Source organism: Manis pentadactyla, chromosome 1, assembly GCF_030020395.1.
Source record: "Manis pentadactyla isolate mManPen7 chromosome 1, mManPen7.hap1, whole genome shotgun sequence".
In the NCBI taxonomy this organism is placed as follows: Eukaryota; Metazoa; Chordata; class Mammalia; order Pholidota; family Manidae; genus Manis; species Manis pentadactyla.
In genome coordinates, this window is record NC_080019.1 from 150,451,054 (window position 1) to 150,523,142 (window position 72,089).

Sequence of the window (72,089 nt, forward strand, 5' to 3'; positions counted from 1 at the left end):
GAACTAAAATAAAGTATGTATATATATATATATATATATCTGAGGGGACCAAGGTAGAAAAACATGAGCCTTAGTATCTGGGGGGTACTCTTCTCAGTGCTAGGGATTTAAATAGTGAAAGGAACAGAGTTTCTGCCCTCAAGTAGACCTTATTCTAATAGTGGAAGACAAGCAACAAAAATGTAAACAAGTCAAATAATTGTAAAAGATAATCTCAAATGATGCAAATTTCCATAGAGAATTTAAAACAGGAGAATGCTTTGAAAAGTGACTGAAAGGGAATATGGGTGTTGCTTGGTGGGCACTGCAGGGAGGGCAGAGATATTTTAACTAAGACTTGGAATGACATTTTATCTAAGATTTTAGAATAACATTTTAGTTATATTAAGTACAGCAAGGTACCCATTAGACATACATTCATAGGATTTGCATAGAAATATACTGCTTATTAAAAAGCAGATCTCTACCCATATTGACTCATTTATATTTTCCCAAGTTGTCTCTGGCAAGATAAATAATCAACTTGTAGCAGTGCTTGTCTTGGAAATCTGAAGGGTTGGGGTGTGAGAAACAGAATTTTGCTTGTATGCCCATTTGCAACATTTGTATTCTTTTGAAATCATATTGAATATATTATCTGTTAAATAATATATATATATACCTATGTTGAAATCTAGTTTGACTTTAGTTCTTGCAACTTGTTGATGGTTGGGTATAATTTTAAGATATTAATAATCTTAGCAAGGTAAAAAAAGAAATATCTTTACTTGCATGTAATAATTTTAGGATATAGCTGATACACCTGTAGGAAAAACCCATTGGCATAACATTTTACATAAACTATTTCTTCATACTGAAACATTACCTTGGCAGTAATCTCATTTAGAAGTGGAAATATACTCAGATACCTGAAAAAATTGAAATTATATCTAAATTTGGTAATCACTGGATATTTACTCTTTGTCCACAATTTATTGGTGAGTTTAATAAGATAAATGAAAAATGGGCACTAACAAGGCCATAACAGAAAAGTGGCCTTATGCCTCCCATGTAACCCTGCGTGGCTACAGGCAATACCACTGTGTTAGGGGAGCCTCTAGGAACTATATTGAATTGAAGGGTTTGTTATTGGAAGGTTGATTAGGAGGAGTGATTTTCTTTCTTCCAAAACTATTTTGTACTCTAAAGTATTTTAATCATAACCTTTAAGCACAGAAAATAGTGTTACTATTTATTATCACCCTCATGATACAACCATTAGGGCTTCAATATGTAATGTTTATTTTCATATAACTTCAAAATACAAATACATAAACTTAATTCTATAAGGAGCTGAATGTGTAGATTGCATCTCTCTTCTCATCTAAAGTTTTATGCTTTTCCAGGGTCTTAGATACAAAGACGTTCTGAGAAGCACATGGTATAAATTGTAAATTTTCAAAAATATACATAATTACTATTTTGACAGGGAACAGAAAATGGGATAATTCATTCCTTATACTATTTATCTTGGATGAAACTTTAGGAGACTGGTGAAAATATCTTTATTGACATATAAACAATTTGTCATAGAAATCTTCCTTCTCAAATTTGCCATGAAGTTCTCAGTTTCAATTTCAGATATTTCACTACTAAAATATTCTCTTAGAATAACTCTTATTTAGAAGTTGGAAGTCAAGTGAAACTACAGTGAGTCTGATCATAAGGCTAAAAATATTTTATTGTTAAAAATATTCTGATATAATTAGCAATCACTAGAAAGATTTTATAAATTAAGGTTATGGAGGGTCAAACTTATTTTTTATTCTGTGCTATAAAGTGTGGCACTTGTCACTCATGATTGTTATGTTTATTTCATTTGAGAGACTTAAATTGATTTTACTTTAGAAATTTCACTTATAGAGTTGTATATAAATACAAATCTATACTATTTAAAAATGCATCTCTTTGTCTCTTAAATACATATATATAATAAAGGAGGAATTATATATAATATTCTATTGAAAAATTATATACATAGATAAAAGTTGTATACACGCACACACACACACATATCTCCCTATGCCAAAAAGAAAATACACAGAATTGTAATGTGGGAAGTAAGTCAAACATGTTCTAATTTTTTTCCCCTTAATACAAAAGAAAACTAACAAACTAAAAACATTGACCTCTTTAGATGGCTGTGCTCCTCCATTTAATTCCCCTATCTCTATAAATCTCTTCAGAAACAAGCTTCTAATACATTATATACTCAAATTTTCTCCATTTTCTCACTTTCTATTTTCTACTCATTTTTATCTTTACTTTAAACTCCACTGTCCCCCAAACTTTTGTTAAGTTCATCAATGGCCTCCCCTGCTTAATCAACAAGCATATTTTTGTTTTCAATGTACTTAATTTCTAAGAAAGTACCTAACATTTCCCTCATTTAAAAAATATAGTAGTCCTTCCTTTATGGTTTCACTTTCTGTGGTTTTAGTTACCCGTGGTCAACTGAGGTCTGGAAATAGATGACTCTCTTTCTGATGTATGGTCAGAAGGTCAGTAGCAGCCTAAAGCTATGTCACAATACCTGAGTCTTTCACCTCAATTCATCTCATCATGTAGGCATTTTATCATCTCACGTGATAATAATAAGGATGAGTACATAAAATATATTTTGAGAGAGAGACTACATTCACATAACTTTTATTATAGTATATTGTTAAAATTTTTCTATTTTATTAGTTATTGTTGTTAATCTCTTTCTGTGCCGAGTTTATAAATTAAACTTTATCATAGGTATGTATGTATGTATACAAAAAGTATAGTATATTATAGGGCTCGATACTATTGTGGTTTCAGGCATCCACTGGGGATCTTGGAACATACTCTCTGTGGATAAGGGGGGACCACTGCAATCTCTTTAACTGGCTTCTGGACACCCTACTTGGCTTTAGAGAATGCTTGACTGCATTTAACAGGAAAATATTAAAATAATGACTAAAACAGCCAGAACATTTTTTTTTCTTCATATAAAATAGCTCTAGAATTAGGAAGTCCAGGGCAGCCTGGCAGTTCCAAGGTGTCATTGAGGGTCCAGGATCCTATTTTCCCGTGCCATTCGTGAAGGTCACCTCCTGGTCCCTTGTGACTGTTTCAGGTCTATACTGAAGGCCATAAGTGGAAGACAGGTGGGCAGACAAAAGTGCTCTTCCTTCCAATGGAGTCAATTCCTTTAAGTCAACATCTACCACACTCTACTCCTTGAGAGAACATAATCATAGTCATGCCTAAGACAAGGAAGCCTGGGAAATAAAATAGGATGTTTCCTATTTTAACAGGAAGCATCACCATATGGAATAAAATATAAATTCTTTACAGAATAAAGAGAAAGGGATATTAGTTGGGATGATTCATCCTTGCTCTAGTATATATGTCCTCTCCTGCATCTACAGTCTCACATTTTGTACTAACCTTTATGACCAATATTTAAGTATATTAAATTTTCTTCTATCTTAAACAAAATACCTATAGTCAGACTCTCAGATTCCAAATCGCAGCTCTACCACTTAGGAGTTTTGGGATCTCAGAGAACTGACTTCATCTCTGCACTCCCCATAACTATACCTCCTAATAAGAGTACTGCTTAGTGGATGAAAGGGTCCCAGCAGATACTACAGAACCGCACGGAATAAAAGAGGTTCAGACCCATTTGAGGAAGACCTCAAGGTATTCCAGGTAATTCACAAATGAGATGACCACCTGCTTTTGGTTGCCTGACATTCAGAGTTTAAGCAGCAATGACCAACACAGAAGGTAAAAAGTAATCCTTTAATCCTAGGAATTACAGTCCTAAAGAGAGAGGATACAATTGTTTGAGTACAAAAATAATGAGAAAATAGAAACAAAAAATTTCTACTTATTAAATTCACAACGCATCAGACTTCACAATTAAAGCATTAATTCTGCCCAGGCATCCAGAGAATCACCACTGAAGTTAGAACCACTGTGAGAAAATTAACATAGCTCCTTATGCAAAGATGAAAATTTATTCATGAACTAGTTCTTATTTTTCATTGTCTCTGATCCCCTAACTCTGGGTAAGAAGTCCTTTCTATGTGATATCTTACGAACTGTATATCATCTGTTGTAGCATTTATCAAACAATATTATAATTTTAAGTTTACTTTATTGTACCTTTCTCACTATATTTTAATTTCTATACATAGAGAGACTGCATTCATCTTGTTCAAACATTGTATTTACAGCAAATGTGCACAGATTTTGGAACATGCCAAGTTCTTATTTACACATAAAGAGCTGTATGAACAAAGAAATGAAAAGTGTCCTAGAGAAAAATGGAAAATGTTAAATGCAAAATATACTTTTAAGGGAATTTAAAAAAATCCTTCTCTTTCATAACCAAATCCTTGTCCTCATTATAAACATGAGTAAATATAGAAATTAATTGGGAAACTAAGTTAGGGTGAATGCATATGACAGAAGGAAGAGTTTGTTCCATAGTAATTTAAATAAAACCAGCAATAGATTTTGGCATGATTCTAGACTTGAGAACAGATGTACATATTTGAACTCTGGGTTTCTCATATTTTTCTTATTTAATTAATGTAGTTAAATCATCATGCTTGTTGTAGTGACTACTCAAATACTTTAAATATTAATATTTTTTGAATAAAATAAAATAGATTTTAAAAATTTAAATGAAATTAGTAATAGAGTATATTATTAGTTGTTAGATTAGTTGTTAGATACTCCTAAAGTAAAATTAGTTGTTAGACTCCTAAAATAAAAATAACGAAGTTTAGTGAATTTTCTTTTAAATATACAGTAAAACATTTTAACTCTATGTTTGTCTTCTAAAACTTGTAAGAAAAAACAGAAGACACAAAAGTAACAGACAAATATATTCTTTAATGAAACAAATAAATACCTATAACCTCAAATGCTAAACAATCAAAAATATGTGCCAAATACATGGAATCAGGGCCAAAATGAGAAAGAACATCCAGAACAGACAGATTTCTCTTTCAATCTTTGGCTAAAACTTTTTTGTCAGTGTGATAACCCTGCAGGGTTTCCACATACTTTTCCTTTACTCTTCTCCATGACTATGCCAGGAAGCGAGCACAGTCAGAAGAATTTTCTGTTAGCCATGTCTCCCTTCTGCCTTTCATAATATGAGCATCTTGATCCGCTTCATGTGATTATGACTCCAGTATTTAAATGTACTTATTTTTCATACAACATGGTCTCTCAGTGTAAGCCGGTGTTTCATCTGGTGCTCAAAGAAACAGAAATCTCTTCCAATGTCTGAGAAAAAACTGGCTTTCTTGGACTTACTGAGAAGTGGTATATTGGGTTTCCAGTGAAACATTCCCAAAGGATTTTTCTAGGGTAAATTTTACTCTTCCATATTTTTACCTCACAGAATCACAAATGATGAGTTCCCCTTACAGATAAACTGTTTCCACATCTATTAAAAAATGGGAGAAAGATAAAACATATAAACCTACAATTTAGAATGGGTAAGTTTATCAAGACAAAGAGATTTGAAGAATCTTGCTTAATCCTGTAAACTTTTTAAAATAAATTTTTATATACTTACATTTATATTTTCATGAAAGTGAACAAATCAATCCAGAGAAAAAATTTTAAAAATCAGTAGAGAAATAACTATGGAATGAAACAAGGAATTTTTCAGACAGTTAAGTACATAAAAAAATACTAGGCATGCCCAGATGGATTCACAGATGATCTCTCACAGATTCAAGGAATAATCAAAATGTAATTTAAATTCTTCCAGATCAGAAGGGGAAAAAAAGGAACTCTTCCAGAATACTTTGCAAAAAGCCAGGCTAACAGTACTACCAGAACTTGAGAAAGATCACACACCCACCATACAAATACAGCATGGCCTCATGTTTAATTACTGATGCAGAAATCTTACAGTATTTCAAAAATCCATAATACACCAAAGAGTTGTATTAATTGATCATCAGGGTTTTACTCCAAAAATTCAAGGGTACTTTAGTATAAGGGAATCCATTTATAAATTTACCATATTAATATGTCAAAGGAGAAAACATTATTATCTTAACAGAAACTCAAGATCATTTTTTCAAATGTGATATTCTTTTCTAATAACTCAATATGATGAGAATAATTAAAATTTTCTGTGGTTAAAAGGAAAAAAACCCTCTTTCACCCCAGACAAAGCAAACAACCTGCTTAATGCTGAAGTACACAAATTTCTATTGTGAAAAATAAAGCCAACATTATACTCTTTGTTAAAGATGGCCCCAAATTTTGTTTCATTCCACACTTAAGTGGTAAAGCTTATTTCTTTTTTCCTGGGCTAGTCCTGTGAATGTGTAGTAAACAGGAGACAGTGTGGTGATGGTGTGTTGGTCCAATATACACCTTAAAAATGGCCTGATAATTTCTGCTGTGTATTTTTGTGGCTGCAAGTGCAGTCATGTGAGAATGTGACTACCCTGCTGGAGAAATCCCATAAAGAGATCTAGTGGAGAAAATTAGAGGAGAGGCTCTGAGATTTCAGGGAACAACTATCCTGGCATCCCAGATAATCCACCCATTGATTCCAGACCCCGCTATTGCCATTTGACAGATATCGCAGGAGAGACCCTAAGCAGGACCAGTGGAGGAATTGCCCAGTTTATCCAAGGCAGCCAACAGGCATGCAAGGTATATACAATGATCTTTGTTTTAAGCCTTTATGATTTGAAGTAGATTGTTACTCCTGTACTCCTTTCAACAACAACAAAAAAGCTTAAAATAATTGGTACTTAGAATTTGCTCCTGCAACAAAAAACTAGCACGTGTTGCGTTCTTGGCTTTGGGCCCTAGTCATGACCAGAAGTCAAAGGCTCTCAAGGTGACTGTTAGGAAAGGTTGGAAGAGATAGAGAAACAATTGTCATTGGGAATTGTGAAAAGGCAATCTGTAATGTGAGTTCTGGAAAGTTTGGCTTTGGGATCATCCAGTGTAATGTGAAAAATTGGAAATATATTTTTATATATAACATATAAAGAGCATGACACTTGCTGTCATTTGTGAACCTTTACAGAGCAGTGAAAACTTTACATCGTCTAATAAGCAGGGTTCCAGGTGAAGCTGAACAAGGCCATATCTGCCTTCTTATTTCAGTTCTTATACTCTAAACAAGTGTACTTTTTGCAGTCTGTTTAATACCGTGGATTTCACATTTTTTGCTTTTGTGGTGATTTCATTGTTTAAAAATGGTCCCAAGTATAGTAGTCACATGCTGTCTAACGTTCTTAAGCGCAAGATATATGCAAAATGTCTTAAGAAGAAAATGATTATTAGACAAACTTAGTTCAGGCATGAGTTATAGGACTGTTGGCTGTGAGTTCAATGTTGATGCACCACAATATATAAGTATACTTAAATAGAATCATACACACAATAAAGTTATGTACTGATTGGATGATAAAAATGTGATTGGAGGCTCAAAGGAACTTGACTGTATTTCCTGTAGGGGCAGTTATTCAGTATTTGCTAATTCAGTGTTCATGGTGGCTTTATTGAGGATACCTACTACAAATAAGGAGAACTGACGTATATATACATACATATTTCTGGACGTGGAAATGAGGTTTCCAGATGGAATATGGGTAGTGGCAATTTATTTTGCTTATCTTCGTATTAAAAAGAAAAAAAACTGTTTTCAAGCAGAACATAGAGGAAATATTTTGATCATAGAGTTTGCTTTTTGGAAAATAAAACTGTTTCTTATTCCCAGATTCTCTAGGCAGCAAAAGACTCTTAATGTAAGAAATAATCTAAAATTAAAGATAAAATCCATCACATTGCAAAAAAAATATGTATATATGTGACTTGAGGATCAAGATATGAATCTTACAGCTGTAAGACTCTGTTAAGACAGAATGGTTGAAAATGTCTCTTAGACCCTCTCTGCTAGGCTTAGGGTTTTAAGATTCTTAAGGGTGTTCTTCCATAATACTTTGAATCTCAGTTCAAGGTAGAGAGGGGTCTATATTGAAAAGCTATGTGAGGATGAGTTTGATCTACTGGAGTAGATTTTAACTGATACACAGGAAACCTACGTAGTTTTTAAGGAAAAGATAAAAGCGTGCTCTGAAAAGGACATACACCAAAGAGCACTTTTTCACTCCAAATTTAAAACAGGCAGGAATCAGACTGGAAAGCTTAGCTACTAAGTTGTGTGCATGGGCCAGTTCTTGTAGAAAAGAAAAAATAATGCATATCATGAAGCAAAAGCCCAGGGAGTAAAATCACTCCCAGAGAGTAAGATTAATCTTTTATCAAGAGATTGTTACCATGCCTACATAGATTTCAGAATTGCTATGGACCTATGTGCCTTTTGCTTTGCCTCAGCTCTTTTGAAAGGAAGTATATTTTTAAATTCTTTTGTCATATAAAGTGCTAGATGTGTATAATAAAACTTGTCTCTTAGTTCTATAATTTTTAGTCCAAAAAAATTACTCCTAGGAAGGCTAAACCACATTTTGACCTGATATACATTATTTCTTGAACTAGAACTTGGAGTGAAATTTTTTTGATTCCAGAATACAGGTTAAATGTATTTTACTTGGAAGAGGAATGTAAGTAATTTGTGGGTTAAAGGCAGACAGTTAGGAATTTAAGATGACTGCATATTCTTCACTTTGCCATTTGAGGGCAAGTTTATTTCCCTGTCCCTTGAATCTGGGCTGGCCCTGTGCACACCTAACCAATAGAATGTGGCAGAAATAGTTTTGAGCTAGTTCCAGGTTTAAGACTTAAAGAGATCTCAGTTTCTTTCATTTTTGCACTTTTGGAGAGCTCTCAGCTTCCATTTAAGAAGTCCACTATGGAGAGGAACCAAGATGGCAGCGTGAGTAGGGCAGTGGAAATCTCCTCCCAAAAACAGATATATTTTTGAAAATACAACAAATACAACTATTCCTAAAAGAGAGGCCAAAGGATACAGTACAACAGCCAGGCTACATCTACACCTGCAAGAGCTCAGCACCTCATGAAGGGGATAAAATACAAGCCACAGCCTGGTGGGACCTGAACGCTCCCCCCAGTGCAGCTCCCTGGTGGAAGGAAAGGAGTCAGAGCAGGGAGGGAGTGGAAGCCCAGGACTGCTAAATAACCAGCCCTAGTCATCCACACCTGGAGCACAGACACACATTGCATGATGTGTTGGATATTAGGGAAACAGAAAAGTATCTGTGAGTGAGTTCCTGCAGCCAACTCCCCTGGGACAAAAGAAAAGCACATGCTTTTTGAAGGTCTTAAAGGGACAAGGGCCTCACAGCTGGATGGAATTGTCCCGGCACACTCAGCCCTGCAGGCTGGGAATCCTGAGGAACTTCAGGCACCCTAACCCCCTGGGTGGCAACACAGCCCCAAAGCCCCTCAGAGTGATAAGCAGCCTGCTATTCATTCCCCTGGCCGGCATGGCCCCCCCACAGCGGCCGAGTAGCTGGAGAGCAGCCGTGCCCACAGCAGCTGCCCAGAGTCTCCTCCTGGTGTGTGGCCGCCCGGGCCAGACCCAGAGGCGCAGCTTCCTGGCACAGGCAGAGGAGGCTGCGGCAAGGTGCAAAGGGGTGCTGTTCTCTTAGGAGAGCACACCCGGCACGCCCGCCATTCCCCGCAGGGCTCTGGGCTGCCCTGACAGCTGCTCCACCTGTGGCAGCTCAGGGGATCAACCCAGAGGCTGCTCCCAGTGTGTGGAAAACCAAGACAGGCATCAGAGAAGGGCAAGGTGACCTGCAATCAGGAAGGGACTTTATTCTCCTGGCTGACACATGCGCCACCTTCCTGCGAATACCTCTTTCACCATGAAAAGGCAGAAGAATTTGGTCCAGTCCAGAATTACCCAGACAACCCCCAAGAGAGGGCCTGGGGAGATAGATATAACCAATCTTCTTAGAAGGGAATTCAAAATAAAGCTCATAACCATGCTGATGGACCTGCAGAGAAATATGCAAGAACTAAGGGATCAAGTCAGGAGGGAGATTACAGAAATAAAACAATCTCTGGAAGGACTTAAGAACAGACTGGATGAGGTGCAAGAGACTATTAAAGGAATAGAAATCAGAGAACAGGAATACAGAGAAGCTGAGGCAGAGAGAGATAAAAGGATCTCCAGGAATGAAAGAATATTAAGAGAACTGTGTGACAAATCCAAACAGAACAATATCCAAAACAAAGAAAGTGTCTTTGAAGAAATAATTGCTGAAAATTTCCCCAAACTGGGGGAGGAAATAGTCTCTCAGACCATGGAAGCCCACAGATCTCCGAACACAAGGGACCCAAAGAGGACAACACCAAGACATAAAATAATTAAAATGGCAAAGATCAAGGACAAGGACAGAGTATTAAAGGCGGCCAGAGAGAGAAAAAGATCACCTACAAAGGAAAACCTATCAGGCTATCAGACTTCTCAACAGAAACCTTACAGGCCAGAAGAGAATGACATGATATATTTAATGCAATGAAACAGAAGGGCCTTGAACCAAGAATACTGTATCCAGCATGATTATCATTTACATATGAAGGAGGGATTAAACAATTCACAGACAAGCAAAAGTTGAGGGAATTTGCCTCCCACAAACCACATCTACAGGATATTTTAAAAGGTATGCTCTAGATGGAAGCACTCCTAAGGCAAAATAGATGTCACCAGAGAAAATAAAATCACACCAAAGAAAGCAGACCAACCAAATACTAATTAAAGGCAAAAAATAAAATAAACTATTCACAAAAGCAGTCAGAGGAAACACAAAAGAGTACAGAATAAAACAACTAACATATAAAGAATGGAGGAGGAGGAATAAGAAGGAAGAGAAATAAAGAATCATCAGACTGTGTTTATAATAGCTTAATAAGCGAATTAAGTTAGACAGTTAGATAGTAAAGAAGCTCCCCTTGAACCTTTGGTAACCACGAATCTAAAGCCTGCAATGGCAATAAGTACATATCTTTCAAAAATCACCCTAAATGTAAATGAACTGAATGCACCAATCAAAAGACAAAGAAGTCCACTTACACTGTGGGAGAGGATATGTTGAGAGACCAGGAGCAGTAGAAAGGCCCTGAGAGTGCATGAAGACAAGAGAAGCCCAGCCTTTATTGTGTTCCAGTCAGGTTTCCAGATGACTCTAGCAACAGCAATTTGAGGGCAACTTTATGTGCAACCTCAAGTAAGACCAGCAAAAGAACTTTCCATTAAATAATAAAACCCACAGGACTTTGAGAAAATAAATAGTGGTTGTTTTAATCCAGTACAGTTTGGGTGGTTTATTATATAGCAATAAATAAATGGAATACTATCACAGTTATTATTTAACATGGTTTTATAAATACCACTGCAAACTGTCAAGGGCATAATAATATCAAAATGGGAAGGAAATTGCAAAATTATTATCCTATTGCATATAATTGCATGATTGGAAAATTCAAGATAAAAGTATTTGGTAAATTAGTTATTCTCAAAATTAATATATAAAAATTATTAGCTTTCCTATTTTAAAACAAACATACAGATGTATATTATAAGAATAATTTCATTTACTGAATTAATTAAAAGATATAAAAGATACAATATCTAGGAATAAGCTTAATTAAAAATTTTAAATGTTCAAATGAAATTTTAGAATTTTCAGTTCTATTTATAACTGTTCAGAACTATTTCAGGGTATAAAAGAAGACAATGTATTTAATGTATGTCTTGTATAAAAATACTCAATGAATTTTAACTTTTCAAATAATAATAAGTGGAATGTGACCTACATAAAATATTTACACAGTTTTTCTCAAGTGTGATAAAATTACACAATATTCATCTGGAAAAACAACTATGAGAAATTAACAAGGGAAACTACTCAAAGTAATATTTATGAGGTGGCACTAGGGAAACCACATTTAAAAAACAGCATAAAGTTGTACCTAAGTTTTGTGTCATCAAAGGAAAAGATAATCAATAAGAGACTAAAATCCATAGAAAAACATAGTTTATAGTAAATGTGGGAAAATACTGTTTTTTTAGTATCCAGTATGGGGAACTGGCTAACCCAGGAAAACTGTATCCCTACTATTCTCTTTATACTAAAATAAATTCCAGATGGTTCAGAGATTTAAATATAAAAAAGAAACCATAAAGGCATGAAAGAACTAGAAGTGTTTTGTTAAAAATTTTCAAATGGAAAAGTCCTTGTTAATTTAATATAAAGCTTAGAGAAGAGTTAGGTAACATCTTCCAAAATTAAAATCCACATAATCTTCAACTCAGCAATTCAATGTTAAGGCATTTAGTCTACAGTTATAATAATGTAAGCAGGCAAGTACAGTTATCTTTTATAAATCTTCAAAAATATAATATATTTATCATATTCCTCTTTTGAACTAGAACAAATTCAAAATAACCTAAATGTCCACCATTAGGAGATTTATTAAATAAATTTTTATTGATTCATCTGTATAGTGGAATACAAATTAGCTCCTTAAAAATAAATGGCATAATTCTCCTTTCAGATAAAGTTATCCATGATATGTTTTAAAAGATGGCACAAAACATTATATAAAATATCCTCCCTTTAGTATAAAAGTCACATATGATGTGCTAGGACTTGAGCAATGTATTTCTAGAAGGATTAATAAGAAACAGTTTAGATTGTGGCACATTATCTATGTGTTACTTCTTTTGTGTGTGTTTTTTTTTTACTTTGGCAATGTTTTATTTCTCTCTAATCTCATTACCTTCTCATACATTTCCAATCCCTGAATATTTAATTTACATAGTGCTAAATATTCTCTGGTTTCTTCTTTCATTATTAGGCATTTCAAATTCCTCCAGATTGATTAATTCCTCCAGACTGAAAAATAGTTCATTCTTTTTTTATTGTTTTATGTATTTTCATTATTTGAAAGTTCCACATTTATCCAACAACTTCTCTATCATATTTCCAACTCTTCACTACTAAAATATGCCACAAGGATCATTGTCTCTATGTCCACTTAATGCAGAGGAAAATCTTTAAACGTATAATGTGGGAGCAGAATTGCTGGGCTGTCATGTTAATTCATATCCAATGCATGCTTCCAAACCACTCCAGAATGCCTGGCCCGTTGCCATTGCCATCAACTGTGTATTAAGGACTATCCTCAGCAGCTCTTGGAAAAAGTTCACTTTTAAATTTTGCCCAACTGATGGTATAAACAAATATTTGAAAATTTTTACTTTTTTGCTTACTTATGATGTTGAGAATCTTTTCATATACTTAGTATCTTTCTAGATTTTTCTTCTTGTGTGTGAATTTCCTAGTTATGTTATTTTTAAAATTGAGTTTCTGATGTTTCCTTTTTGATTTACAAAACATTTGCATTGTACAAATATTTATGAATATTAAATATATATGCATATATTTGGCTTTTCTGCATCATCCTTTGTTGAACAAAAACCTTCCATACTGCTTTAGTGAAATCCATTAATATTTTCATTTGTGCCTTTGAGATTCTTTTGTTTTTCTTCTTTATTCACTTTTTTCTTCTTAATCACAGTCACGCTAGACATTAGGTCCCCAGAACTTGTTTGTCTTATATCAGAAAGTCTGTACCCTCTGTACCCTTGATCAGAATTTTCTATTTTCCCTACTTCCCAGCCTTTGGCAACCAGCACTCTAATCTGTTTCTACGAGTTTGACTTTTTAAAAAGTTTCACACGTAAGATCATACAGTATTTGTGTTTGTCTTGCTTATTTGATTTAGTATAATTTCCTTCAATTATTTCCTTCCTTTTCGGGGGCTGAATAATATTTCATTGTGTGTGTGTGTGTGTGTGTGTGTGTGTGTGTGTATAGGTTCTATAGATATACTAAGATATAGAATAAATACATCTATTATCTATACCAATGAATATCACATTTTCTTTATCCATTAATCTGTTGATGAATACTTCCCCACAAAACGAGACTATTTTCCACTACTTTTTATTAGATGATTCATTTTTTTCCATTGCATATTATTTTAGCTTAGCCAGCAGAGGATCTTCGTATTTTCATATACATTTAAAATTATGCCATCTAAATAATCAAAACTAGTACTGGACTTTTTAGTATGGTAAATAAAATTTATCAATTGGTCCAAAGGTTATGTATTTATAATTCTAAAATTTTCAATCAATTGATAATGTATATATATATATATACCATTTACATACATCTTTTTCATGATGTATAAAAATATTTTAAAAGATTTCTATATAAGTTTCATGCTTGTGTGGTTATGTCAATCCTATATACATTTATTTTATTTTGTTGTGGTGATTATTGTATCTAGTGATTTCTTTTTGTCCATTATATTTTCTTTTTCTTTTTTTACCTTTTCTGACTCTCTAATTCATTTATCTATCTATCTATCTATTTATTTATATTTTGTTATCATTAATCTACAATTACATGAAGAACATTATGTTTACTAGGCTCTCCCCTACCCCAAGTCCCCCCCCACAAACCCCATTACAGTCACTGTCCATCAGCATAGTAAGATGTTGTAGAATAACTACTTGTCTTCTCTGTGTTGCACAGCCCTCCCCTTTCCCCCACCCCCCACATTATACATGCTAATCATAATACCCCCTTTCTTCTTCCCTGCCCTTATCCCTCCCTACCCTCCCATTCTCTGCAGTCTCTTTCCCTTCGGTAACTGTTAGTCCATTCTTGGGTTCTGTGATTCTGCTGCTGTTCTGTTCCTTCAGTTTTTCCTTTGTTCTTATACTCCACAGATGAGTGAAATCATTTGGTATTTGTCTTTCTCCACTTGGCTTATTTCACTGAGTATAATACCCTTAGCTCCATCCATGTTATTGCAAATTATAGAATTTGTTTTCTTCTTATGGCTGAATAATAATCCATTGTGTATATGTACCACATCTTCTTTATCCATTCATCTACTGATGGACACTTAGGTTGCTTCCATTTCTTGGCTATTGTAAATAGTGCTGTGATAAACGTAGGGGTGCATCGGTCTTTTTTAAACTGGAGTGCCGCACCCTTAGGGTAAATTCCTAGGAGTGGAATTCCTGGGTCAAATGGTTTTTCTATTTTGAGCATTTTGAGGAACGTCCATATTGCTTTCCACAATGGTTGAACTAACTTATATTCCCACCAGCAGGGTAGGAGGGTTCCCCTTTATCCACAACCTCACTAACATTTGTTGTGGTTTGTCTTTTGGATGGTGGCCATCCTTACTGGTGTGAGGTGATATCTCATTGTGGTTTTAATTTGCATTTCTCTGATAACTAGCAATGTGGAGCATCTTTTCATGTGTCTGTTGGCCATCTGTATTTCTTTTTTGGAGAACTATCTGTTCAGCTCCTCTGCCCATTTTTTAATAGGATTATTTGTTTTTTGTTTGTTGAGGTACATGAGCTCTTTATATATTTTGGATGTGAAGCCTTTATCGGTTCTGTCATTTACGAATATATTCTCCCATACTGTAGGGTATCTTTTTGTTCTATTGATGTTGTCCTTTGCTGTACAGAAGCTTTTCAGCTTGATATAGTCCCACTTGTTCATTTTTGCTTTTGTTTTCCTTGCCTGGGGAGATATGTTCATGAAGAACTCACTAATGTTTATATCCAAGAGATTTTTGCCTATGTTTTTTCTAAGAGTTTTATGGTTTCATGACTTACATTCAGGTCTTTGATCCATTTTGAATTTACTTTTGTGTATGAGGTTAGACAGTGATCCAGTTTCATTCTCTTACATGTTGCTGTCCAGTTTTGCCAACACCATCTGTTGAAGAGACTGTCATTTCCCCATTGTATGTCCATGGCTCCTTTATTGAATATTAATTGACCATATATGTTTGGGTTAATGTCTGGAGTCTCTAATCTGTTTCACTTGTTTGTGGCTCTGTTCTTGTGCCAGTACCAAATTGTCTTGATTACTATGGCTTTGTAGTAGAGCTTGAAGTTGGGGAGTGAGATTCCCCCCACTTTATTCTTCTTTCTTAGGATTGCTTTGGCTATTCGGGGTCTTTGGTGTTTCCATATGAATTTTTGAACTATTGTTCCAGTTCGTTGAAGAATGTTGTTGGTAATTTGATAGGGATTGCATCAAATCTGTATATTGCTTTGGGCAGGATGGCCATTTTGATGATATTAATTCTTCCTAGCCAAGAGCATGGGAAGAGTTTCCATTTGTTAGTGTCCTCTTTAACTTCTCTTAAGTGCATCTTATAGTTGTCAGGGTATAGGTCTTTCACTTCTTTGGTTAGGTTTATTCCTATGTATTTTATTCTTTTTGATGCAATTGTGAATGGAACTGTTTTCCTGATTTCTCTTTCTATTGGCTCATTGTTAGTGTATAGGAAAGCCACAGATTTCTGTGTGTTAATTCCATATACTTCAACTTTGCTGTATTCCGATATTAGTTTTAGTAGTCTTGGAGTGGAGTCTTTAGGGTTTCTTATGTACAATATCATATTGTCTGCAAATAGTGACAGTTTGACTTCTTCTTTACCAATCTGGATTCCTTGTATTTCTTTGTTTTGTCTGATTGCCGTGGCTAGGACCTCCAGTACTATGTTAAATAACAGTGGGGAGAGTGGACATCCCTGTCTTGTTCCCAATCTCAGAGGAAAAGCTTTCAGCCTCTTGCTGTACAGTATGATGTTGGCTGTGGGTTTATCATATATGGCCTTTATTATGTTGAGGTACTTGCCCTCTATGCCCATTTTGCTGAGAGTTTTTATCATGAATGGATGATGAATTTTGTCAAATGCTTTTTCAGCATCTATGGAGATGATCATGTGGTTTTTGTCTTTCTTTTTGTTTATGTGGTGGATTATGTTGATGGATTTTTGAATGTTGTACCATCCTTGCATCCCTGGAATGAATCCCACTTGGTCATGGTGTATGATCCTTTTGATGTATTTTTGAATTCGGTTTGCTAATATTTTATTGAGTATTTTTGCATGTATGTTCAACAGGGATATTGGTGTGTAATTTTCTGTTTTTGTGAGGTCTTTGCCTCGTTTTGGTATTAGGGTGATGTTGAGTTCATAGAATGAGTTAGGGGGTATTCCCTCCTCTTCTATTTTTTGGAAAACTTTAAGGAGAATGGGTATTATATGTTCTCTGTGTGTCTGATAAAATTCCGAGGTAAATCCATCTGGCCTGGGGTTTTTTTTCTTGTGTAGTTTTTTTGATTACCATTTCAATTTCTTTGCTGGTAATTGGTCTGTTTAGATTTTCTGTTTCTTCCTTGGTCAGTCTTGGATGGTTGTATTTTTCTAGGAAGTTATCCATTTCTCCTAGGTTTTCCAGCTTCTTAGCATATAGGTTTTCATAGTATTCTCTAATAATTCTTTGTATTTCTGTTGGGTCTGTCGTGATGTTTCCTTTCTCGTTTCTGATTCTGTTGATGTGTGTTGATTCTCTTTTTCTCTTAATAAGTCTGGCTAGAGCCTTATCTATTTTGTTTATTTTCTCAAAGAACCAGCTCTTGGTTTCATTGATTTTTTTTCTGTTGTTTTATTCTTCTCAATTTTGTTTATTTCTTCTCTGATCTTTATTATGTCCCTCCTTCTGGTGACTTTAGACCTCATTTCTTCTTCTTTTTCCAATTTTCATATTTGTGACATTAGACTACTCATTTGGGTTTGTTCTTCCTTCTTTAAATATGCCTGGATTGCTATATACTTTCCTCTTAAGACTGCTTTCACTGCTTCCCACAGGAGTTGGGGATTTTTGTTGTTGTCATTTATTACCATATATTGCTGGATCTCCATTTTAATTTGATCGTTGATTCATTGACTATTTAGAAGCGTGTTGTTAAGCCTCCATGTGTTTGTGAGCCTTTTTGCTTCTTTGTACAATTTATTTCTATTTTAATACCTTTGTGGTCTGTAAAGTTGGTTGGGTAGAATTTCAATGTTTTTGAATTTACTGAGGCTCTTTTTTGTGGCCTAGTAGTATGTGGTCTATTCTGGAGAATGTTCCATGTGCACTTGAGAAGAATGTGTATCCTGTTACTTTTGGGTGTAGAGTTCTATAGATGTCTATTAGGTCCATCTGTTCTCATGTGTTGTTCAGTGCCTCTGTGTCCTTAGTTATTTTCTGTCTGGTGGATCTGTCCTTTGGAGTGACTGGTGTGTTGAAGTCTACTAAAATGAACGCATTGCAGTCTATTTACTCCTTTAGTTCTGTTAGTATTTGTTTCACATATGCTGGTGCTCCTGTGTTGGGTGCATATGTATTTATAATGGTTATATCCTCTAGTTGGACTGAGCCCTTTATCATTATGTAATGTCTTTCTTTATCTCTTGTTACTTTCTTTGTTTTGGAGTCTATTTTGTCTGATACTAGTACTGCAACACCTGCTTTTTTCTCCCTATTGTTTGCATGGAATATCTTTTTCCATCCCTTGACTTTTAGTCTGTGCATGTCTTTGGGTTTGAGGTGAGTCTCTTGTAAGCAGCATATAGATGGGTCTTGTTTTTTTATCCATTCAGTGACTCTATGTCTTTTGATTGCTACATTCAGTCTATTTACATTTAGGGAGATTATTGATAGGTATGTACTTATTGCCTTTTCAGGCTTTAGATTCGTGGTTACCAAAGGTTCCAGATTACTTTCCTTACTATCTAAGAGTCTAACTTAACTCACTTAGTATGCTGTTACAAACACTATCTAAAGGTTCTTTTCTATTTCTCCTCCTTTTTCTTCCTCCTTCATTCTTTATATATTAGGTATTAAATTCTGTGCTTTTTGTCTATCCCTTGATTGACTTTGGGGATAGTCAATTTAATTTTGCATTTGCCTCACAATCAGCTGCTCCATCCTCCCTACCATGATTTTACTACCTCTGGTGACAGCTATCCAACTGTAGGAACACTTCCATCTATAGCAGTCCCTCCAAAATAGACTGCAGAGATGGTTTGTGGGAGGTAAACTCTCTCAGCTTTTGCTTATCTGGAAATTGTTCAATCCGTCCTTCAAATTTAAATGATAATCTTGCCAGATAAAGTAATCTTGGTTCCAGGCCCTTCTGCTTCATGGCATTAAATACATCGTGTCACTCCCTTCTGTCCTGTAAGGTTTCTACTGAGAAGTCTGATGTTAGCCTGATGGGCTTTCCTTTGTATGTGATCTTATTTCTGCATCTGGCTGCTTCTAACAGTCTGTCCTTATCCTTGATCTTTCCCATTAGTTACTATGTGTCTTGCTGTTGTCTTCCTTGGGTCTCTTGTGTAGGGGGATCTGTGGATCTCCATAGCCTGAGAGACTATTTCCTTCCCCAAATTGGGGAAGTTTTCAGCAACTAACTCCTCAAAGACACTTTCTATCCCTTTCTCTCTCTCTCTTTTTCTTCTGGTATCCCTATAATGCCAATATTGTTCCGCTTGGATTGGTCACACAGTTCCCTCAATATTCTTTCATTTTTAGAGATCCTTTTTCCTCTCTGTGCCTCATCTTCTTTGTATTCCTCTTCTCTAGTTTCTATTTTATTTATTGTCTCCTCCACCGTATCCAACCTGGTTTTAATACCCTCTATTGTGTTCTTCAACGGTTGGATCTCTGACCTGAATTCATTCCTGAGTTCTTGGATGTCTTTCCATACCTCCATTAGGATGTTGATGATTTTTATTTTGAACTCCCTTTCAGGAAGAGTCATGAGGTCCATATCATTTAAATTTTTCTCAGGAATTGTATTAACAATTTTACTCTGGACAAGGTTACTTTGGTGTTTCATGTTTGTATATGGTGCCCTCTAGTGTTCAGAAGCTCTATACTGGAGCTGCTGAGCCCCTGAGGCAATGTTGGGGGTCTCAGGGGAGTGGATCTGGTGCCTGGCGGTAGGAAAGAGCTGTTCCCGCTTCCCGGCTGCTGTGCCTGTCTCCACTGCCTGAGCCAGTGGGCCGGGCACACAGGTATAATTTTTTGTCTCAGAGCAGCTGGATATGGATCCCTGCTTTCCATAAGCAGCCAGAATCCCAGTCTCCCCCAGAACTGCCTGTATTAACTTTCCAACCCGGTAGTCCTTCGAGTCTCATGAAAGCACCATGAAATGTAGGTTTGTGCTCCCAGAGCAGATCTCCGGAGCTAGGTATTTAGCAGTCCCAAGCCTTCCACTCCCCCCCTGCTCTATTTCTCTTCCTCCTGCAGGTGGGCTGGGGTGGGGGAAGGGCTCGGGTCCCGTGGAGCCACAGCTCTGGTACGTTACCCCGTTCACTGAGGTCTGCTCTTTTCTCCAGGTGTGTGCAGTCTGACGCTGTCCTCTTTTCTGTTGCTCTCTCAGGATTAGTTGTGCCAATTAAATTTTCTAATTGTATCCAGTTTTAGGAGGAAGCCTCTGTCTTTCCTCTCATGCCACCATCTTTTTTAATCTATATTTTCTAATTGATTATTTCTATTACAGAGGAAAATTGGCTGGTTCTCTTGATCTTTTACCTAGCTAATTTCGTATTAATTTATATATTGTTTCTCTGTATGTTCTGTGTAAAATATTGTATCTTCAGAAGATAGTGAAGATTTTGTTTCTCGCTTCCAGGATTTCTGTAACTTATTTCTTCCTCTGTTATACTGCCTTGGCTAGACATTTAGTCCAAAGTTGAATACTAAACACATATGATAGTCATTTTTCTTTCACTCCCAATATTTAAAAAAATGTTTTTAAAGTTTAGAATTATATTAAGTGTAAGTTTGCTCTAGGTTTTGTGATATAGTCTCTAACAGGCTAAGAGAGTTCATGCATGACTTTGATATTCCATGAATTTTAACATACATAGGTATAGACAGTCAAAAAAGTTTCTCTGGTCTCTATATTAAATTTCTGTATATAGATTTTATTCTCTTTTCAAAATTAAATACATTTCATTAATTGATCTTTATTATCTTAAATTATCCCTGCATTTCTGGAATAAATTCTATTTGAAATGATTAATTTTATATTAATATATTGAAAGATTTGGTTGAGTATATTTAGAATTTTTTCAAACTTGTTTCTAAATAAAATTAAAAAAATTTTTTTTAGTTAAGGAATGAACATACAATAAAATGTATACATCTGAGTGTAAAGCTCAGTGAATTTTGACATGTATATAATCGTGTATCCATCACCCAGATCAAGATAGCATACATGTCAATAAATTTTTCTTCCCCTTCACCTATTTAACCCATTCCCCATGCCCCTTCCTTATGGCAACCACCTGTCTGCTTTCTGTGTTTATGAGTCTATTTATTTCGTTTTTTAGATTCCACACTAAATGAAAGCATGTGGTATTTTTTTTTATCTGCCAGGCTTATTTCATTTAGCATAATACCCTCCATGTCCATCCATGTTGTCCCAAATGGAAAAATTTCATTCTTTCTTATGGCTGAATAATATTCCATTTTATTTATATCACATCTTCTTCACCCATTCATCTATCTATGGACAGTTAGGTTGCTTCCATATATTGGCTATTGTAAATAATGCTGTGTTAAACATAGGAGTGCATATATTTTTTTGAATTCGTGGTTTTGTTTTCTTTGGGTAAACTCCCAGAAGTGGAATTGCTGCTTTGAATGGTATTTCTATTTTTAGTTTTTTGGGAACCTCCATACTGCTTTCCACAGTGGCTGAACCAATTTACATTCCCACCAACAGTGTAGGAGGGTTCCCTTTTCTCCACATTCTTGCTAACACTTGTTATTTCTTGTCTTTTGGATAGTGGCCATTCTGAATGGTGTGAGGTGATGTCTCATTGTGGTTTTGACTTGTATTTGCCTGATGATTTAGTGATTTTGGACATCTTTTCATGTATCTGTTAGCCATCTGGGTGTCTTCTTTGAAAAAAATATCTATTTAGATCTTTTTTAGCCCATTTTTAATTGGATTATTTGTTTTTTGTTTTTGTTTGGTTTGATTTTAGTTTTTGGTATTGAGTTCTATGAGTTCTTTATATATTTTGGGTACTATCACCTTATTGGATGCATCATTTACAATATGTTCTCCCATTCGGTCGGTTGTGTTTTCATTTTTTTGGTGCTTTCTTTTGCTATGAGAAACCTTTTAGTTTGATATAGTTCCACTTGTTTATTTTTACTTTTGTTTCCCTTCTTGACTAGGGATAAATGAAATTATTTTTCATTGATTTAATGACTTTGTCAAATTTTGGTTTCTGGTCTATAGCAGACTTTCATCAATCAAAATGACAGAAAGGAAAGAAGGAAGGAAGGAAGGAAGGAAGGAGGAAGGAAGGTGGGAGGGAGGGAGGGAGGAGGGAGGGAAAGAAGAATTATTTGTTCTTCAAAAGTTTTATAAAGTTGTTCTTGTTTTGTTAGCCAAGAGGTGGGTATGATATGGACCAGAGGTGGGTATTATTTACCATTTCAGTTTACTTAAATGTTAATATTCTAGCTTTGTCAATATATTGAAATACTCACCTTTATTCCAACTTTCAACTTTTAAGGGATTTTTTATTGTATTCTGGAAATATCTATTTTTCTATGTATCTCATTATTAATCCCCTTATTCATCCATCCATACACACCTTTTATAATTTTCTTTAATCACATAAAACATTTTTTTAATAGCCTCATGTTGAATTTGAATCAAGTGGAATTTTAACTATTTATTTTTCACTAGTTGGAATGAGGATATAATACTGTGTGTGATCGCTGAACCACTGTGTTATATGATTGAAACCAATATAATATTGTAATAAATAAATAAGTGCATACATACATACATACATTTTGCTTTACCTAATATATTTGTAATGCTTAACACATTAAATATAAGATGCTTTAAAATGTTCTAGACATTGAATCTTGTTTTCTAATGGTTTCTTCATATGTTTGAAGGTACATTTTCATGGGAAAAGTTGTGACTTAGGAATTTTAACAGGCATTAAAATGATCATTGTTCCTTCATCCATCTGCAGTTGATGCATATTTAGTTTCCCCTACACTTGTGTAAGAGGAATTAGTCAATGTGGTAATTCATATGACCTTGAACATTCAATTAAAATATGCATATGTCAAAATACACTTCACTGTTAATCTCCATGTCATTGTTTTTTTTCTCACTGGCTTCATCAGACATAAAGTGAGTGACCCACACAGGGAATCTTTAATTATACAGAATTCAGACACTATAAAAAATGAGCGGTTTGACATCAGAAACATCACTTTTTTTTATTAAGGTATCGTTGATAAACAATCTTATGAAGATTTCACATGAGCAGCATTGTGATTAGTATGTTCACCCATATTATCAAGTCCCCCTCACATACCCCATTGTAGTCACTGTCCATCAGCATAATAAGACAAAAGTATCACTTTTATTTTATTACTTTATTATTATTTTATTTTGGTATCATTAATCTACAGTTACATGAAGAACAATATGATTACTAGGCTCTCCCCTTCACCAAGTCCCCCCCACATACCCCTTCACAGTCACTGTCCATCAGCATAGTAAGATGCTATAAAATCACTACTTGTATTCTCTGTGTTGCACAGCCCTCTCATGTCCCCCCCACACTATACATGCTAATCATATAGTGTATAATTAGCTAATCCTTGCCCTTATCCCTCCCCAGTCCCTTTCCCTTTGGTAACTATTAGTTCATTCTTGGGTTCTGTGATTCTGCTGCTGTTTTGTTCCTTCAGTTTTCCTTTGTTCTTATACTCCACATGTGAGTGAAATCATTTGGTACTTGTCCTTCTCCACCTGGCTTATTTCACTGAGCATAATACTCTCTAGTTCCATCCATGTTGTTGCAAATGGTAGGATCTTTTTTTTTTCTTATGGCTGAGTTATATTCCATTGTGTATATGTACCACATCAGAAGCATCACTTTTTAAAAGACATTTTGAAAATCTTTGTAATGCAGGCTTTAACCAATTATTGATAAACTTGAAAACTATAATTATTATTTTCAGAGTTTTCAAGAAAAAAAATGAATTAATTAATCTGAAAAACCCTGGGCTTCACATTGATACAAAAGATAACAGGTATTAAAGCTATCTAGATATGTTCATTGAATCACTGCCTTAAATAGTTAGATGTAAAAATATAATTATAGGCTAGATAATTGATTCAAAGAAAAATTTACCTAAAAAAGAATCTGTAATACTAGGAGACAAATTACTTTGAAAATCAGTTTGTAATACCCACTGAATTGAGGAATAAAATATGAAAATGACTTTTATTCGAAGTTCACTTTGGTTAGTATTATTATTTTTCAACACACTTAATTTAATGTCCATTTCACAGACAGCAATGATTTTTCTTCAGTTTTAAAAAGACTTAAGACTTTTTCACCTATCCAATCTTTTCTCCTGAGTTGGGGTGTTCAGCCTTCTGCTATTGATTGATGGAATTGTGATTGATTTCCTGATTGATTAAGAAGAATAGAAGGATGGAACAATAGTCAAACACCAGCAGGGGAAATAAGATTTCTCAAGTGATGTATAATTTCTATTCCCTTTCAGTATAACTGAGCCAGCTAAGTTGGATAAGAATACATTTCTTTTCTCTGTATCTGCTCAGACCACAAAATATTTATATCATGGTGATCTTAATTGATAACTTCATTCATAATAATATTTCTATAAGTATCCTTACATGGAGACTAAAGAGATCCAAAGGGAGACTACCTTTATTTTAACTGGATATCTAATTTTTAAAGTAAAAAACTAGAGGGGAAAGTTTATTATTTTATTAAAAGAGAGCAATGCTTCTTTAAAAGATTGTACTTTAGAGATTCAAACCTTAAATTAGCATGCTCTCAAAGATTTCTATGTGATATTCATGTATCCATAATACACTATAAAATTGCTCACAGCAAGGAAATCTTAAAAGGAGGCAAACATACGGAAAAATATATTAGAAAATAGTTGAGTGATTTACTTTCTTAAAATCCTTTTAGGTGAATATATCCATACAAAAATAGCAATTGGCAATAAGCAGTCTCATTTTTAAAAAATTTTTAGGAACTACTATACTAATAAGTATAGATTATGTCCTGGTGGGCAAACTGAATAGCTCTTTTAAAGTACTTTCAGAGATTTCCTTTGCACTAGCCTGCAGTAAAATTTATTCATTTAATATCCTTTCTTTGCTGAATGGTTTAAAAAAAAAACCATGTGGTTTTTCTATCCACAAAACTAACTGAATCTGCCATAAGATTTCATGCATAATAATCTTTAAATAAGCCCAGTCATCTCTAAAAATGAAAAGAATGACAGCATCACTTTCCACCAATATTGCTATTCTAAATATTATTGGTGTTTTTACATATTTCATACTATATCCAAAAGTAACCGGATACAAAGTTACTCTTGCCAGCACACCTCTCACTTTCGAAAACTGGAAGCAAATAGTCTACCAGATCCAAGTCTCTAAATAAAAGAGGAGTGATTTTATTCAAGTGACATGGTCTAAAGTTAGTACAACCAATGATTATCACACAACATAACTCTGAGAGATATTTGTAAGCATAATTAGCTTTAAAATACAACAGTCATTGATGGAAATGCTAACATCCCCAAAACACACAATAAAATTGATTTGGTTTGTACAAATGCTCATTTCGTGCCACCTGGAAAATCTTTCATGTTATGAATTGGACTGGGAAAACATGCTGTAATTACCGATATAATTAGATACATAGGTAAAATTCATAAGTAGTGCTCTTAGACATTTTCACAAAGGTAAATATTAATAGTAATAATAAATTCATAAATTGTTACTTTGAATAGTTTATAGTTCACTAAACATTTAATTCTGTAAATCAGAATCAGCTAAATAAATGAACACTTCTGTATTTCTTCAAGTTTCCAGGGAAAGTAAAAATTAATTATTTCTGGATGGCTGACAGTTTTCTATACTGAATGTTTTTCTTCACATTGTCCCATAAAAAAAGAAAGGGGGAAGGGAGTAGGGAGGAAGGAAGGAAGGAAAGAAGAAAAGTAGTGAATTTTACATAAAGGAGAGTATGTGAATTTTTATTAGAGTGTAACTGTTGGCAGACATAGAATTTGCTGAGATGAGCTGTTGTGATGGTTAAATATATTTGCCATCTTGCCTGGGCTGTGGTGCCCACATATGTGGTCAAACATTATTCTGGATGTTTTTGTAAGGGTGTTTTTAGATGCAATTAACACTTAAATCAGTGGACTTTAGGCAAAGCAGATTGCTCTTTATAGTGTTGATGGGTCTCATCCAATCAGTTGAATGTCAAAATAGAGCAAAGATTGGCCTGCCCTAAACAAGAGGGAATTCTCCCAGCAGATTCGAACTGCAACATCAGCTCTTCCTGGGTTTCCAGCCTGCAGATTTTGAACTTGCCAACCTCGAAATTGTATGAGCCAATACTTTAAAATAAATATTTCTGTATGTAAATATGTATCCTATTGGTTTGGTTTCTCTGAAGAACCATGACTCATACATGCTGCAAACTGGCCACAAGATGTCTTTAGCACCTGAAAAGCTTTTTGATTTTGAATATTCCAAAAACTTTAGGCTCTAGAAGGAGTTCCCAGGGTACCTTCATTCTGAAGCCTGCCTTAGAGGTGCTGTGTAGTCTTGGGTTGCAGTTGATTTGTTTTGCACATTTTAGCTATGATGATGGTTTAAAAGCTAGGGATTTGCATGCATTTCCTTTTGCCTTCATGACACCTTTCAACTTCACCTATAATTTCAAGATATTACAAAGGTGCTTCTTTGTTTAATGATCCATTTATACATGTATTTATTGTCATTGTTTGCTTACTTGTCACATTCTTTGAGGAAAGCATCAGATGCTTCCCCAGGTTGAATTTCTCTCAGGGATGTCATCTGTTCACTGGTTTGGAGTTTTAATACAGTATTTTGAAATAATTTGGATTTGAGTGTCTTTGGGTAGAGAAATACCCTTCAGTTCATATGACTACTCTGTCTTCATTTTCTTAACAAGCTAGTGTTGTATAAGTAGTGGCATAGTAGTGTACAGACAGGACATACACTGATGTTCCCTTTGTGTGTAGGTATTGAGTCAGTGATCCCAATTTATACTCTGGCTTTCTGTAAGACTGGGGCATCTTAAAAAGATAAATATACATGTATATATTCTACAATAAAAAAAAGAAAACATTAAGGAAAACTAAAGAGAAGAGTAGGAAGATTTTATGAAGTTTAATTCTGAGAATACATTCCATATGACAGAATAGGAGCTTTGAGCTTGCCAGCTACCAGCATAAGGAGGAAATACAGGATTCACAGTGTCCAGAGCATAAAAACAAGTGCATTAATATAGGATAAATAAGTATGTGAATATTCAGCTAGAAACTTAGCTGACTCCATTTTCCTTGGATTATGTCACCCTCTACTTCTGGCTTATGTTCTCCCCCTTTTGATAGAGGCCTGGGTATAGATGAGATTTCTCTATTTTAAGAGAAACAATGATGTAAGCATTCTGATAAAAGGTAACTGACATGGCCTCAAGTGAGACAAAAACGTAGGTGGATAGTATGAGGAACTGGAAGTATCATGACGTGTAAAAACTTGAGCTATCTAACTCTATTTAAATTTTAGTTTAAATTCATGAAAGAGTAAATATGTAAAAAATTACTCCATCAAATATTCACAAGCTTTAGTACTTTACATTTTAAGAATTACTTACACCATACCTCAAAATAAATAGTAATGCATTATATTGTCCCGATACTTTGAGTAATGCAGCAATATGAGCTGGAATTTGAAACCTTAATTACCCTTTGGATTTTTCAGTAAATTGAAGTAGACCCAGATTATTTTTCCTAGCCTCTCCTGCTTAAGTGACAGGAACTTTGATACTTTTATGAGCCGGTTTCTTGCCTATTGCCAGCATTTCATTTTCATGTAGCACGACTGCCTTTTTAAAAACTTAAATCTGCAAATAAATAATTTCATATACTTTTCAAAGATTTGGTATGCCAAAATTTTGTAAAAGCATAATTTCCATAAATCATCTCTATTGATAAATATCAAGAGGATTTCCAGTCTACATACAGTCTTATTTTTTTTTAAAAGATGATCTATTATGGTATGTTATTTTGACCCTTTATGTAATTTCACCTGGAAAATTGTTTTCAGATTTCTACATTGAAAGATATATGAAGACCTAAGCTTACTTTAATGTTTCATTGAATTGGTGGTAGAGGTGTTACTGATACAAAGACTCATTGGTTTAGAAAAACTCGGTTTTTTTTCTTTTTTCCCTTTTTCCTTCCTTCTTATTTTTACTATAGTTCAATCATTTGTTTTTATGTTCTGGGCGCTGTGAGTCATGCATTTCCTCCCTCCACTGGTAGCTGGCAAGGACCAGGCTACATTTCTATTCTGTTATATGGAATGTATTCTCAGAATGAAACTTCATAAAATCTTCCTACTCCTCAGTTTTCCTTAAAGTTCTCTTTTTTTTCACTGCAAAATATATACATGCATATTTATCTTTTTAAGATGCCCCAGTCTTACAGAAAGCCAGAGTATAAATTGGGATCACAGACTCAATACCTACACACAAAAGGAACATCAGTGTATGTCCTATCTGTACACTACTATGCCACTACTTATACAACACTAGCTTGTAAGAAAATGAAGACAGAGTAGTCATATGAACTCAAGGGTATTTCTCTACCCAAAGACACTCAAATCCAAATTATTTCAAAATACTGTATTAAAACTCCAAACCAGTGAACAGATGACATCCCTGAGAGAAATTCAACCTGGGGAAGCATCTGATGCTTTCCTCAAAGAATGGGACAAGTAAGCAAACAATGACAATAAATACAAGTATAAATGGATCATTAAACAAAGAAACACCTTTATAACATCTTGAAATTTACGTTTCTTTCATATAATTTTTTTCCTTTCCATTGCAACTTGTACCAATCTATTAAGGTGTAATAATTATGAATCATAAATAAAAAAATTCAATTGTTCTCACTGTCTTTAGCCTTCAAGTCATCTAAACTTTCTACACACCAATCCCATCTTAATTTCAGTTTTTTTTTATTCTTAGCATCACATGTACAACAAACTTTTAGTAATTATTTTTTACAATTTGTTTCTCCTGTGGCCTTCTGTGATATCATCAATTTGCCTTCCTTGCCTCTGCCCCCTTTTTTTTAAACCTTACATCCAATCATCACCAAATCCTTTCTGATTTTTCTTTGATATATATATTCAGAATCAACCCTTATTGCCTGTTCCTGGACTGTGGCAATATAATCTTAACTGGTCTCTTTGCTTCTTACTTTGTTCCCTTACAATTTATTCTCCAGGAGCAGCCAGAGAAGTTGCTTTTCAGAAGGTTTATTTTGGAAAGCTAAAATATTTACCCTATTCCAAATGCAGAAAACATAAAAAGTGTATATAGTGAAAAGCTAATCTTCATTGATATAGTTCCTAGATATTAGATACTATGTATTCTTCAATTTAAAAAAATACTGGAAAATATAAATGTGGGTTTTTCTGTATTTTTATTTCATAATATCATACTAATTAACAATGAATCTGCATCTCAGTGAGATTTTCCTATTACTACATAAAATGTTCCTTCCTTATATTTTATAGCTATCTTATATTTAGTTACATGGTTGTAATGTAATTTATATATCCTCTCTTTTTGACGTATATTTAGTCAATAAATTTAGTCAATGGTTCCTTGTCAGCTGTTACAAAATAATGTTACAATCCTGCAACATCTATAGTACAAAATCCCAACTGCTCTTTGAAAGGGTGTTTTTGTCTGAATTTTCCATGGGTGTGGTAAAACTGGCTTCCGCAGAGGTCGTACTGGTTTGCCCTCAGTAACGAACTAAGGAGCCCGTGTTTGCCGCACCCTCTCCAGCAGTGTGTTGTTAGATGTTTGGGTCGTCGTCCCGTGGTACCGCAGTGTGTAGATAGTAGGTGCTCAGTGGTGCTTTGGGGAATAAATTGACACCCGCCTGTTAGAATTTGCTTCAGAGAGGCTAGGCTCCTATTGGATCTTTAAATCTTCTTTTGTTATTTCGGTAAGGGAGAGCACACAGGGAGTGGATATAAGAACCAAACGTGTCCATTAATGGGGAAAACAGATGGTTTCCTTTCCAGATGGTTCTGATAATGGGAATACTCTACTTAGACCCAGGTTTATTTTTTTCATTACCTGAATTTAAAGAAAGCAAAATCAGGTATCCATTTCATTCTGACCAATAGCAGCAATAGAAAGATCATGGATGCTGGGACAGAAAGACCTGGCTTTGCTTTTGAGCAAAGTAATTTACTAAGCAATAACAATTAATATTTGTAAGTGTATGTTAAGTTCCAGTAGCTAAGCTGTTATTTATCATTTTTATCTTTCATGTCTTTCCAATAATCATAGGTCATATTATTAAATCCATTTTACAGATGTAGAAACTCACTCTTAGAGTGATTAAGTCATGCAACTTGCCACTAACCCTAAAACTATATATATATATTTCCTTTCTATTTCAGGAGAGCTAAAATACTCAAACTCTTATAATTCATTATTTAGCTGTTACAATTGTGGCATAATGTTTTTTTTCCTATGCCACAAGGTATTTTACAAGATTTTGATTGAATGTCAACCTTAGCTGATAGCATATATGCCCCACAATTGCCTAGTTTCCATTTGGTAAATCTAAAGAGGAATGCAGTTATCAAGCTAAACCCACCTTCATTTACATTACTTCAGCAGTAAAATAAATTGTGTGTTTTAAATTTCCTGTTTCATAAAAAGGAGAAATGATCTGGCAGGTGATGTCGATTTACATTTCTTGTGTGCATGTGTGTGTTCACTGTGAGATAATTATATTTTTCATCTGATCCTTTTCAATATAACTGTTCTTATCCTATAATATGCTATTCTTCTCTATTATTTATTTTGTGGTAATTCAATATAAGTTGTTAGTAGGCTTTAGTCTGGGAAGATTACCAAAACTTCAGATTTCATATCTAGCAAAAGCACTGGCTTAATATGTAACTCACTCATTTTTTTATGCCCTTAAGTTTTTCTATTCAAAAGATACAATATTTGACCAAACAGAAATGATAAGATCTAAACACTTTCACTGCACTTTTAGAAATACAGAAATATTGTGTACATGTTTTGCAAAACGTGTCCTTTAATGGTAATTTAGATATATAGAAGGCATATAAGAGAAAATACATATTTTGCTGTATAGATTGTTTAATCTGTTCATATCATTAGTTTTTGAGATTTAATATATAAATGATAATTTTGAGGTAGTTGACAAAATCTACCTGAATATTACAAATAATAGAAAACAAAATAATACTGATCACACTGGACTGCACAGAGAAAAATACATGAACACTAGGAGTTTAGTGTAAAATATTAACTTTCATGAATATACTTCTCAATCTTTTAAGATCTTTCCACCCACTTGGGTTTGGGAGTGTGGGATACAATCCTCACTCCGTAGGAGGATTGCCTGCTCTTTGACATCATATCTGTGATTAAAGCCACCTCTGAAAAGCTATAGGTTCTAGTGTAAATCACACTCTTCCCTCTGACCCTTATTTTTATCATTATTATACTAGTAAAATCAGTTTTTTCAAAATCCTGTGCCATCTTGAAGGAAAAGGAAATAAAGAAGGGTTTTCTAAAAGCCAGCCTGAAATGGAGAAGATGGTAGGAGCCAGTACTCTGGGGTCCTAACACCTGCAACGTAGAGGAGCACTCCTCCACGTGCGGCTGCCTTCACTCCCAGTCCTCAAAGTGCAAGTCCGACTGCCTCGGCACTTCTAGCTTAGCTTCATGTTACCTGCTGTAAATGACAGGAAGCCACTGGTCAGCCCGTGAGAGACTTCTATGAATATTTATAAGACAATGGGACCAAACATTTTATAAAATTGTGTGTTAGGTTTAAAAATCATTTTGCAAAATTACTGTAGCACCTGACATTCCATAAGACTTTCAGGTTGTGTTGGCATTTAGAATAGCAAGATTGACTTTTCATGGTATTCACAAACTCAGTTGTGGTAAATTAATCCTGTTTTTATGGTTGTAGTTAATGCCATTCTTCAACAGAAGTCACATCTTTCTGTTGTCATCATATGTGCTTCCATGAATTCTGGTGCTATTAACATTCTGGATTTTTAGAGAAATTCTATTGTATCTATTTCCTTATAGAAAAGGAAAAATCTTCATATAAATTTAGGATATCTGCTCATCCCTTAAATACTGATTTTTCATTCTTGCTTAGCCCATGTAGGAGCAGGCTTTGTGCACCGAAAGACAGGGGCCATATGAATCTAAAAGGAATACTCACATAGTCAAAGTACTATAAAAAAGCTAAGGCAAATAGAAGCAAAACTACAGTGAAATATCCCCAAGAAGATCATGTGACCTTCTCAAATGTACATTAAAATTATCTACTAAACATAACTTCATTGAGGAACTTCTGGCTGAACTTTTTTCCTTCTTTCTTCATTAAAAAAAAATAAGAATGTACTTCCATGTCAGGGGCAATTTCATGAGGTAGAGGCGGATACAGTGTTGTAATGAGTAAGAATATAAAATATCTCTTTTGCCAGTTTCTTCCTGTGACCATTTGCTTGCCTTGCTAGGACCTCCCAATCTTGGAAGGGGTTCAGGACCCTGTGAGGCTGTGAAGTTTCAGCATCGTTTAACTTTACAGTAAATTGCCTCTGTGTGTTGTTAGAAAGAAGATCCTTGGATCATTAAAAAAGGAGGCCCTTTTCTAATTAGCCATCAGGAGATTATACTTACCATATACACTCACAGCTTTAAATCTTAAACAATTGGGTAATTGTAAAGGAATAGCTCATTGCCTGACTGGTACCATATTGGGACTTGGTTGTCTCTGCTGGTAGAGATGAGCACTGAGCATCACTGTTAGCCAGGTCAGTTTTGATAAGGCTTTGATAAGTGAGTTCTGATGTGGTCCCATAGCCACTTTACTTCCTGTGCTCATGGAGCAGGTGAGGAGGTGGCTGGGGAAAGAGGCTGACGGCCATCCACGGAGCCTGTCATTTTTCTACATGATTACTCAGAGCCCTTTGGTAGGTGTTTACAACATAGGCACCAATATCTTCAGAGTTTGTGTCCATTCTAAGAGTTCCATCCATATATGTTCTCCCTAGACTTCCTTGTTACCAATGGTAATCTTGTTTCTTCTAAATCTCAGTTCATCCAGCCAAACAGTTAATAAATGCCAATGAATTAATGTGGAGTCGTACTCCTGATCATTGTTAACCCCAGACAAAATAGACAACAACATGTTGTTACCAAAACCCAAGGACATAGAGTGCTGGAGAGTGAGAATCACTGTGTCTCTGGGAAACATACTGTTGATGGCCTTGATGTAGGGGCAGGAAAAGAGCAAGTACATCAGAAGCAGAAAAAGGAGGCTTTCTCCTTCAGTGTCCCTCCACTTCTTTCTATTGATGACACTTAGCACTGTGTCAGTTTGCAAAGGAGAAATATTTAGAGTTTACAAGTTTCACAAAGCAGAACAATGAAGTATAGATGTATAGCTGAGAAGCAATTGATATCTTGCACATGTATGCAGTCTCATTTAATCCTATTAATACAATCAAATATTTGTTAATTTTTTTTCAGCCTAAGTTGACTTTCTATATTAACTTAGAAATGAGAGAAGTATTCACCAAGATATGCATTGATTCTGTTGAATCATGAAAGCCTCTATATTGAAAAAAAGAATCAAAACAAAGACAATCTCTGGGTGGAGAACACAGTAGCAGGGACTACAGAAGAAAGGTTAAATTTATCTATTAAATAAAATATTTGATTCATTGAGATAAGAAAATTATTAATGACTCAATACATAAATGAGCACATGAGACCAGAAAACTCACAATTGGAAATAAAATAGGTGAGTATGCATAGATAAAAATATCAGTATAAACAGTAGTAAAGTGCTATATTTTGCTTCTAAAACTGGACTAATTGGTCATTTGTCCCTTCACTGCCCCATCCCGCTACCACACATCAACAAACTGGAGACTAGGGCCTACAAAAAGTGCTCAGTCTTTACCAGCATTTGCAGCCATAGGTTTTCTTATAAAAAAGAGCAAATTTTGGGAGGTGATAGAATGTTTTATTTTTTTAGAAGGCCTCAAAAAACAGAAATCCAAAAACCTTTTGGCATGATAGGACTCACTGATACCTCTTAGGGGATGCATCCTGCTAATTACAAAGCAGTTAAAGAAATGCAGAGTTTCTTTCTCAATATGAGATTAGTCTTTGTAATTTACTTGGATTGATATCTATACTTAGATATATATCTACACTTAGATATATATAGATAGATAGATATCTATCTATACATAGAGATATACTTGATCCGACAGGTAAAGTAATTACAGAGACAGTCTCGAATGCAGTTCTCAAAGGCAGGAGTAATTGCAATAGAAATCCATCTGACCTAGAATATTCCAGCACTCTCCCTAAAATGTGAAGATTTTGGGTGTTGGAAGTCTCCACCTTTCCTCTCTGCCTTTCTTAGCACACACTCCAGATGGTTTGATACAATTGATGTCAGTGTTTATTGTCTAATAACTTCATTCTTCTCTACTGGTTTTCACATACATAAAACAGTATTAAGCAGTGGGTGTGTACATTGTAGCTCAGAGATTAAGGTGGGGACGAAAGTACCAAAGGATTGTGAAACCCCAGAGCAGGTGATATCCAAAAAGGGGGCATGGGAGCCCAGAAGGCTGGGTGCTGGAGGGGAAAGAGAAGGCAGAGACTTGTTGGCTGGAAGCCGAGAACAGAGACAAATGGAATTTTTTAAAAAGAAAAATTGGGTGTTTTGTTCGTAAATTCCCTTTTCCAATCCCCTTATAGAATACTAGGTGAATAACAATGGCGCCTGGTCTTGCAAAGTAAAGCTTTGTTTGGAAAGAGCTGGAATGTAAGGAGGCAGCAAGCATTTCGGTTGCACCAAATAAAGAGGCTGTTAATTTGTGTGGAAAGAGAAAGTCTGTTTGTTCCCAAGTCCACCCAGAAATTTTGGGAAAATATACACAGTTCATCTGTTTTGCAGAAGCTCTAAAATGAGGAGTTTGCTTGGATGTCCTCTTGTTTTGGCCTAATTCTGCTTCCTGCCCTGGTCCCCTGGGGGGAGGTGAAAGAAAAAGCAAACGCAAAAGAGAAAGAGTCAAGGAAGGGGTGTGGCAGGGGCGGGGTAGAAGGGAAGGAATGAACGACTGAGATCAAATCATGAATGAGATCCACCGATGAGATCGGGAAAGAGTATAGAAAAGGGAAAAGGAAGAGCCAAAATAACCCATTTGTTTATAATGTCAGTCTGAGACATTAATTTTCAAATGAGCATTAACCTTTTAAGTCAGGTGTCACTCCCAATGCATGTCCATGGCCTGCATGCCCCTTATCAGGAGGATGTGGTCCTGATCATTTGCAAAATGTGAGTGTGAAGGTTGTATGTTTGACTGACAGTTGCAGATTGGTTTGTCTACAGTAATAGCATCCTTGAAAAAAGACATCTAGCAGCTGTACCTTCCCTCCCTGGCTCTTCCATTAGTATCACTGGCCTCCCCAGGGCTTTGCTGACTCTTACCTTGTGTGTTTATGGATCCAGTTTTATTCCTGCTGTCTCATTTTTAGAACCAACTGGTCGTGTTTTCTTTAGCTCTTTTTTCCTGGTGTTTCTTCCCCCTGAAAATTCTCAGAGAACTCCGATAATTAAATCAGTAGTAAAAAATATAGCTATACATTACTGGATTTGATTAACCTAGTATCAATAGTACTCAGAACAGTGCCCTAAAAAGAGAAAACATCCATTTAACTCTCCATGGCCTAATTTTCATTCAATATAAAACAAATTTTTATGGAAAGTTTTGAATAATTTAAAATAATATCTTTATCTTCAAGTTATTTTTCAATCTTTTATAATTAACAGCAAATAATTTTTATCTTTTTAAAAAGTAACAATGAATTGATTACTGGGCCTTGCATTATGTACTTTGTAACCAGTATAAATGAAAGTATCAGCTTATTTAAATTATGTACAATGTAAAATGTTCAACTATACATGACATATATTTAAAGAAACTTGTTCCAGTTTTCCTGGGAGAAACTCTTATTTTTTACAATTTTGTTATAATTCTTGGGTGATTTTTACTAGGATCGGAACAACAATAAAAGGCCTGCTTAGATTCTGTAGACATGAATGCAGTACTGCCAGTGATTTACAAATGAAGTCAAGTTACTTAACTCACTTGGTCTTTGCGACTTTAGCCGCAAATTGGTAAGAACGGTATATATCTCACTGAGTTACTAAAACAATTCAAAATGGGAAAAAAACCTAGCATAGCATAGGCACATATTAGGTACTAAATAAAAAAGTTAAATATGACTATTAGGTAGCAAATGTCATGAGAAAACTTGAGCAGAGTGAAATTTTCAGTCCTATAAAGAAATCCTAGAACTATTTTACCTACTGAGATGCTAGCTTTAATAGACCATGGCAGTAAACAAGTCACTTAACCACCCTAGATCTTAGTTTGCTAACTGGCAAAGTGAGGATAAAAAAATAGTGCCTACCTCTTTGGGTTATTATGAGGAAGAAAGGATGTTTATATGATAAAATAGATAGAGCAGGGCTTGTCATATCTGGTATACAATTATATAAGGAATATATTACATATAAGCATTATATAATAATATAAGCATTTTATAGGTGACCCTTGAATAATACAGGCAGCTAGGGTCAACCATCCCCAGCACAGTCAAAAATCTGCATATAATTTTGACTTCCTAAAAATTTAACTACTGATAGCCCACTTTTGACCAAAGCCCTCCCAGATAACATAAACTGCCAAGTAACGCATATTTTGTATGTGACATGTATTATATACTGTATTCTTCAAATAAAGTAAGCCAGATTAAAAAAAAACTACTTTTTTATCAAATTGTCACATATCTCCAAAAACTTGCTGATATATTTATTGAAAATATCTGTAAATAAGTGGACCTGCGCAGTTCAAACCTGTGTTGTTCAAGGGTCAACTACATAAGGATTTGTTGAATGAATGAATGATTAAAGTAGTTTTCACTACTCATTTAATAAACTCATGGTATAATGAGACTGTTCAGCAGTGTAAGCTTTTATGTCTTGATTGAGAACTACTCTGAAAACCACAGACCTCAATTTCTTGTGTTTATGGTCTGACATACTGTTTACCTGAAGGGGTTGCAATTTCCATAACTCTGACTAGAACCTCCCTACTTAAAATAATACCCTTGGACCAAGAGCCTTGGCATCATGGCCCACCCTAGGAGAACCGAATTTATATTTCAAAGGTTTCCCCCATGTTTTGAATATACTACTTTAAAGTTTACCAGGTCACCCATATCCTACTTTTGTAAAAAATAAGGGAGTACAAGTTTAGAAAAACTCACAATAGAGTGGCCTCTATTTTTCTTTGGAAGAACATTACTGCGTAAACAACAAATAAAGCATATACAAACTAAAATCTTACAGTAATTTTTTTGACTACAGACGACATTTTTCCAGTTTTTCTTTGTTTTTTTCTCTGATTAGTATAACAAGTTGGTATCTTTTATTATTCCTACTAGCCAGTTTTTAGGGTTTTTAAGATTGTTTTGTGTTCTCTTTTGTTTTCAGTGAAGAAGCATAGGGGAAACATCTCTGGGACAGATAAACTTATTTTCCTATTTCTGAGGTCATATGTAATTGCAGGAATTGTAAGATTGAAGACCCCTGGGAGAAAAAGCTGTCCAAAGGTGAATGAGTGGTTTTTACAAGAGAGCTTCTTGAAAGGAAAAAAATGATGGCGATATGTTAACAGGTTTGACAGCCCTCTTGCCAACTTTGACCCAGAGGTCACTGGTCCTCTGAGCGTGGAGCCTACTTGCTTGAGATTTGGGAGGAGGAGGATTTATGTTATTTGTTCATGGGAGTTACATTATCCACTAGAATTTTTGGTTTCTGAGCCTGTCAAAGCCTAGATATGCGGAGTCAGTTTAGCACCTGACTGTTCGAAAACATGTGTATTCTGACAAATACCACCCACGTGCACATGGGGAACCTGTACCTGCTTAGCAGCTGTTGTAGCATAGGTCTCCCTACGCTACAACATTGGGCTGCTGAGGATTCAGTGAAGACATTCGTATTAAGTTTTGCTGATGACCTGACGGCTCCCTTGGATTTGCAGATATCTCAGACACTATTTAAAAAATTTTTCTCCTTTAAGAAGTTGATTTTAGGGAAAATTCATATTTCTGAAGAAAACTTGTTAGTGTACACTTTGAGTGTTTAAAAACATGCCAGGCACTTGAAACAAAATCAATTGGCGTTAGATGCTTGTAGCATGGTGACATGCTTTTAGGTTAAAGCTTGCGGGGAACAGGCTTTCAGTTATTAACTCCTGTATGATGTAATCAGGCTGTGGGAAGAGGGTAACAGGGACTGAGAAGATCAGCAGTGAGCCCCTCTGCTGTTCTGTTTGCTCTCTCCTCCTCCCTGAAGAGTCGGCACACATTCCTTGGCGTGCTCTCCCTCTCTCACCTCACCCAGTTGCGAACAAGCACACACAGCCAAGGAACCGTGCACACCCACACCCACCACAGCTCAGGAAAATCAGGGAAGAGTGAGCGGACAATATCAGTGCTTCCTAAATCATCTGTAATGATGATGACACCTGTCTAATGTTATCAGCTTGTGTGTATGTTACATGTATGTGTGGTACATGCAATGTTATAATTTTCTTGTGTAATTAAAATAAGCAAAGACATTGAACTTATATAGGCCTAAGAATCTTCACCCTCATATGATGTAACCATAACACATGATCTATAGTTTTCTGAGCTTCAATTTCATTATCTTTAAAACAGTAAATATACTAGACCTACTTAATGAGTCTATTATAATGACAAAATTGGGTAATGTGCACTTAAATGAGATCTGAGATACAGATACAGTCATTCTGTCTGATTACGTGATACTCTTCCCTAAGCAATCCCTAAACCTCTTCAGCACAAACAAAGCCTTTCTTTCTTTCTCATGATTTATATGGTGGCTCAGAATATCCCCATGCTTGTCAGGGAACAAAAGTGGTGCTCACTCTTAGGGTTGATTAAGACATGCACACATATGTTTTGTAGACTGGTATAGAGGCTAAGAAGCTGGTAAAGACAGAAATTTTATACAGTATGGATAACCCCCAACCTTTGCAGTTGCAAGAAATAATTCTCTCATAATGAGCTAGACTCAGCTAGAAGGCCAATAGGTCAGATGGATGTAGAGGTTCCAGTTGCAGTTAAAAGGCTCACATTTGGATCTGGCCTGACCCATCCTGGTGTCACTCTGTCATCTGGTTTGATAGGACCAATGTGTAAACCAGAGGTTTCCCAGGATCAAGACTCTTGCATAAGGGACTTCTTTTTTTTGATCTTGTGTGCTTTATGGGTCAAGTGCATTAATGGTTAGGGAGTTCTAATGACAGGGCTTTCCACCCCATTGGCACTGGCAAATCTGTAGCTTGAATTACAGTCATGGTTGTGGATTTCCAGGTGTGCAGAACCACTGCTCAGCAGAATCTCAGCTCAGTAGAGGAGGCTATGATTTTTCCCATGTTAAAACCTGGTCTAATTTATAAATATAACAAAGACACACCTTGGATATTGCCAATATCAGCTGGGAGCTTGAAGGAACATTTTTTTTGGAGCTTGAATTCCTTCAGGCCAAGGAACTCATGGCATTAGATTTAATGTTTATTAGAGCATTAATTGCATGGTCACAAGCTAGTAAGAAAGGAGGATATTTGTATTTCTTGTGTGATGTACCAAAAATCGTAGGTATTTAGTAAATGTGTTTATCCTCCTTCATGTTGATACTTTATATTTCTAATATAATTAAGAGTAAAAACCTTCTTCAAGGAAAATAATTATATTAGATAACAATAAATTTAATAATAAAAACTCTAATATTAGAACTCAACAACTGCTAAGTTGTAAATACTAGATGCAGTGATGGATAGTCATAAAAGTGGCAAATAATATTTTTCTGCTTTAGTATTTTCAACAACCTTGAGGTAAGCATTACTTTCTATATTTTATAGATGAGATTTAGAATCACAGATAGGGAAGTTAAAAAAAGATATCTGAAACAATTAAGGGGAAAAACAGTATATTTATTATATTAATCATCACACAGCAGAAAATGTATGTATTTGTATACTTACAAAATAAGGTAGAAAGCATTACCACACAATTAAAAATGTGAATTCATCTGATTTTTATTTTAATGTGGTCACGTTGCTTCTAAAAGAATTGTCAGTGTAGAACATGATTTAAAACATGTACAACATAATTTTAACATGTTTTTACACTGTGTCATTGGTATTCCAAATTAATTACACAGAAGCTGCTAAATGGATGAAATTGTAATAATAGATGAATGTATATTCATAATTAATGAGCAGATTGCCATTGGGATCAAAGTTAAGTCTGAGCGTCTTAATATCTTCATAAATGAGGAAACTAATATAATCAGTAGATATTTCTTAGCTGAAAGATGGTACTAAATCTCATCATCCACTCTATTAAAGAAATAGAGACAGATAAGAACTTACTAAAGAGGAGCAGCAAAATGAAATTCAACTTATAACCAAATATGCATTAGTATATTTGAAAAATAAAATGAAACAAAGGCCAAATATTCAATGGAGTGGTCTATACAGTTTCAATATATAATTTGAACACATATAAATACATGTTTGTGATGTATGATAGAAACAACTGAATTCTGGTTTAACAATTTTCCTGCAAAAAGAACCCTTTCTTGGCATATCCACACACTCCATGTGAATATATAGACATCTATTTATTTTGATGAGTCTATTATGTTTTTATTATTTTGATAGTAACCAGAACACATATCCAGTTCTAATACCAGGGGACCAAAAGACGGATATGGTCCCAAGAGAAATAACTAGAATAATTTATTCACATAGAGACTTTGTATATTTGATTTCTTCTAAATAAATCAATATGCATTAAGCTAACAACATACTTATTTAGTTAGGGTAGAAAATGGTAGTACCTGCTTTTGAAAACAACACAATCAGCAAAACAGAATCAAGTGATACCCAAGTGACAGATTTTAATTCTCATTGCGGATTGATTTTCATTGATGTTATGCTATTTAACTCTTACTTCTTAAATATATAATTTAAGTATTTTGAAAATGCTATTCCAGGAAAATTTATTAATAGTCAATGACCCAATGATTTCTTAAAGTACAATTTACTATTGAGCTACTTAATGACTTTTCCTAATGAAAACTTTCCACTTATTATTCACTTAGGTCTCTTTATTTGTTTAAATTGACGCAAATCTGCAGTGAAGGGAATTTTACAACATTTGTGTGTATTCTGGACATAAACCAGGCATCAACAACACATTTTCTAATAAAAGGCCAAATGATAAAATTTTTAAATCTTTGCACAACTTTAATGATAAAGAATTTCCATAACAACTACTTAACTCTATCACCATAATGCACAAACAGCCACAGATAGTATGTAAGTGAACAAGGATGGCTGTATTCCAGTAAAACTTGATTTTTGGTTGTCACAAAGGCCATAGTTTGCTGACCTCTGATCTAGACTATTGTCAGTTCTTAATAACAATGAAAACATTTAAAAAAATGTTTAGATATAAAATAGTATTAGATAACAGGTATATGCTAAAATCCACGATGTAACAATAAAATAATTATCAGAATTGTGTATAACAAAATTAGACTAGTTATAGCTCTTTTGAACTGATTTATTAGAGAGACCAAGGAAGAGGCAAGTCAAACATTAATGTCAATCAGGCAATATTTAATATTTCTCCCATTATGGTATTGTGTGATGTCAGTATTAAAAGGAAACATGAAATATTTTCCTTGACCACAAGTGGCTTTCAGTCCAGTTTGAAGTCAGAGTTTAAAAGTCAAGTTAGTATGGAGATAAGTACTAAACCTCCATAATCCCCACTCTCAGGGTCTTTTTCTTTTTTAGATGCATTTTAAGTTGTGTGCTAAAAACTCTACATAATTTTTCTCATTATTTGGCATACTTTTATCCTTCTAACAACTGAATCATTGTGGTAAAGAAAGCTGTAGGCATTCTGCCATTTAACATCCCTGGAACAAGTGAGATAAATTTGATCATTTCATACATTGCTGAGTAAATATATTGCAAGCTCTGCATTTGTCTTCAACAAATATATTAAATTCTCAAGATGTGTGAATTTAAATTCAGGACTACAGCAAAGGGTTATGATAGCAGAAAAATGAAAGAAAATTCTGAGAACACTCCTTCTATGTATCTAAGTCTTTTCTATCCTACAAACTGATATCAATTCTATCTTTTCAATCAAATATTTATTAACTCTCCCAGATTTCATGGATTGCATTAGAATAGAATTAAATTAGGAAATAATCTAACACATCTTTCCATGAAAATAAAACTATTAGAACAACTTAATTGACTTAATTAGTTTAATTTAGTTTAGTATGTAATAACTGGATTAGAATGTGGTACAAACATCTGGGTTCTGTTTGCTATTTCTTTTTAATACTTATTGACTACACAGCTTCCTCATCTTTCATTTTAATTTCAATATTGCTTCAGTTGTCATCAGGGAAATAATACAGTCATAAAAATACACAAAGTATATTGGAAGGAAGAAAAGATCAAAATGGCCAAAGTAAGCAGAATGAGCTGAACTCACTTTTTACCTTATAATATACTGTAAATATTCTCCTAGTTTTGAAACTATGTAATTGTATAACCATTTATAATGATTGTTTATTATTCAATAATTTGGATTTAGCACTATTTGTTTGAGAAATCCCTTATTGTTGACCACTGATGCTGTCTGATTTTTCAGCCAGAGAAGTAATCCTGCTATGAACAAACCTTGTTTTTAAGATGCCTATAATTTATTTTAAAGTGCTTTCTTACTATATTAGTTTCCTACTATTGATGTAACATATTATCACAACTTTAATGACTTAAAACAAAATTTATTATCTTACAGTTCTGTAGGTTAGAAATTCAACAAGAGTTTCAATTGGCTAAAATCAAGGTATTGGCTCAAAGTGTTGGCAAGGGTGTGGTCCTTTCTAGAGGTTCCAGGGGAGAATCTCTTTCCTTGATTTTTCCAGCTTCTGGGATCCTACATGCCTAAGCTTGTAGCATCCTTTTTCCACACTGAAAGCCAGGGACACTGCATCTCTCTGATTATGAATCATCCATTCTTCTGTAGTCATATTTCTCTCTCTCTGACCACTGCTAGGACTCATGTGACTAGATCGCATTCCCTGGTTACTCTCTCCATCTCAAGTTCCTTAACCTTCATCATTTCTGCAAAGTCCCTTTTGCCATGTAAAGTAACATAAAAAATACAGGTTGTGGGATTAACGCTTGAATATCTTTGGGGAGCCTTTATACTGCCATCACCTATATACAAGTAAGGTAAGTATGTATTTCTATTTAAACTGGCATTTAGGTTCTAAACAAGAAAGCTCTGAGTAAGACAGCATCTATCAAGAATTCACAGTCTAGGGGTGGTTGGCTGGCTTTCAATCAGAAAGCACTGCACTGCAGAAACATATTACAAACCTCCTCTTATCCTCATCTTTGATTAACTACAGATATTTTGTTAATCAGCTTACCAGATACCCAAAGTGGGTTTTTATTGCTGGAACCAGTGACTTGTTAATTACAATGGTAAATGTTAGTATCAGACTCTCATTAGTGACATCTAGTAGTTAACTGGTAAAGGTCAGCAATACTACAAAGTCAAGTTTCTACTCTCTATATTCTAACTAAAATTTAAAACACTTCATTCACATACATATATGTGTGTATGTGCATTTGTATGCATATGTGCATGTAAGGAAAATGAATGGGCTGAGAACTGCAGTTGCATACTTGTGTTGCAGAACAAGAAAACTGAGCAATCCATAAACCTTGTGATATCCATGGAAGTAAAAGTGGCAGAGAGAATATAGCCTTAAAGACATTTTCAGAAATTTGGGATAAATATATACACATGGGAATATAAACTAAACTAGGAATCTGATCTAATAGATCTTAGGGTTTCCAGAGAACCCAGCAGATATTTGGCTTAAACATCTTAGGTGCTTACCATATCTGAAAATGACAAGAGCTTTTATTATGTAACTCAGATCAAAGCTATGGAGCAAAAATGAAAAACTCATGACAACGCTACTGATCAAATGATGAATGTCTCTAAGGATGGGCCCCCTGTAACTCAGACCTGAAAAGTTGCTATCTATTTGTATTAGTCAGCTTGGGCTGCCACAGCAAAATACCATAGACTGAGGGAGTTACACAAGATTAATTTTCTCACAGTTCTGGAGGACAGAAGTCCACAGGTAGGGTGCCAGCATGCTAGGGTTCTGGCGAGGACTCTCTCCGTGGCTTGTATTGCCAGCATCATGCTGAGTGCTCATGTGACCTCTTCTTTGTAAGCACATTGAAAAGAGAGCAAGATCAAGCTCTCTGGGGTCTCCTCTTGTAAGAACACTAATCCATGCGACCAGGGCCCCATTCCCCTCAGACCTAATTATCTCTCAAAGGACCCATCTCTAAGTAATTGGGTGTTAGGGCTTCAACATGTGATTTTTTGGGGAACATAAACATTTAATCCATAACACCATTTATATATGCATATTTATAAATAAAAAAGCTATTGTAGCATGGGACATATATTTCCGGGAGTAATATCTAGGTTACTGATACACTTAGAAATTCATAAAAATATTGACTGTTACTTGGGTTAATCTATAATACAATGAAGGAAAAAATTGACCCCCATTATTATAAGAGTAGTAATATATAGTTTTTAATCATAAGAATTTGACTTAAAGAATTGAGCAGAGATGAAAAACAAGGTAAAACCGTTTTAAGAGGAATTTTTAGAGTGGTAAAACAGCATTACTCATTTTCAGTGTATGGCAATTCAATACTTTTAAAAAGAAACTTTGGGGATTTCTGCTTTTGATTAGGATATAGCAAGTCATAAGAGATTGCTGCTCATGCCTTGACAATAAGAGCAGACTAGATGAGCTATCAAATTATAATTAGTTTCTTTTTACCTAAAATATCTGAGTATACAAAGAAATCAAAATGAAATAAATTTTTTTAAAAGGTGAACCTTTCCAATGTGAGAAGAACATCATGGCTGTCGCTGTCTCTAGTGGAAGGTTAGAAGAAGTGAATCCAGCTGAATACTTTAAAAGCTTTTACACCGACATAAGGGCTGGTGTGATAGGTTAGAATTCCAAGGGGCTCTGACTCCAAGGCTGCTCTCTGCCTCCAACTATAAACTCCCTCCTGGGGCATCTCTAGTGCAGAGAGGCTGCACAGGGCTAAAGAGCTAAGAGGAGTTCACTTCTCATCCTGAGCTTCACTGGGCTATCATTATATAAATATATGATGAAAGACTTATTTCCTGAACATACAAAGGAAAAAGGGAAACAATGCAGTAAAAGTGGGCAAATGGACACTTTGTTTAAAAAGAAGATATGTACTGTTCAATAAGCACATCACAGTCTTAGAGAAATGCACATGGAAATCATAATGAGCTGCCATTTCACATCTGCTAGGATGGCCCAAACCATAAATACTGGAAATACAAAATGTTGAGAATATGGAGCAACTGGAAACACATATATTGCTAAAATGTGTGGGGTTGGTTAAAATCACTTCGGAAAACTGTTTGGCTATTTTTGAAACACTTAAATAAACATCTACACAGTGACCAAGCAATTCCATTGCTAGAGAAATGAAAATATATGCTTACAAAATGACTTGTATAAGAACATAACTATCTTACTCTTGAAATAGCCCCACTATTCACTAAAGGAAAACGTGCACAAAATACAGTATATTCCTAAGTGGGATATTACTGACTAATAAAATAAAAAGTACTGATACTTCCAACAGTATGAATTACTCTCAAAAATACAATGTGATGGAGGTTCCTCAAAAAGCTCAAAATAGAAATACCATTTGACCCAGGAATTCCACTTCTAGGAATTTACCCTAGGAATACAGCAGCCCAGTTTCAAAAAGACAGATGCACCCCTATGTTTATCACAGCACTATTTACAATAGCCAAGAAATGGAAGCAACTTAAGTGTCCATCAGTAGATGAATGGATAAAGAAGATGTGGTACATATACACAGTGGAATATTTTTCAGCCATAAGAAGAAAACAAATCCTACCATTTGCAACAACATGGATGGAGCTAGAGGGTATTATGCTCAGTGAAATAAGCCAGATGGAGAAAGACAAGTACCAAATGATTTCACTCATATGTAGAGTATAAGAACAAAGAAAAAACTGAAGGAACAAAATAGCAGCAGAATCACAGAACCCAAGAATGGACTAACAGTTACCAAAGGGAAAGGGACTGGGGAGGATGGGTGGGAAGGGAAGGATAAGGGGGTGGGGGGAAAGAAAGGGGGCATTACAATTAGCATGTATAATCTGGGGGGAGGCACGGGGAGGGCTGTGCAACACAGAGAAGACAAGTAGTGACTCTACAGTATCCTACTATGCTGATGGACAGTGACTGTAATGGGGTTTGTTGGGGGGTACTTGGTGAAAGGGAGAGCCTAGTAAACATAATGTTCCTCATGTAATTGTAGATTAATGATACCAAAATAAAAAAAATACAATGTGAAGTGAAAAAAGAAATGAGCAATTATACAATATTATATTATATAATTCCATCTATATAAAATCCAAGCATAGGAGCATTTAATCTATGGTGACAGAAATCAGAGAGTTCTTACCTTAGTGAGGTGAAGGGACTTAGTGGGCAGAGTACATGATGGAACTACCTGTTGGAATGCCACTAGGATGACGATGAGAACAAGTGTCACTGGGGCTGTAGAGAAACCAGAGTCCTCGCCCACTGCTGGTGGGTGCATCACATGGTGATGCCACTTGGAAAATAGTCTAGCAATGTTTCAGAGTGTTAAATAGCTTTCATATGAATGAGAAATTCTAATCCTTCAGACATACATAGGAGAAATGAAAAAACACATCCACACAAAATTTAGAATAGCTAAAACCAGAAACTTCCTTGTGAAATAGTAGGAAAAAAAAAATATATATATATATATATACACACACACACACACAGTGATCTCTACTTCCTGATGCAGCGCTGCTAAAACTCTTGTAATTTCCTAAGTGATAGAGCATGAAGATTATCACTTGTTTTAATATTTGGTCTTTGACCCAGTGCCTGACATAGGGCTTCTAAGTCCCTTGAAATTTCCTGGGTGATAGAAGTGTCTTTTATTCTAATGTGGTGACTCTGGGTGGGCTTTTGGATGGATCCTGGAAGGGCTGCTCACCAGAAAGACCAACCCATGATTCGAAGCTTGGAAATTCCAGTTCCACCACTGACCCCCAAAACCCCATCCTCCAGGAAGAGGAGAAGTTTGGAAATTGAGTTCACTATTGACCATGACTTCATGATGAAACCCCTGTAACAGTCGCCACTGTGTGGGTTTGGGGTTTCTGTGATGGAGAACACATCCAGGTGCTGGGAGGGTGGTGCACATGTACTCCAGCTCCACAGGGCAGAAGCTCCTGCTTTCGGGATCCTCCAGACTTCACCTTATGTCAGTCTTCATCTGGCTGTCCATCTGTGTCCCTTACCATACCCTTCATTATATTATAAACTGGTAAATGTAAGTAACTATTTATCTGAGTTCTGTGAACTGCTCTACCAAATTAACTGAACCCGAGCACTGGATCTAGAGAACCTCCAGTTTATAGACAGTCAGTCAGAAGCACAAGTGACAATCTGTACTTACATTGTAGTGTGAAGTGGGGTGGGGTTGGGGATCAAGCAGTTTTAAAGGACTGAGCCCTTAACCTATGGGGTCTGCACTAACTCTGGTCAGTGTCAGCACTGAATTCAATTGTACAGCACCCAGATGGTGTTGCAGAGAATTTCTCGGTGTGGGAAAATCCCCCACACATCAGGTGACCAGAGGTGAGGTGTTCTTAATGTTGAGAATAAAGGAAAAAAGTGGAGTTTTTCCTAGATATTACTCAAATGTCCATCAACTGTGAATGGATAAATGAAAAGTGGTATATCAATATAATGAAATATTATTCAGCAATAAAAAGGAATGCTGTATTAGTGCATGCTACAGGATCAATGAACCTTGAAAGCATTATGTTAAGTGAACAAGTCAGACACAAAAGAACAGTATCACATAATATCCATTTGTCTGAAATGTCCATGATAAGCAAATCTAGAGACAGTAAGCAGATTAATATTTGCCATGGACTGGAGGCAGGGAGGATGGGAATGAGTGCTAAATAGTATGGGATTTCTTTCTGGGGTGACGGAAATATAAAAGATTAATTGTGATGCAGATCCACAATGCTGAATATACTAAAAACCAATGAACTATATATACACTTCCAATGAGTGTGCTGTATGCATGTAAGTTATATTTCAATAAGCTGTTTAAAAATCCAAACAACTTCCTGAGCAGTCCACAAGCACTATAACAAGCCCAGCTCCTCAGCCTGACTTGTTTCCTAGTTCAGAGCCCCAGGAAACTGGAGAGCCTGCTGGTGCTTCAACACTCCCAGCACAGACACAGAAGCCAGACTGGTCTGTTAACAGTTCCTCCCATCATTAGACAATTTCAGGAAGAATTCTGTACTTGTGGCTGCCTGGTCAAAGGTACTTTCTGTGAATAATAGTCCTGATAAAGCAGTATAAATAATTTAAGATGTACCATACATTTGTTTTCTTTTAGGCTGGGAATTATTCAGGTTCCCTGGGTTAGAGGACAGCCTTGCAGCATTGTCACAAACACTGAGGATGCCTGTGTGGGAAGCTTCATGTTTTATGCATCCGACCAGGCCAGATCAAGTCTGGGCAAATCATTACCAATGAGCTGTGAAGCCAGTGGAATCTTTTCTAAATTAGCAATGCTAAAGAACAATTTTGGTCAACTCTGCTAGAGTGGCTAGATAGATTATGCAGCCCAAAAATGTAGAAAAAGTGTTAGGAAATTAGTATATTATAATATGTTTGATTTTGTGTTGTTTGTAGTATTTATCAGCATTTTAAATTTAGCAATTTGCTTAAATTACTTTTATTCTAATTATATATATATGTTATTAAAATTAAATCAATAAAAGTTTGGCTTAAAATCTAATCTTTCCTGATTTTGCTCATTACATATGGTTCCTTAACTTTTATTTTTTCCCCTTTTATTGCAGTTTTTAAAATTATTATTGATATACATCCTTATGAAGGTTTCACATGAAAAATACTGTGGTTACTACATTCACCTGTATTATCAAGCCACCCCTCCCTCCACATGCCTCATTGAAGTCATTGTCCATCAGTGTAATAAAATGCTACAGAATAACTACTTGTCTTCTCTGTGCTGCACTGTCTTCCCGGGACCACCCCCTCCACACCATGTGTACTAATCATAATACCCCTCAATTACCTTCTCCCTCCCTCCCCAACTGCCCTGCCCATTCCTCCCCTTTGGTAACTGCTAGTCCCTTCTTGGAGTCTGTGAGTTTGCTGCTGTTTTGTTTCTTCAGTTTTGCTTCGTTACACTGCACAAATGAGATCATTTGGTACTTGTCTTTTTCCACCTGGCTTATTTCACTGAGCATAATATCCTCAAACTCCATCCATGTTGTTGCAAATGATAGGATTTGTTTTCTTCTTATGGCTGAATAGTATTCTATTGTGTATATGTGCCACATCTTCTTTATCCATTCATTTACTGATGGACACTTAGGATGCTTCCACATCTTGACTATTGTAAATAGTGCTGCAATAAACATAGGGGTGCATCTGTCTTTTTGAATCTGAGAAATTATATTCTTTGGGCAAATTCCTAGGAGTGGAATTCCTGGGTCAAATGGTATTTCTATTTTTAGATTTTTGAGGAACCTCCATACTGCTTTCCTCTATGTTGAACTAATTTACATTCCCACCAGCAGTGTAGGAGGGTTCCCTTTTCTCCACATCCTCACCAGCATTTGTTGTTGTTTATTTTTTTGATGTTGGCTATCCTAACTGGTGTGAGGTGATACTGTGATTTCAATTTTCATTTCCCTGATAATTAGTGATGTGGAGCATCTTTCCATGTGCCTGTTTGCCCACTGAACTTCTTCTTTGGAGAAGTGTCTGTTCATATCCTCTGCCCATTTTTAAATAGGGTTATTTGCTTTTTTGGGTGTTGAGATGTGTGAGTTCTTTATATATTTTGGATGTCAACCCCTTGTTGGATATGTTATTTACACATATATTCTCCATACTGCAGGATGCCTTTTTGTTCTGCTGATGGTGTCCTTTGCTGTATAGACTCTTTTTAGCTTGATGTAGTCCCATTTGTTCATTTCTTATTTTGTTTCCCTTGCCCAAGAAGATGCGTTTGGAAAAATTGCTCATGTTTATATTAGAGAGATTTTTGCCTGTGTTTCTTCTGAGAGTTTTATAGTTTCATGACTTACATTCAGGACTTTGATCCATTTTTAGTTTACTTTTGTGTATGGAGTTAGACAGTAATCCAGTTTAATTCTCTTTCATGTAGCTGTCCAGTTTTGCCAACACCAGTTGTTGAAGAGGCTGCTATTTCCCCATTGTGTATCCATGGCTCCTTTATTGTATATTAATTGACCATATATGCTTGGGTTCATATCTAGGCTCTCTATTTCATTCCATTGATCTATGGGTCTGTTCTTGTGCCAGTATCAAATTGTCTTGATTACTGTGGCTTTGTAAGTAGAGCTTGAAGTTAGGGAGTATAATACCCCTAGCTTTCCTCTTCCTTCTCAGGATTACTTTGGCTATTTGGGGTCTTTGGTGGTTCCATATGAATTTTAGAATGATTTTCTCTAGTGCATTGAAGAATGCTATTGTTATTTTTATAGGGACTGCATTGAATCTGTAGATTTCTTTAGGCAGGATGGCCATTTTGACAATATTAATTCTTCCTATCCATGAGTATGGGATGTAGTTCCATTTATTAGTGTCTTCTTTAATTTCTCTCGAGTGTCTTGTAGTTTTCAGGGTATAGGTCTTTCACTTCCTTGGTTAGATTTATTCCTAGGTATTTTATTCTTTTTGATGCAATTGTGAATGAAATTGTTTTATTGATTACTCTTTCTGCTAGGTCATCATTAATATATAGGAATGCAACAGATTTCTGTGTATTAATTTTGTATCCTGCAACTTTGCTAAGTTCAGTTATTAGTTATAGTAGTTTTTGAATGGATTCTTTAGGGTTTTCTATGTACAATATCATGTCATCTGCAAACAGTGACAGTTTAATTTCTTCCTTGCCAATCTGGATGCCTTTTATTTCTTTGTGTTGTCTGATTGCCATGACTAGGACCTCCAGAACTATGTTGAATAAAAGTGGGAGAGTGGGCATTCTTGTCTTATTCCCAGTCTTAAAGGAAAAACTTTCAGTTTCTGTCTGGTAAGTATGATACTGGCTGTTGGTTTGTCATATGTGGCCCTTATTATGTTGAGGTACTTGCCCTCTACACCCATTTTGTTGAGAGTTTTTATCATGAATGGATGTTGAATTTTGTCAAATGCTTTCTCAGCATCTATGGAGATGATCATGTGGTTTTTGTCCTTCTTTTTGTTGATGTGTTGGATAATGTTGATGGATTTTTGAATATTGTCCCACCCTAGAATCCCTGGAATAAATCCTACTTCATCATGATGGATGATCTTTTTTATGTATTTTTTAATTCAGTTTGCTAATATTTTGTTGAGTATTTTTGCATCTATGTTCATCAGGGATATTGGTCTGTAATTTTCTTTTTTTGTGGTGTCTTTGCATGATTTTGGTATTAGAGTGATGCTGTCCTCATAGAATGAGTTTGGAAGTATTCCCTCCTCTTCTAATTTTTGAAAAACTTTAAGGAGGATGGGTATTAGGTCTTCACTAAATGTTGATAAAATTCAGCAGTGAAACCATCTGGTCAAGGGGTTTTCTTCTTAGGTAGTTTTTTGATTACCAAATCAATTTCTTTCCTGGTGATTGGTCTGTTCAGAGTGTCTGTTTCTTCCTGGGACAGCTGTGGAAGGTTGTATTTTTCTAGAAAGTTGTCCATTTCTTCTAGGTTATCCAGTTTGTTAGCATATAATTTTTCATTGTATTCTCTAATAATTCTTTGTATTTCTGTGTTGTCCATAGTGATTTTTCCTTTCTCATCTCTGATTCTGTTTATGTGTGTAAAGTCTCTTTTTTTTCTTGATAAGTCTCCCTAGGGGTTTATCTATTTTGTTTATTTTCTCAAAGAACCATCTACTGCTTTCATTGATTCTTTCTATTGTTTTTTTCTTCTTGATTTTATTTCTGTTCTAGTTTTTATAATGTTCCTCTTTCTACTGACTTTGGGCCTCATTTGTTCTTCCTTTTCTAGTTTCATTGTTTATGAGTTTTAGACTGTTTATATGGGATTGTTCTTCTTTCCTGAGGTAGACCTGTATTGCTTCCCTCTTAGCATGGCCTTCGCTGTGTCCCACAGATTTTGCAGTGCTGAATTATTGTTGTCATTTGTTTCCATATATTCCTTGATCTCTGTTTTTATTTGGTCATTGATCCACTGATTATTTAGCAGCATGTTGTTAAGCCTTCATGTGTTTGTCAGTATTTTTGCTTTTTTTATTTCCAGTTTCATACCTTTGTAGTCTGAGAAGCTGGTTGGTACAATTTCAATCTTTCTGAATGTACTGAGGCTAATAAGAACATTTTAAATTCTTTCCTCTTTTTTTCAGTTGTGATAGGGACAGCTTAGACTTAAAATTAATTCATTGCTTAAACCAAATACCCCCATCATATGCTTTATTTTTCAACATAAATCATTCATGTGCATTTACCAAATGCATCCATGGTTTGCCACTGTTCCCTGTAGTAGTAACAGTTGACATTTTATAAAAAATTCTGTGAATTTTTGTGTGACCTCTCCACAGACAGGCACACATTTTTGCTCCAGTCCAGACACAGGGCAGCCTTGTATTATCACCACAAAATAGGAATTCACATTGTGAAATTGTGATATTGCACAGGTCACTCTTTCCTGTTGTCAAAGTATGATCAATACCATAACAAAGTTATATGCATTTCATCTACTGACCTTACAATCAGGTCACCCCCCTCAGGCAATACAGCACAGTTCATGCAAAGTAAGATCTCCCTGTAAATCAGGTATGTTTAATAGGAGATTTTAAAAACACAATAAAAATAAAACTCTTGCATAGTAATGGTTTGAGGAGGTTATCCTGAAATGCAGGCATGGTGTTCTCTATCCATCTACAGCTTGTGTGTGCAGAAAAAAAAGGAGGAATCAAGAAAGGGAAAGTCAAATTTCTCTGTTTTCCCTTTCCCTAATTTGCCACAGGCCAATGATCGGGTTAATAGCCTGGAGAAAAAAGCTATCTTGTCATGGTAAACTGAACTTTCATCACGACTAGGTCCCACTGTAAGTGAATTGTCAAAAAATGGAAGGAAAAAGAAAAAGAATTCTCTAACAATCTTTCTTTTATCTTATGGAGCACCTGCTGACCCAAATGATACCAAACTGACTGACAGCAGGTAGTTTCTATGAAAAACCAGCCACTTTTTTCCCCCAGGCTCCTCTTGCCTTTACTGAGCCCTGGGCATGGGACTGTTCAGCAGGAAAAGTCGATAGTGCCTGCTGTCAACACAATGTGCCTGTGTGCATTTTTAAAGAAAGGCTCTACCTTCTTGAAGTTGAGTTGTCAGAAATCTCGCGTTTTAATAGATTTCAGTGTCAATATGTGCTGCTTCCCACTAAAGTTAAGAAATGACCACAAAGAGTAGGATCTGATGCTGTGTTAGGATGTTGGTCATGCTGATACTTATTGGCAGCCCACCCATCAGGAAGCATCTTTAAAAGAGAGAAGCCTTGAATGAAAAGGACACTGTTTCAGCTTCTGTCTTGATGTTTTCTTATTATTACTAGGAGATATATATATATATATATATATGTATATATATATATATATATATATATATATATATCCATGAGAGAGAGAGAGTAGACATATACTCAAAATGTATTCATTGGCCTAGATAGTGTCTATATATTACTGAATAAATGTAATAGCAAACTAAGGGCTACACATAATAGTTCAACATTTTATAACACATGAATTTTACAGAGACAGAAACATCAGGCTTTCAATTTCTGCTGATGATATGATTTTTCTGTTTAAAGTAGACACTGTTCAGTCTATAAACATACATCTCCCCAATTCAGGAGGGAGAGGATTTTTTTGGAAGGAAGATCCAGTTTTATAGGCTTATTTCTTATTCCATCACAAGCTGGTCAATTTTATTCAGCCTCATGTTTTTTAAAGGCAGATCAAATTAATTAAATAGAATTTTAGGTTATTTTAACATCAACCTCTCTGAGCCTCAATATTATTATGAACATTTACTGACAATATTAAATTAGATTTCATTTATTCTTTCTTTTCTACCACAAAATATGTTAAGTATCTTCAAAATACAATACATTGTGTACCTCATAGAATCAAGAGAGAATTAAATTTCTTTGCTAAGTAAGAGTTTAAGTTACACTATCCAGCTGAGGACTGAAGGACACAAGACTAAAGTAAGAACCCTGCCAGGAATATAACAGTAGCAATGGAGAGCAAAAAATTGATTACTATAATGGGAAAATGAAGAGCTTTGTTTAGGAAATGTACATCTGAGCTTTGATAGATGATCAAAATGTCTGTAGTTGGAGTTAGGGTAAGGAATGGTAGGAAAAATATCCATATTGAGAAATTGGTATGAACACTGCAGTTGTAAGTGATAAAAAAATATTTGAAGTTATTCCTGGCTATATGTGTACATGTCATAGGACATAAATAAAATAGAAGAATATAGTAAATAAAATTGAACCAATAGCTTATCCCCTGAGAGGTCCTTCTTAAGTATGGTATATACAATTTTGACTTTTAAAAATCATATCTTGCCATTTTTTTAAACAAACATCTGTTGGGGTCCTGCTGTTGGCCAGGTTGTATTTTAGGCACTGAGGATGCAGCAATGAAAAAGAAAAGATCTTGTTTTTCACAAAGTTAACATTTTAGTAGAGGGAGTCAGAAAATGAACCAATAAAAAGGTACATACGTATCAAGTGGGATAGCCTGAAGAGAAGACAAAAAGACAGGGTGTAGGATAAAGAGATTGAGGGGATGGATAGAGAATAACACTAGTTTATACTGTGGTCATAGCAGACCTCTGTAACAATGACATTTGAACCAAGATCTAAAAGTGACAAGGTTGTATCTACACAGAGGTAAGGGAAAGAGTGCTCTGCAGAGAGAACAGTAAGTGCCAAGGCCCTGAGGCAGGACAGACCAATCACCATTATTAGTTTTCTTATGAAGATGTACCATTATAATTAAGTTTCTATGGAGGCAACATATTAGAAGAACAATAAAAATATCTGGGGTTTTAAGAAAAAAAGAAATATTTTTTCCATAGAATAAGTTTTCTAACAGTTTTGTAAGTGGGGTGGGACTTTGCATTTGAGTAGAGATACATTTAAAAATTTTTTACTGTACTTGAGCATAAATTATTTAGGTCTATATTGCCCACAGTCATATAATTTCTTACACTGAGCCTTTCAGTTCTATTTCAATTAACTTTCCAGATAGTGGTGTTATTCTGAAAGTTTATAAGAAAAGAAACAAAATGGTAGAAATGTCCTCAAGTAGAAAAAATGATGAATAAATCATGATAATTGGCAAAAGTATTTTACTTTTATCTGGTTTTACTTCTTATTAAATAATAAGAAAATTTTACAAACATACCATCATTTTGAACATTTGTCAAAGCATGTCAAATCCTAAGTCTGTGTATTGTATAACAATAGCACCCTGAAAGGCTTAATAGCTTGCGTCTGTACAAAAAAAAAATGTGAAAACAAGTGATTACTGTTCAATTAAGGTTCCCAACACAACTACATTAGAGAGTTCATGCATTGTTAAGGAGAAATTTCAACTTATCTACAAATTAAGTGAAATTAATGGACATTTTTCTTTGACAAAATAGTAAGCTGCTGATATTTTTTCACATATTCCTTATAGTATGTTACAGATTAGAAGCAAAATGATACAGTTTGCTATGTCTTTGAAGTCTTGTTTGGCCAAAATAAAATTGGCTCATATTTATGGGTTCTCAGGAGTATTTAAGGAAATATTTCCAATTTGGGTATAGTCTAGTCTCTTTCCATGAAGGTTACTATTTGTACGTAAGTTGTTTCTGTGAGTTTCCTACTTACCCTGTTAAGTAACAGAATATCAGCAACTAACCCAGCTGAAGAGCAGAGCAAATAGTGAGCTCTCATAAGGTATGCGATGCTCCAGTCAAGAAGCTTCCTGTGATTTAAGTGTTCTGAGTGGAAAATAGCTGAAACAAGTGTGGATTAAATGCAATCATGAAATTAAAATGTGATCCAAACGTCTCTCCATTAGAAAGGAAGGTATATATTGATGGAGATCTATGTTTCTGCCCAATGAATGAAAATTCATATGCTGTTCTGCTTTGAAGCAGAGTGACATTTCCACCCAAGGAAGCAGAGTGTCTCCATAGCAGGACAGAACGCAACCACAGCAGGGAGGTGAAGCACAGACTGTACTTCGAGTATCCAGGTTGGAGAGAGGGGCACCCTCTGGGGTTGACAGCAGCAGGCATTTTGCAATTTATCAACAGAAGCAAACTTAAGAGAAAACATGAATGAAGACTTGACATTTGAAGCAAACCTTGAGGAAATAAATTAGCCATATCTGCAACCAATCTGCAAGGACTAAGAAGATCCCTGATTAAGAAATTGAACAATTTTAGGAGACATAAGGGAACAACAACATGGGACTGAATGGAAAATTTGCCCAAACTAGAGGGAAAAGCCAGACTGGACTTTAATAAACCAAATGTAGTTACCGTATCTTTAGGAAAAACCAGAAGTTGACATCAGGTATGAATTTTGTACATACTCTCTGGTATTTGTAGTTGTTTCTTTTCCTGCTTAAGTAGGGATATATATGTTTCTTATTCAGGAAACTTGATAACATCCTGTGAAAAAATCCTACTTGAGGTACCATCACACATAGGAATTTGTGCTGTGTGGACCCACAGTCATTTCTCTGGCTCCTGTAAAAGGTAAATGTACATACAGATCACCCTTTAAATATTTATATCTCAGCAAGGTCTTAATCATGTGCATGGTTTCTCTTTCCATTGTGCCATCGAGGACTTGTCTCTCCCAGTCATAATTATTAGGAAAATAATTAAGCATTAGGGACAAAGATGTAAAATTTTATCTTGCCCTATAATGAATTTAGCATATTCTCATTCATTCAGTCTTCATTTATATATTCCTCTGTAAGTGTGTTTATGATTCATTTTGTTAAATTATTCATAGTATATGAACATATGAAATATAACCTCCCCACCAAGATATTAAAATTTATTAATGTTGTAAATATAAAAATATTCCATGAAGAAATTTTGCTAATTAGCATTTCAAAATGTAGAACCATACATGAAGGGAATATAAGAAATAGATATAACTATAATAACTATAATAGTGTAGTCAAATAGGAGGTAGTATGAGGGACATTAAAATCAGTCACACATGGTTGTAAATTCATGACTTACTGTTTGGGAAGTAATTTTGTAAGTAATGATATAATCATTATAAATCATTTGATGTTTTCTATTACTAAGAATTATTTCTAATTATTACAAGTTAGTCTGGAGCTTAATTTCTCAGATCTTTACAATGGGCACAATACCTCTTCACAGTGTTCTCAAAAGGGTTAAACGAACTACGGTAGAAAAATACCAAAAGCAGAGTTCTTGGTGAATATTATGACACCAAGAATTAATACTCATTATTGTAGAAAAGACAAAGACAACAATCCAGGCAATTTACAGTCTGCTGCAACTACATTTTAATTGGTTCTTAGGTTCTCCTGAAATAAAATTCTTATAATACTTGCCTTGACATGCAGTTTTAAAATTATAATATTGATAATTATGAAAATAAAAAATAGGAATTATAGAACATTGACTCTTTTAGCCCTCTTGCTGAGTGCGATATCCAGTAATGCTCATTACTACTGAAAAGGAAGCATTATCCTTAAAATTTTACAGATGAGGAAATAGCTGTTCAGATCCATGCACTTGCCCCAAATTTCAAATCTATTACATGCATAGTGAAGAAACAAAAAATAGACTGTTGTGCATATAATATGCATTTAGGCATTTTAAATAAATGTTATGTACATATGACATGATATAATCCATTACATATATATTATTAATAAATAATTAGTTTTTAATAAAAATAAAATATGAAACATTAGAAAAAATGTATATGTATAAATGTGTGTATATGTGTATATTTATATCTATTTAAAGATTTTCTATCAAATGAATATCTTACTGGCAATTATTTAGGCCACCATAAATTAAAATTCACATAATAAAATTGTGCTTTTTATTCTATTTGTGGGGTATAGAATATTTATAAGTCAAATATGTGGAAAACTAGTTTAACAATGTTTGTCTCATTTGCTCTCCACCCCATGGCTATAATGAAATTTACTTTTTAAAAAGTAATGAAAAAGACAAGAATGTAACATAAGCAACCAGTAGTATGAAGTCTACATTCACAATGCATTTCAAAACTATAAAGTATATCTTTAAATATTCAATAAAAAACATCAATATCAGTATAAACATAAAAAACAAAATGGGGTACATCTTTTCCTAGAGCCATACCCTAAATTCATTGCTACTTTTCTTCTCAGCTATTTCTACTTAGTGTTATAAATATGGTAACAGAATGATAGTGTACTTCTGCTATATCACAAGTTCAATGTGAAGACTATGAATTAATAATTAAAAAATGGTAACACTCAGGCATGTTTCCATCTCAATAATAGGAATATGCAGAAAACCATTCAGAGAATGAGGATATTAGATGTTCTAAAACATGAAATTATGAAGGGCAGGCATAAATTAACAGAAATGAAACCATTTCCAGTAAGAGAATCCAAAGAAAGATGGAACATTTGCCATGGCTCTTCTTGACATAATTTCAGAAGAAATTATAGAATTTATGATGCTGTATAAAAACACTTGGTGAGGTCTGGTAGAAAAGGCATTGTTTTGGAAAATCAGTGCATCAGAAATCAGAAGAAAGAAAATACAGAATTAAATATATTTACATGGGACTAGTGATAAAGAAACTTGAAGCTATACTTATTTCATTCTCGCATTCAAAAACCACAGAATTCACACTCTTTAGAATGAAATAGATTACAAATTGTGTTCATCCTTCCAAGAAGTATAGCTACAAATGGTTCTAGCAACTACTGAACTTGAAAAGAAAATTAAGAGATGATTTACTGATACGTAGATATAATTAGTGCAATACAATTTGGATTTGAATTGTCTTTAAAAAATTGAGATGATTTTGAAAGAAAGAAAGTTTCATTTAAAATGATTTGTGTGTACCACAAGCTAGCTCTTTATATATGTTTAATCTTCATAGCAGCTCTGCAGGTGGGTTGTATCCTGTTAACGAGGAAGAGTCTAAACACAGAAAAATTATGTATCTTGCTCAAAATCCCACAGCTAGTGAGTGGGGCCCTGTGACATAAACAGCACACAGTGCATTTCCTAGGTGATTGCCTGATAAAGTCAATACTTTATCTTTATTATCATTACTATCATAATAAGTGATATGTTACATCTATAGAGTGCTATGTTGTCACTAAGTGCTTTTTCATTGAGCAGTGTGCTTGGTTTTTACAGAAACTTTTCAGTTGAGCAGGTTAAGTACTATTCCCCATTTTGAAGAATGAGGGCAGGTAAATAACGTGTCTCAGCCAGCAGACTGAGCAGGACGCACAGGTTCTGTGGTTCTGCAGTTCTGCAATCCAGAATGATCTACAGAATTCAGATATTTTTTCACTGAAGTAAAATTACTTATCTAAAAGATCCCATTAGATTGCACACACATGCACACACTACTATAAATGAAAACTATAAAAGAAACTATAAATGAAAATAGGTTAAAATAACTGTTTAGTATTAATGAGCAGACATTTAAGTAGTGCAGTGTAGTTCCATGGACATAATAGCTCTGACTAAAATTTAGCATCTAACTCTTTTTTAAAAAATAAGTCAGAGAAAGCTCTGGACTGTCAAAGTAATGTTAAAATGAAACTAATAAACATGCTGTTTAGGTATTTTATTTCATTTATTACCCATTGGATTCACCTGAGCTTTAAAAAATTATAGTATTTTGGTTATAGTTGTTCAAAATTCTTACCTTATTAGATTGTTTAATAAATAAAAGATATAATAGTAGATATTATTTGACTTTTATTTTACTTCCCAAGGTAATTACCATTTGGTTTATATGGCAGAAAGAAATAGCTGCCCGCCAAGTATTTATCCTGTCCTGCCGCAGAAGGTAGCTGGGAGATAGCTGCCAATCGAGGACTGTATTTTCGTGCTTCAGATGTTGATGTGCTGTGACACTAAGGATTCTTAGGCTTTCATAGCCTGCACTGCCAAAGGTCTCTTTCAAAGCTTTACACCTCATTTTGCATCAGGAATCTGTGTTTGTCCTTCAACCTTAAAAGGAGCTCTAGCATTCTATACGCTTCAGAACCCACACTGATTGGAGATTGCAGTCTCGTCTTTTATCTAGATATGGTTACATAACACGCGACTAGCTCTCATCAAAAGACGGTGAATGAAAGCATGTTAGCAATTCTGAGCTGGGACTTACAAGAAAGGAGTTGTGATTCTCATGCTGTTCTTCTCTCTTCTGATGGAGAAATGCTGGTGCCCAGGGCATCCATCAGTGCAAATGCTTCTATGGCACAGAGATAAACCACTCCCCCAACAGTAGGAACACCCATGTTGGACTGCTATATGAGCAAGAAATAAATGCCTATCATATAAGCCACTGAAATTTAGAGCTTACTTCTTACAAGAGCTAGGGTAACCTGAACTAATAAAGATCATGATTATTTGAGTTGGGGCCAAAATTGCCATCCAAGTTAAATTAGGTGGATTAATATGTCCTATATTATATCTGAAACAGGGTACCTCAAATACTCAGAAATGTTATAAGAAATAAGGCTGTTTCTTAATCACAAGATGATGGGTTTCATGATACAACTGAAGAACCCAAAGGATAGCCTTCCTTCCCCTCCTTGTAGTGTGGGTGGCATGGAAGAATTACTATCTATGGTAAGGAGATTGAATACTTTTTAATATAATAAGAGTAAGACTTAATAAGAACTACAAACACATGATAAAATACAGCACTTAAAAAAACCTTTAATATGTTATGTGTTTTAAGGCAAGGTGGACTGCCATCTGGGGACTGACAGACCTGGGACTGCGTTTTGGTTTCACCTGCTACGAGCTGTGTATACTTAGATGAGGTTCTCGGTTTCTACACCTTCTTTGTAGAGTAATGCCTCCTTAGCCTTTGTCTTGGTGGTGGTGGTTGTTTTGGTTGTGGTGGTGGTGATGTATGTGTGTGTGTGTGTGTGTGTGTGTGTGTGTGTGTGTGTGTGTGTGTGTGTGAGATAGAGAGAGTCAGAGAGAGAGAGAGAGAGAATTGGAAATATTGTGATCATGCATTGATACAGTGCCTGGAATGTCATAATTTCCCATACAAAACAAGTGATTTTTTTCCCCCTCAGCTCATGAAGAATTTAAATGATACCTAAATATCTATTCAGCTTTATGCCACACTAAAAATAAACAAAATAAAATAAAGATAATTTAGTTGACTTTTCTTAGTTTGAAAATGTAGCTGTTAGTGTTCAGTGAGCCAGGCACCACGTGAAAGGGCTCTCTGATGGGCACTGGAGGTGCTTGAAAGAAACACTCCCATTTGACTACAAAAAACATAGCATTTGTTATGATAAAAAGATATACAGTTTGCGTAAGATCACAGGGAAGGGATCAGATAATTCTGCTTGTCAAGTAAAAGGGAGGAACTGCATGGAATTAACTCAACAAAAAATGATGGAAAAGCTATGCCATTTGAATGGAGCAACATGTATGCCTCTGAGGTGTGAATACATCCATTGGGGTCAAAGAAGACTGCAAAAATCCATGAAACCAGAGCAGAAAGTAACTTGGTTCAATCAGTGTAAAAATCTCTCTGGTAGTCATGTGGCAATTGAACTGGAAGCAGGGAGGCTATTGAAGAATTCTAGGTAAGAGTTGCTGAGCAGGACAGAAGGCACTGGATATGGAGAGAATCCAGGTCTAGCAGTACTCGTCATTCCTTCCACTGGGAAGCCCTTTCCCTCTCCCCGTGACCAAGCTCATGCTCTTCTTCAAGTTGTTGCTTAAAGGCCATCTCCTCCAGGAAGCCTTCTTTGAGCACACAGGCTGTTAGGTAACCCTTATCTGGGCACCTATTGCTCCTGGCTGCCTCTGTCTTAGCACCTGTCCCACTCCATGGTACATGTTAGAGTCTTTGAGCCGTTTTCTCACATGAGCACCCAACACAGCGTCTGACAGAATGGAGGGAGAGACTGAATCAGATAGGAATCTTAGGAGTAGGTGAAGCTGGATTTAAAAAGGAAAAAGGAAAAGAATGGGGATTTGGAGCATGGGAGAAGGAATTCATGCAAACGGAAACAGCAGAAGACAAGCATTGATGTTGGAAAGCGCAGGGGGAGTGCAGCTGAGATTTTGTGTTTGGCTTCATTTATGACATGAAGGAGGGTGATGAACTGGAAAGCCATTTGAGGAAATAGATTGAGGTCTCTAGTTTAGAACTTTTAATTGCGCATTAGGACTTTAGGCATTTATTCTAAAAGGAATAGGCAGCCTAAAAAGGTGTTTTTTTTTTCAGAATGTAGATGACACAACTGGATTTTTACTCTGGTAGTGTTGAATCCGGTGGGTTGCAGAGAGGATTCTTTGTAGTAGGAAGTTTTGTTGGGCAACTCTTGTATTTGGCAAGATACAGTATCTTAATACTACTAAGCCAAGTGGTAGATGTTTCACTCATTCTGGGGGTTGGTGGGGAAGGCTTTCATCCTGTACCAAACCCATGTCAGTACAAATAAATGGTATATATAGAACCATGGATAAGGATAACAGTGCATTTTAGAGACATAATCTATCAAGTTGATTCAGAGCCTTGTGATCTGCCAGTGAAAGGTAATTTCTGTTTTCGCCAACAGAGTGCTGTTAATAGGCATCTATGCTTTCACATCAGCAGTGTGGAAAGCATGCCCTCTGCAATGCAGTTAAAGTGACGAAGCTGAAATATGTTAAAAACAAAAAGTGTAGAAATATCCAACTTTTTGATTCTCTGCTTCTCTTCCCAGGCATTCTCTGCTCACTATATAATTATAGGACAGAGTAAAGGAATCTCTTCCTCCAAGGTCAATAAAACTTAAATATATTTTCAAAATGCTCACTTAGGTTAAATCAAAAAGCCTACAATGGGTAGTGGCAAATTGGGATGGCAATTATTCTGACCTGACGTTCGGGGGATTATATAAGGCACAAGCCAAGGGTGTGTTACTTCAAGATAACACTTGTTGGAAAGTGCTGTGAGGCATAAGGGGAGAATTAGAGCCTCCAATTATCTGGGCAATGCATTATCTCCCTGTAACATGACTCTCAGTGTGTATTAGTGCCATATACAGAGTGTTAGACACACGAGTTGTATATAGATTGATTGTACCATATAAAACATATGTTTAAAACATGTTTTCAATGGCTGCTGACTCAGAAACATCAGCCTTGCCATTATCAACCATTATCAGCCTTGCCATTATCAAGGTGGATGGGCTGTGACTTCAGCACTGTGAGCCTTTGCAGAGACATGTGCCCAGGAAGCTGAAGACCATCCTTTTTTAACAATCCTGATCCTATTCATTTCATTTTAGCTGTTTTAATGATTTCTTCCATTCGGTACTTCTATACTTATGTAAATGAACAGAGGAAGGTAGTTCAAAACTGAAGACTGAGTTTTTAATGTGGAACTTTTTTTTCCTCCATATCATTTTGTCTGGCTTTCATAACGTGACTGCCAGTTACTGGGTTTGCATTTGATTGACAGAAAATGATTTCCAGTTCAGCCACCATCAAACATCTCGGCACTCCATTCTGGAAGATGTTTCGGTAGTTAAAGAGACCATGTTGGACAAAGAGTCCTTTAAAGCTGGCTCTTTCTTTCTCCTAGTGGGCACCGCAGTGAGACCTACCAGGCGAAAAGAAAGACCCATCTTTAATCTGTGCTGCTGAGGGAAATCAAAGGAAGTGAATTAAAACCGAGAGTAGCTTCTTATGCTCATTGGAGAGCCTTTTTCTGCTCCATTTGATATAACAAATAAGATCATCAAAGTAAGTCAAGCACAGGTTCGGAACCCAGTGCTCCCTGACCTCGGCTTCCTCCCTGCTTGCTCAGCCTCCTCCGGAATTCCTTGTGATGTCAAATCACAAAGCTTCATGAAGTGCTCACACCCCAGGAAGAGCAAGGAGATTTTATTTTTAGCTTCTTTCTCTGTGACTCTAGTAAAATAATAGAAATTCTTCTATGGCTCTATCTAAGGGTTTTGATAAATCTGCTGCATTTCAAAGCATGAAAGGGGTGATAACAAAAAATTTCTGTCCTGCCTGTTTCTAGCCATGGGGTCATCTTAAGAATATCTGTAGGGTCCTAGGGGCAAGGTGACAGCTTATGTTCACTGCTGGAAGCTGTAGAGAATTTCACCCCACCCAGTAGACATCTGTCTCCACAGGTGTTACATAAAACATTTTACACAATAGGAATTTTTCCATAAAAATCTGTGTTATAATTACATCTTACAGCATCTACAAAGATTTCTTAAAATCCTCTTTCTTCACGACTTCCTTACACTTAACATTCTTTATTGAGCACTCTGATAAAACTATTTCAGTTAAAAATTAAATTTAGGAATGATGATAACATAATTATTAAAATCATCAATATTATTAGTAATATAACAAATGCCTGTGTAGTAATGAAACACTTTTTCGTCTAAAGTTTCTAATCCTTTGTATTTCCATACTTTAAAAAATTTTTATCTATGTAGAAAAGGGCTCTCCTATATGTTTAAGTTTTTAATCAGACTGGCCAGGATTATATATTTAGAAATAAGAGATACAGATTATGAGATTATAAAAAAAAGGAAGAGTGGGAACTAAATGGATTTATTCATTCATTCATTTAATTCATTTTAATTGTGTGCTTACTATATGTCAGGTACTTTTCTCAGCACTTAGCATTCAGTGATGGTTTCCTAAATGAATCATTTAGATTTTTACATAAAACTTTCTAATAAGTGACTATTAAATATTTAGACTTATTTAAAAATTAAAACATACATTTAAAAGACAACATCTTGTTTTCAGCTTTAGGTATAATGTGTTAATTGAGGTATAATTGACAGATACAATTGTAATATATTTAGTATACAGATAACTGACAGATAAAATTCTAATATATTTGTAGTTACAACGTGATGGTTTGATATACATTTACGTTGTGAAAGGATCACCACAATTGAGTTAATCAACACATCCATCACCTCGCATTACTTACCTTGCAACATAACGTTATTGAGTACTTACTACTTTCCAGGCTTTGGGATAGAAAATTCAGAGTATTGATGCTTACCTCTGTCTTCCACAATGTAGAATCCCAAGGGAAGAATAAAGCCATCAACCAATACTCATAATACAGGGAAAATATGCTTTGAAATGAGAGTAACAGCTGAGTGCTAGGAGATCAAGAAAGGTCCTATCAGGCTCAAGGACATGACATGGGAAGGCTTTGGACAGTGGAGGCAGAAGGAAGAGCAAGAGCACTGGTAAAGGCGAAGAAGGAGGAAAACCATAGGAAAATCATTTTTTGCAGGAATAGTCTGCTTTTTCAGAAACACAGGATGTGTAGAGAGGGTTCCATTATGAAATGACGCAAGAGCCAGGTAATTAGCATATGTTATCCGGTTAGCCATGGCCAGTGATAGGAGCTTTCTCAGAAGGCTGGTGACTATTTTTTTTAAGTCTATATTTTTAGCAGATAATAATATTGGGGCAGAAAGAAATTGAATTGGAGACAACTTACTTGGGAAACTCTTACAATTATATTATCTAAAAACAACATGTCACAGTAATGGCAGGTCAGCTTGTGGGGGGAGAGAAATCATCTTGTGCAGTGTCCCTGACTGACATCTAATAAAAAGCAGCCACATCACTGAAGAATATTTCAAAGGCAATATGTCACTTCTTCAGAGAGAGAAAGTAACAAAGGGGCAGAAAGGGAGGAGCTACATGCAGGACAAAAAGAATATCTACCTGGTGTAAGAGTGAGGAATGAGTTAAAAAGGAGGTGAGAAATCAGTGAAATTTGACAAGTGAGAAGAGGCTGTTGAACAAGGCAAAATCTCAGCAGTTGACACATTATCCTACTCCCTCCCGAGACATCCCTTCCTGAGACATCCCTTCCTGAGATATTCCACTTTCGTATCTCAGTATTTTATGCTGAGACTTCTTTTGTGCTCAGAAATGCATTGTAGTGAAGTTACAAATGTAAGTTGTGCTACTTTGTCTTTCAAGCTTAAGTAGTTGACACTGAACTCAAATTTCCAAACACATTTCTTCAAACTAATGATTGTCTTGTTCTTTTTTGAGAGAGCATCTCTCATATTTATTGATCAAACGGTTGTTAACAACAATAAAATTCTGTATAGGGAACTCAATGCTCAATGCACAATCATTAATCCACCCCAAGCCTAATTCTCGTCAGTCTCCAATCTTCTGAAGTATAACGAACAAGTTCTTACATGGTGAACAAATTCTTACATAGTGAATAAGTTCTTACATGGTGAACAGTACAAGGGCAGTCATCACAGAAACTTTCGGTTTTGATCACGCATTGTGAACTATAAACAATCAGGTCAAATATGAATATTCGTTTGATTTTTATTACTTGATTTATATGTGAATCCCACATTTCTCTATTATTATTATTATTATTTTTAATAAAATGCTGAAGTGGTAGGTAGATGCAAGATAAAGGTAGAAAACATAGTTTAGTGCTGTAAGAGGGCAAATGTAGATGATCAGGTGTGTGCCTGTAGACTAAGTGTTAATCCAAGCTAGACAAGGGCAATAAAACATCCATGGATGCAGATTTCTCTCAAAACAGGGGGGGTGAGGTTCTAAGCCTCACCTCTGTTGATCCTGAATTTCTCACCTGATGGCCCCCCTGCAACTGTGCCTGTCTTAGGTTGTTCCTCCCTTAAGGAATCTTACCCGTCTCTGGCTAACCAGTCATCTTCCGGGGCCATACAGGGAAATGTAAAGTTGGTAAGTGAGAGAGAAGCAATATTGTTTGAAAAGGTTCACTTTTTACTTCTTTGCAGATTTATGTCCTGTGGGTTTTATGCCAACATTTGTCTTGAGGTATCTTTACCACTTGGAAGAATTATGATACTCAGTAAATTCGATATGAGGCATGAATTCTATTTAAGGGTTGTAATTAGGAAGGAAGAAGAAAAGCTATAGAAGTAGCAGACGGAAGAAAACATGGGAAGATTGGTTATTTCTTTGACATATCTTCCTGTAGAGTAACTTAAGCATGTATAGGTTTTAAACTACTAATTAAATTGCGCACCCACATTAACATAATAGGAATACAGTTACATAACCAAAGCAGACCTACAATTACCAGCCATCTCCAGTGAAACCAAGAAAACCTGTTAGGCACCCTAAGCATTTGTGAAAACTTATCTATGATATGATGGATATTGTCTAACTGAATTTGAATAGTTTGAGAAAAATCAGACAATTTAAAACAACACATTCCTGGGAATTGTTCACATCCCATATGTTCTTTTAACAGTAGATAGTCTGTAGTCTCAAGATTTTGGAGTGTTGCAACTTGCACTTCTCCTAATTCTTGGTTGAGTTCCAACAGTATAGATCCAGTCAAATTTGTTATTTTACTGTATGCATGCGCCAGCTTACATATCTCCTTCATTTCAATGGCAATTCCAGGAACCAGTGGGATGAATGCAGCTACAACTGCAACAGCGCCAGGATCTTTGTTGATGATTTTTGGTGATCATCTTCTGGAATGACTCTTCCAGAGAGTGCTGATGTTGGAAGTTCTTCTTCATATCGTATCTTAGTTCATTTTCTGGGTAGCCAAATTAGGCTTTGATCCTCTGTATAAACACAAACAGACCCTTTGCCCACACTTTGATATGCCCTTTATACCATTGTGAAGAACTTATTGGAGGTCACCACACAGGAACTGTTTTTGTTGTTGTTGTTATCATTAATCTACAATTACATGAAGAATATTATGTTTACTAGGCTCTCCCCTATACCAGGTCCCCCCTATAAACTCCTTTACAGTCACTGTCCATCAGCATAGCAAAATGCTGTAGAATCACTACTTGTCTTCTCTGTGTTGTACAGCCCTCCCCTTTCTCCCACCCCCCCTTTATGCATGCTAATCTTAATACCCCCTTTGCCTCCCCCCCCTTATCCCTCCCTACCCACCCATCCTCCCCAGTCCCTTTCCCTTTGGTACCTGTTAGTCCATTCTTGGGTTCTGTGATTCTGCTGCTGTTTTGTTCCTTCAGTTTTTCCTTTGTTCTTATACTCCACAGATGAGTGAAATCATTTGGTATTTCTCTTTCTCCACTTGGCTTATTTCACTGGGCATAATACCCTCTAGCTCCATCCATGTTGTTGCAAATGGTAGGATTTGTTTTCTTCTTATGGCTGAGTAATATTCCATTGTGTATATGTACCACATCTTCTTTATCCATTCATCTATCGATGGACATTTAGGTTGCTTCCAATTCTTGGCTATTGCAAATAGTGCTGCGATAAACATAGGGGTGCATCTGTCTTTCTCAAACTTGATTGCTGTGTTCTTAGGGTAAATTCCTAGGAGTGGAATTCCTGGGTCAAATGGTAAGTCTGTTTTGAGCATTTTGATAAACCTCTATACTGCTCTCCACAATGATTGAACTAATTTAAATTCCCACCAGCAGTGTAGGAGGGTTCCCCTTTATCCACAGCCTCACCAACATTTGTTGTTGTTTGTCTTTTGGATAGTAGCCATCCTTACTGGTGTGAGGTGATCTCTCACTGTAGTTTTAATTTGCATTTCTCTGATAATTAGCAATGTGGAATATCTTCTCATGTGTCTGTTGGCCATCTGTATTTCTTTTTTTGAGAACTGTCTGTTCAGTTCCTCTGCCCATTTTTTAAGTGGATTGTTTGTTTTTTGTTTGTTGAGGCATGTGAGCTCTTTATATATTTTGGATGTCAAGCCTTTATCGGATCTGTCATTTTCAAATATATTCTCCCATACCCTAGGGTTCCTTTTTGTTCTACTGATGGTGTCTTTTGCTGTACAGAAGCTTTTCAGCTTAATATAGTCCCACTTGTTCATTTTTGCTGTTGTTTTCCTTGCCCGTGGATATATGTTCAAGAAGAGGTCACTCATGTTTATGTCTAATAGGTTTTTGCCTATGTTTTTTTCTAAGAGTTTTATGGTTTCATGACTTACATTCAGGTCTTTGGTCCATTTTGAATTTACTTTTGTGTATGGGGTTAGACAATGGTCCAGTTTCATTCTCCTACATGTAGCTGTCCAGTTTTGCCAACACCATCTGTTGAAGAGACTGTCATTTCGCCATTGTATGTACATGGCTTCTTTATCAAATGTTAATTGACCATATACGGTTGGGTTCATGTCTGGAGTCTCTAATCTGTTCCACTGGTCTGTGGCTCTGTTCTTGTGCCAGTACCAAATTGTCTTGATTACTATGGCTTTGTAGTAGCTTGAAGTTGGGGAGTAAGATCCCCCCTACTTTATTCTTCTTTCTCAGGATTGCTTTGGCTATTCGGGGTCTTTGGTGTTTCCATATGAATTTTTGAATTATTTGTTCCAGTTCATTGAAGAATGTTGCTGGTAATTTGATAAGGATTGCATCAAATCTGTCTATTGCTTTGGGCAGGATGGACATTTTGACGATATTAATTCTTCCTAGCCATGAGCATGGGATGAATTTCCATTTGTTAGTGTCCCTTTAATTTCTCTTAAGAGTGACTTGTAGTTTTCAGGGTATAGGTCTTTCACTTCTTTGGTTAGGTTTATTCCTAGATATTTTATTCTTTTGGATGCAATTGTGAATGGAATTGTTTCCTGATTTCACTTTCTATTTGTTCATTGTTAGTGTATAGGAAAGCTACAGATGTCTGTGTGTTAATTTTGTATCCTGCAACTTTGCTGTATTCCGATATCAGTTCTAGTAGTTTTGGGGTGGAGTCTTTAGAGTTTTTTATGTACAATATCATGTCATCTGCAAATAGTGACAGTTTAACTTCTTCTTTACCAATCTGGATTCCTTGTATTTCTTTGTTTTGTCTGATTGCCATGGCTAGGACCTCCAGTACTATGTTAAATAACAGTGGGGATAGTGGGCATCCCTGTCTTGTTCCCAATCTCAGAGGAAAAACTTTCAGTTTCTTGCTGTTCAATATAATGTTGGCTGTGGGTTTATCATATATGGCCTTTATTATGTTGAGGTACTTGCCCTCTATTCCCATTTTGCTGAGAGTTTCTATCATGAATGGATGTTGAATTTTGTCAAATGCTTTTTCAGCATCTATGGAGATGATCATGTGGTTTTTGTCTTTCCTTTTGTTGATGTGGTGGATGATGTTGATGGATTTTCGAATGGTGTACCATCCTTGCATCCCTGGGATGAGTGCCACTTGGTCATGGTGTATGATCCTTTTGATATACTTTTGAATTTGGTTTGCTAATATTTTATTGAGTATTTTTGCATCTACATTCATCAGGGATATTGGTCTGTAATTTTCTTTTTTGGTGGGGTCTTTGCCTGGTTTTGGTATTAGGGTGATGTTGGCTTCATAGAATGAGCTTGGGAGTATTCCCTCCTCTTCTACTTTTTTGGAAAACTTTAAGGAGAATGGGTATTATGTCTTCTCTGTGTGTCTGATAAAATTCTGAGGTAAATCCTTCCAGCCCGGCGGTTTTATTCTTGGGTAGTTTTTTGATTACCGTTTCAATTTCTTTGCTTGTAATTGGTCTGTTTAACTTTTGTGTTTCTTCCTTGGTCAGTCTTGGAAGGTTGTATTTTTCTAGGAAGTTGTCCATTTCTTCTAGGTTTTCCAGCTTGTTGGCATGTAGGTTTTCATAGTAGTCTTTAATAATTCTTTGTATTTCTGTGGAGTCTGTCGTGATTTTTCCATCCTCATTTCTGATTCTGTTGATTTGTGTTGATTCTCTCTTTCTCTTAATACATTTGGCTAGAGACTTATCTATTTTGTTTATTTTCTCAAAGTACCAGCTCTTGGTTTCATTGATTTTTGCTATTGTTTTCTTCTTCTCAATTTTGTTTATTTCTTCTCTGATCTTTATTATGTCCCTCCTTCTGCTGACCTTAGGCCTCATTTGTTCTTCTTTTTCCGATTTCGGTAATTGTGATGTTAGACTATTCATTTGGGATTGTTCTTCCTTCTTCCAGTGTGCCTGGATCGCTATATACTTTCCTCTTAAGACTGCTTTCACTGCGTCCCAGAAGTTGCGGCTTTGTGTTGTTGTTGTCATTTGTTTCTACATATTCCTTGATCTCTATTTTAATTTGTTCGTTGATCCATTGATTATTTAGGAGCATGTTGTTAAGCCTCCATGTGTTTGTGAGCCTTTATTTTTCTTTGTAGAATTTATTTCTAGTTCTATACCCTTGTGATCTGAAAAATTGGTTGGTAGAATTTCAATGTTTTGGAATTTACTGAGGCTCTTTTTGTGGGCTAGTATGTGGT